Below are 72,089 nucleotides of genomic sequence, written 5' to 3' on the forward strand. Positions count from 1 at the left end.
ATGAACACGGGTTGTTAATACAGACAGGAATTATTATGTATGGTATTCTGTTTATTCTGATTCAAATGTGATAAATGGGGATGAGGGGAAAGATCGCGAGAGGCAACACGCGAGCCAGGTGAAACGCGCCGGAGTTTGGAGGACGCAGCCAGCAGGATTACTCTGTGCATTTCCGCAGGAGGAATTTAACAGAAACAAAAAACGGATTAAAAGACAATCGGACTACTGCATGCCCGCGATCCAGAGGCCAAACGGGTCGGGTGAGAGTAGTGGGGATTCCCTGCTCTTTTTTTTCTCCTTTATTTTCTTTCATTGAGACTTACGGCGGCTCGCCGCGCTCCCACCTGTCAAAGTTAAATTTACTTTGATACATTTTTTCACTAAGGACTAATTCGTTCATGGACACTCTATGTGGGTTTTTTGATCGTGTGAACAGTGAAGTTTTTTGGGGTTATTGGGGTTTTTTCTTTCTTTTTTTTGATCAAATGTTTGTATTGCATTGGAGCGCGCCTCCCTTCTTTTGTTGGGTGTGTGCGTCTGGGTCGGACATAAATTGATTTTCTGTCTGATATAAAACATACGGATAACGACAATCCTCAAGGTGTTTTCGTTATTGTGTAATTTGTGTGAACATTATTATATGGGCAAGAGAGTGATCTGCTAGTTATTTGGGTGTGTGTGAAGCGTTTTCAGTCAGCCGGCAGCGTCCATTTGCGGCATTCTTAAAGTCCACCCGTTCCCTTAAATTTGCGCTCGTACTTTTCCTTTTTGAAATAAATAATTGAATGGGATTGTTACAACGTAACTGACCTTCGTCAGATGCTCATAATTACTGAGTAGAACTTGAATGCGTCATAATACAATTCAATGCAGCCTCTGAATGGGCGCATACTGGAGCACTGTCCGACAGTGATATGTGTGAAACACACAGTCACTGTAGTAGCCCCTAAATTAGTCACGCTCAGTTATAGCTACTCTAGGAACCGTTGCTCTACAATGAACTGGCGACTTGTCCAGAGTGTAGCGCGGCCAGATGACAGCTAACGTAGGCTCCAGCCTGCGCCCCGTCAAAGGTAATGTTACAGACATTAAATTAATGAACAAGTAGGCTAATTGTTTCAGCCGCCCTCGGTAGTTTTACTCTCACCATTCTTAGAAAATAAGTTGTTGATGTCCTGGGCCCCTGCTCTGCTGCTCCTACTCCTGGCCTCCTTCTCAACTCTCTTCTGGTGTCCGGACTTGTGCTTTTTGGGGGGCATCCTAACCCTGCTGGAGTTCGCTCGCGCTACTGAATTCCGATGAGGAAGAACTATGGGAAGAACGAACCGCGGTGTGGACCAAACCATTTTTTAAGAAGGGGCCAAGGGGGTTATTGAAATGATTAAAATTAGAATATTGTATGACTTGTGGCTTTGTTTTAATTTGGATTCATTCGTATGAATATATATTAGTTCAGTGTATGCATAACCATTTTGTCATAGAGTCTACTGGGGGCTGTGTGTGGGCCCTATAGCGGGCTGTGGGCCCTTAGAATTGTCATCACCTTTCCCCCCTATACCACGGCGCTGTATGTAAGTGTGTGTGTCTGTAGGTTAGTAAAAGGGAAGAAGCTAAGCGAGCGCTTAGCAGACAACAAAGAAAAACACAACAACTACGTGGTACACAGCGGTCGTCTCTCCCTCAACGAGCGGCCGGCAAGCGAATCGAGGTTCATTTATCGTCCACCGATTGAGCCAGAATACGACATACTGTGATCACACACGGTGGCAAAACTACACAAGCAAGTCCTAACAGCTGATGAAGACCGGCTGCTATCACACAGTGGGACCAATCAGATGGAAGGACCGGACCTCGGTGTTTCCGTCTCCTCCTGAAGATAATTTCTTCCTCCTGCAGGCGGTGAAGAACGACTGGGTTGTGCAGCGTTCCTGTATGGATCCAAAATGATGATAAAAACTATTCCAACAAAAAACTAAAGTAACAATGGGGAATGGGTGAAAGTCTAGGGGGCGGGTCAAACCTTGATTGACAGTTTTTCAGACCTTTTGGGCGTTGGCTCAGTTCCTTTGTTCTTAAATTCCTCAGGTTGGTAAGGCCGTAGTAGTTAGGATTTTGATTTCCCATACAAGCCTTCTCCTTTGTTTGGTCCACCACAGTCCTGTCCATCAGCTTCTGTTTCCATCTGTTCAGTTTGTCTTTGATGAAGCTTTGAGGACTGAGGTTTCTCTTCATCATCATCTTCATGCTTCACAGGAACAAGAGTGAATGTGAAGTCAGTGATATCAGCTTCCTCCTGATTAGTCCACAGTTCCTCCTGTTCATCTTTAATGTGTGGGGGCTCTGGGTCCTGCTGGTCCAGACTGGAGCTCCACTCCTGCTGCTCGGGAGAAACCTTTTTCTGACCAAACAACAGCTGCTGGACATCTGCAGGACACAGGAGACAAAAAGACAAATGTTAGGCCGACAGAAAAAAGTTCAAATCAGGTTGATATTTAGCTAAACACTGGAGCGGACAGGTAACCCCACATTGTTCCACTGAACATCATGAGAAATGAGAAATCGTAATGAATTCAAACAGTGTAAAAGTGTAATATTGTGTTGGAAATTTGCTTCTGAAAATTCTACATTTGTCTCTGTAAATAAAAAGAAATCAACAACAATACAATCACAAGTTAAATGTTGATTCAAAATTCATACATATGTCTTTCTGCACCGACATTTTGACGCTTCATGCTCCTTGATAACCTCCAATTTAAGATTAATTCCACCCACAATAAAGATTTTATGCTGCATTCAGACAAAATGCAAATATTTGCACTGCAATACACGCACTTCTGTGATCGCAGGGTTGTTAACTCTTAATTATGTCTACTCGCACAACGTGAATAGAACCGTGAACGAGTGGCACCCAGCCAGAGTCTGCAGCTTCCAGCGCTACACTGTAAAAAATGTCTGTAGAAATTACGGTAAAAAACTGTCAATAGCAACAGTAAAATACCGTAAAATAAAAAGTTGTATATCATTGTAGTAAATACATTAAAGAAATGTATTTACACAAAGAATTACCGTAAATCAAGAAACAGTAAATAACTTAAATTTTACGGCCTTACTAAGTAGAAAATATGGAATTTACTGTGAATGTTATAAAAAGTTTGCTAAATTCACAGTAAAATACCGTAATGTCACAAGCGTGTGAATGTTATAAAAAGTTTGCTAAATTCACAGTAAAATACCGTAATGTCACAAGCGTGTAATTACCCTAAAATTGACGGTATCATTCTGTCTGAATTACAGATTTTGCTGATGTTTAGGTTTAAATTTACGGTACACAACCATTAAATCATACCATCATTTGTATAGAAAGTAGAATGTTAAAAAGTATGGTATATTTAAGCAACACATCATGACAGGCCGTGGTATGTGCTAATTATATCACAGTTAAGGGGCATTGTTCGGGCCGACACAAAGCACTTAATGCAATAGAAAACTATAAATGTTGTATTATTGTCAAAACACAGTGAATTGGAATAAGATTATTTTTATTGTCCCACAGGAAAACATAGGCCTACAACAATCGTTAGAGTTTATCATATAGAGTTTTATTGCAACATTGTTAACACATCCTTTTTGAATAATATGGAAGTCCATTTCCGCCAAATTATGAGATACTAAGTCAAAATTATGAGATAGCTAAGTCATAATTATGAGATACTAAGTCAAAGTATCTCATAATTTTTGTCAAGTGGCGGAAATGGGCTTCCATAAAATAATAGTATATTTTATTTTATATCTTTCTTTTGTACAGTGAAAACACAATTTCTATTTTTATTTTATTCTTGTACATGTCCTTTTTTTATTATATGTAAAACATGACAATGAAAACGTTGTTGTGTTTGTAGTTGTTCGTGTCAATAAAGCTTTATTGAATTGAGGAGAGAGACACAGAGAACGACAGAGAGAGAGAGAGAGAGAGAGAGACAGAGACAGAGAGAGAGAGAGAGAGAGATGACCGCGGAGTTAACGGAAGCTAGAAATTTTGAATTTCAGTTCACCGCCATTGTTTCGCGCCCACAGGAGCAGTGTTTGTTGTTGTGACAGAGAGACAGACACACAGCTAGATAGATAGATAGATAGATAGATAGATAGATAGATAGATAGATAGATAGATAGATAGATAGATAGATACAGACAGACAAGACAGACAGAGAAGAGAGAGAGAGAGAGAGAGGACCGCGAATTAACGCAAGCTTGAAATTTCAGGTCACCGCCATTTCTTCGCGCCCACAGGAGCAGAGTCTCTTCTTCAGGTAAGCACATTCACAGCTCATTGAGACTGTCTGATTAACGTTAGCTAGCCGCAGAGCCACGTTAGCTCTTATTCGTTGACTTTCAAGCAGAGGAGTTCAGGTAGCTATATCTTAAAAGTTGCTGGACATGTCACTATCTTCTTTTTGCCGAATAAAAGAGTGACTTAAGGGCTCTGAGAAGTCGCTAACGTTAGCTACAGCTAATGTTGCTAATGCTAGAAAAATGTTTAGCTGTAACTTCTGTAGCAAGTCGGTTAAGACTTTGATAATGGAGAAACTGGTTTACTCTTAATAAAAGATGATACAAGGAGACTTGGATGTATTACGAAGGAAACATTTATTGACACTTGATCTAGGCGAATTCAAAGATAACATAACAAGTGAGAATGATCCCTTTAACACCTTAGCCATACAATTTTTTAACAAATAATTTCACCTTCTCCACAGCACGGTGCAGCTGGATAATGTAAGGCAATCAACTTTGCAGGAATGCGGTATGGCCAGTACTCTGATTCGTCGTCATCGTTATCAGCACTCATCTTCAGTGAGTACATTTAAATAGATTGGCTTCTGAACTGGTGCTGCCATTAAATGTTTTTGTTTCTTCATACCTGTCAAATACTTACATGGCCACATCAATAATTATGTCTCCCATATATGTCTACTACCCTGTTATCTGGAGTTCCTTAAGGGTAAATCCTCAGAACTATCCTTAAAAAATCAAAATCACTGATTCGATGTCAAATCCAAAGGATTGTGTGTTTTCAGCTGTAGTCACCCTCCACAGTTTCTCCCTCAGTCTCTCTCAATCTATTAGATCTGCTAAATCTGTTAACTGTTTTAAGCGCCTCCTGAAATCATATTTATAGGATGGCCTTTTTATGAGATTTTTTAAACCTACTCTTCATTCACCATTTAATTTTTTTTCTGTTCCAACTTCTTTAATTAATGTTTTGTTTTTTGTTGTTGTTGCGGGAAGCACTTTGCAACAGTGTAAGTGCTATATAATAATAATTATCATTATTATCATTAACAATGTTTTCTATTTTGTCTTTCTTTGTCTGGTTGCAGTGAGATTCATGCCAGTCCACAGTAAACACCTGATTGAAGACTGCTGGTGAATTTTCAAGCAGGAATGATGACAACACCTGCCCAAAGTTCCAGTTTCCTTCACATTGTAACATGTCTGTATGAGACTCTGTCCCACCTGTCTTCAGTCAAGTCTGGACCCAATGACTCAAACACCAGTCTTGTCAAGGTAATTAGAGGTAAGCTATGGTTCATGTCAGTGTAGCAAATGAGTAGATGCAAGCACTCAAACTACACTCAATCGATCTCCCTCAAGTGAACGGTGCCAACAGCTTCATACAAACATACAGTAGAACAAAAAAAATCAGTATTATGGACAGGATTCAGGATTTAGGCTGCAATTCGACAAGGGTGAAACAAATAGTGATGATCACTTAGTCCTGAAAAGTGACTGTTTCTACTTTTCACACTAATACAATAAAATAAATGAAATACTCCTGATGACCTGCAAAACTATATTCCAGAGTACTGGTTTCATTCTATGTATAGCTCTTTGGAGCTCAGTTTAACAGCAGAAGGCTGAATTTATCTCTGTAGGCATCATGCTCAGGCACTGCATCAATCTAACCTTTGCTTTGTTTCTTTTTTCTGGCTGCAGAGAGGATCATGCCAGTCTACAGTGGACACCAGATGGACAACACATGAGTCTTCAAGCAGAACTGGTGACTGCTGAATGCTTTAAGTTCCAGTTTCTTGAACACCATGTCCATGTTAAGAGCCCTCTTCAGCCAAGTCTGGACTCAGTGACTCATTAGTGTTGATCAACACAGGGCAAGTGGCTCCTTTTTTCATGACGTTTATTTCTTCTACCATGGACTATCCTTCATATGTATGGACACACACTGTCTTTTGAAGATGTCAACACTGCCTTGTGAGTATACTGGACAAGTTCTGTTTTTCAAAGAGAATGTGTATATGCAAAGAGATGTTCTTAAAGTTTATCAATTATAGTCTGTACTTTGGTTTACAATGGGCTTAATTGGTTATTTCCTTTATAATTTTCCATTTGCATTTGCTGACTGTAAAATCTACGCCAACAAACTGTAATTCCATGTGTGTTGTACCATATTTTTTACGGTGAAATTCTGGCAACCACAGCTGCCAGTATTTTACCGTAGTTGAACTTTGCAATAAAATACCGTAATATATCTTACAGTTTTACCTTGTTTTTTCACTGATGGACTGTAATTAGGTTTACAGTATATATGTTATTTTTAAAAGAATTTACCGTAAACAGGTTTATATGATAACTGTTATTTTTACAGCAAATTACCGTAAACAAATAACAGTTCTCTAATGTGAAATTTACAGTTACATTGTGACCGTATTTTCTACGGTAAAGTTCTGGCAACCACAGCTGCCAGTATTTTACCGTAAATTCTACAGAATTTTTTTTACAGTGTACCTGAAGCTAACAGGTGCCCAGTTCTCAGCTGTGTAGCATCTGTCCATCTGTCTCCACTGAGTGGCAGCTTCTTAACAGGTGTGTTAAACACAATAAATCTGTCTTGCCACTGTCGAAGAAATCATTCAAGTCCTGTTGAGCAGTTTGCTGCTGTGATGTGTTTTATTCAAAGAATACCGATAAAGTGGTGGACTGACGGGCACAGAGCGGCTCTGAGCCGCTGAGTGGACCCAGAGCAACTGAAACAGTTACATTTTATACAGTAAGAACAAAGAACAAGGAGGGGCAGGTTCAAACAAAAGGTAAACAAAAGGCAAAGGGAGGGCGTCTGCTCTTTGGAGAGTGTGAACAGGAGGTTGGGGGGAAGGTGTGGGGGCACATTTAACATAGTGATCAAGGTCCAGACGTCCTGAGACCAACTGGTGTTACACAAATGTGTATCTACAGGGTGCCGGAGACAGACAGGAAGCACCATTTAGGTCTGGAGGCCAAAGGGCTCTTTCCAGACGTCATGTCAAATGTGTGTTTTCTTCCTCACGGTCTACTGACAAAATGTTTATTTACAATGTTTTGGGATCTTTATTGTAAATGCTAAAGAGAACAGCTCTCATTGTTTAGGTGCTCATACAGTGAGAATCAGATGACACAGTCATACATAATATTACCACTATATGATCACCTGTTTGTGTTATACTGAAGGATACAGAAAAAGACTCACACAGTCACACTGTTTACAGTTAGCATGCTAAGCTAACGTGTGTATACTTGTATCTGGCGGGAGATGAGTCTGAGAGCAAACAGCACAAAGTCCATCACACACGTTCATCCAGACTGTCACTACGTCACTACCGTGGACGGCTCATCTCTAATCGATCATCAATAATCAGAAGAAAAGCGATCTGAGCGGCTCAACGCAGCGCGAGCCTCTGACGGTTTGCTACGGCAACTCCACTGGGACAAACCTCGCAGCTGCGCGTTAACCGATCCTCCTCTTGTTTTCATTCTAACGTTTAAACATGTCGTAATTTTAACACAAAGAAAGGAATATCTTCATGTAAAACGTTTGCCGAATGAACAAGAAGGCTCGAATAGTTCAGAAAGTGATGTAGACAGAGTTACACAGAGTTTATAAAGTGTCTCCTAACTCAGCAACTCACTAAATTGAGACATTTTTTAAGGGAGTCTGGGGACTTTCTCCAAGAAGTAGCCTACATAAGTTACTTAATGAGTGTGTTTGATAAGAGCACAGCTACCTCTAATTCAACCACTAGATTGATTTATAGGGAACTATCTACATGTACGTATTACGTATATAATATAATATAATATAATATAATATGATATGATATGATATAATATGATTTAAAAGTGACTCTGATCCATCAGATTTGATCTTCATGTCTGTGTACATGAAGGTGTGTGAGTGTCGTTATTTCATGTTATGTCTTTATTCAGAACAAAATAAGAAAAATAATTTCCCAGTCTGGGATCATTAAAGTAATTCTATTCTATTCTATTCTATTCTATTCTAACAGAATGTAATAATAATAATAATAATAATAATAATAATAATAATAATGATAATAATTCATTTAATTTATATCAAGGACCCAAAGTCACTTACAGAGATAGGTACACAGATAGCAAACAAAGATAACAAATGACAAAGCACGACAGGGAAACAAAAGCAATGGTGGGGCAAGGGTAGATAACGCTGACAAACAGACAGAAACAGGTACAATAATAGTCAAGAGGTGGGGGGGAGGGGTCTGTTTTTATGTTTAGAATGATTGACAGGATCCTTTGTGATTGCGATGTATCCTTGATTGTCCTCCATGGTCACTGTAGGTGAATCACTCATTCCAAGATCAGTCAGCATCTCTTCAGCCAGGTACCTTCTTGAGCTGCTTGGCTGAGTGCGACATACTCAGCTCCTGCTGTTGAAAGTGCAACAGTTGCCTGTTTCTTGCTGAACCAACTCAGGAACAATATATTACCAGTTGTTGAGCGACGGTCATCCTGATCTCCGGCCCAATCAGCATCTGAGAAACCAATCACAGTTCCTGACTCTGACTGCTCATACTTGAGGGCAACGTTCACTGTACCCATCAAGTATGGAAACATTCTCTTCACAGCCGTCAGATATGCAGCATTTGGATTTGCATTGAACTTTGACACAACACTCACTGCTTGTGCTATGTCTGGTCGTGTGGCCATTGCAGCGTACAGTAAACTACCTACCATGGACTGATAAGTGCTTGGGCTTCACGGGTTTACTGACACCATCATCTTTTCTCAACTTTACATTTGCATCAGCAGGGGTTGCAATGGGGTTCTGACGAATGGTTTCAATGTGATGCTTCTGATGAAGAAAGACACAGTTCTTTGCTTTGTCTTGGACAACAGAGATGCCAGGATATAGGAGAGCTCCCCATGTCCTTCATCTTGTAGCGCTTCTTGAAAGCTTGTTTCAACTCATCCACGCTTTCTGTTGATTCTGTGATCAAAATCAGATCATCAACATACACAGCTAGTATTTCTAGCTCCTGTCCAGATCTTACAAACACACATGGGTCTGATGTGCTCTGTTTAAAGACAATTTCTTTCATAAACTCTGTGAAAGCATTATAATATAATATAATATAATATAATATGATATGATATAATATAATATAATATAATATAATATAATATAATAAAGTCAGATTTGATCTTCATGTCTGTACATGAAGGTGTGTGAGAAACTAAAGCTAGCTGGGAGCATCTCACTCTCCGGCTTCTCCTCCGGTTCACAGCAGCTGCAAATAAAACCTGAGTTGTGACCTGAAGTTTCCCTTTTTAATACACTGAGCTGCTGGGCTGTTGCAGTCCCTCCTGACCAGCCGGCTGCTGCTCTTCTGGGATCATCCTCCTCCTCTGGAGCCTCTCTTCACTGCTGGAGTCTCTGTGAGGCCACTTGTGTAGATTACAGCTTCAGAACCTCAGTAAACCCTGAATCTGCCTTTATTATAACACCAGGAGCAAAGCTTGCTGCATGAACTGTGTTCATTACATTTTACTGACAGAAGTTTTGAAAAAAAAAATGTAGTTATTGGTCAAAAATGATAAAACATTTTCATTAAAGATGATAAAATATGACACAAATGTGAACAAAGACCCACATGGAGCTGTTGACAGGACTTATGCAGCAAGAAACCTTTGTACCATCAGAGTACCACAAAGTTAAAATATGAAAGAATGTCCATTTATTCATTGATTAAATCATCTTTTCATTCTAAAAGCTTACAGCAATAATTAGTTTATGCATTATATGTATATATATTTGACTTCTGGTGAGTATTTCCATCGAAGGTTTGGTCTGAAGTTTCTAACTGTGATCAGACGCCATTAAAGTTCTGGACCTGTAAATAAACCACTTCAGATTAATGAGGGATGTTTTAGTGTTTCTCTTTATTTTGTGACATTTGTGAATTTGTTCCCTTATTACAACTTTTATCATGTATTCTTCAGCTCAGAGAGTAGATAGACTTTTACTTTGTAAAGTAGAAAGCGAGCCTTTCTCAAACAGGAAGTTCCGTGCGTACCTTTCATACCTTTCTCATACCTTTCCTCTTCATTTCTGGAAGATTCAAAGTAACTTTACCGTGTTTTCCTTGACAGAAATTTAATCAATATTAGCTTTTGTAGCCTGACGTTAGCTTACTTTACACAGAAGTGACGTCAGACCTAGCTAACATTACATGTATAGTTAGTGAAATAACGTTCTTCAACCTGATTTTTATCATCTTAAATCAGCATCGCAGCTATACTAGCACTGTGCTTTGATATTATTTCATTTCTTGATAGATAGTTCATCAGTTTTTACCTCTTTCCTCCCGTGTCTCCTTTCCTCGTGACTCCCGCTCTTCGCTTCGCGCCACTCAGTTTTCCAAACGAAGCGTCTCTTGCTCTGACGTCATCTCGTGCTGCATTCACGGCAGTCGGACATTGGAGATTCGCGCTCGTAGATGTCAAATTGGCCATAACTTTTCCTTGGATTCGTTGCTTTCTTTTAGATGTCACCCCGGTAGCTGTGAGTCCGCGCGGTGATCTGATCAGCCTGATGATGAATCGTAGTATTGATAAATTGATGAAAGAAACAAAAAGAACATCATGGCGACTCATGGCGGACGCACTGGCGTCTGATTGGCCGAAGTGACGGACTGCGGGCCAATCAGAGAGCGCGCTGCGGGAGGCTGCCGCTCCTAGCAACAAGAGAGTTCAGACTTGTTATTGATTGATTTACTAAGACAGGTGTGTCACCTTTAACACCTGAGACACATGTTTATATATCTGTAACAGATGTGTTTCATCAGGAGGTTTAAAGATGTTATCATTATAAAATATAATCTATCATAAAGAAGAACATGTGATCAGCTGTTTAACATCATCACATCGATCCAGATGTGACTGTTTAATCAGAAATGTCTTTTATTTTCTTTCTTTTTTATGGTTTATTATCATTATTAATAAAGTGCTGCAGCCTGCTGGGCGACATTTTGTGTGTTATTCTCTATAACATGGTGTTAAAATGTCACCAAGACAGACAGAATCTAATCTCAGCTAAATATACTAAAGTATATTCAGCACTTTCAGATCATTTGTATGAATATAAGAGTTGTTTTTAATCAGATTGTTCATCAAATAAATGAAATTAAAAAGTGGTGATTCAGCTCTGAGGCAGCATGTAATGTGTAATGTAACTAAAACAGTGTTTTCAATAAATGTAATGAAGTAAAAGGTACATATTTGCAGAAATCCTCCAGTAAAGTACAAATAGCTCAGAAGTGTTCTGAGGTCCAGCAGTGGAAACGTTGTCAGAGGTAATAATCCTGCTGTGCTCATGTCGCCCTCTGGTGGTTGTTTACCAGAACATCAGTGATGAACTCTGATTGTCTGACAGGAATCTTCATCTGATATCTTATAATCTGTTCTTCATGTGTTTCTGTGAAGAAAACATGGTCCTGCAGCTGAAACACACTGATGAAGTGAAGATGACACAGATCCACATTAAAGACGTTGGTCTCTAAAAAACACTTAAAATATGAAAGAATGTCCATTTATTCATTGATTAAATCATCTTTCATTCTTAAAACCTTATAGAAATAATTAGTATGTGCAATATGTGTATATATATTTGACTTTTGATGTGTATTTCCATCAAAGGTTTGGTCTTCAATTTTATATGAAGTGGCATTAAAAGGTGTTGAAAGTGTTAAATGTGACGTGTTTCTATGTGTAAACACTCTGTAAAGGTAATGATACATGTTGTTACTGCGGAGACCTGCATTGTAAAAAAAAAGAATTGTAAAAATACGGTAAAAAGTCTGGCAGCAAAAGTTGCCTAACACTTACCGTTAAATTACATTGTAAAAAAAAAAAAGTAAATAAACTGTAATATTCCAGCAGCTGGGGCAGCAAAAAAGTCTGTTAAATAACGGAAAATAACTTTCTCATAAAAATACAGCAATTTGACATGATTAAAATACAGTCAATAACTTTAATTTTACATGATTTTATGTAATTTTTTTGTCTATTTAATGTTAAATAAAGGACTTTTGCACCTGTAAAAACAATGAAATTACCTAGAAATACGGTTGAACACTGCAATAACACAAATAATCAGGCTTAAAATTACATGAGAGTGTTGTTATTAGTTTGTTTTATTATATAATTTTACATACAAATCTTGTATATTTAATCAATATTTAATGTAATATAACATATAACAACAACAAACAATATACCACCTATAAATGATTTGATTTACCTTTTAAAAAATGTCAAAATACTGTTGTGAAACTGGAAATCAGGTTACAATTACAACACTATACTGTTAATTTAAGATCATATACTGTGTAATGCAAGTTTTTACATGGAAAATTACATAACAACCTTGTATATGTAATAGATCTTTAATGTTAAAAAAAGTATGCCCACCTATAAAAACAATGGATTAACTTAAAAAAAATCATAATAGTGTTGTAATACAGACTACCACATTCATATTTACAATATTCTGCCTCCATTCCGACATTGTGGTTTTTTGACGAATTAAACAATGATGATATTTAGTTTACAATAACAGCTCTTAAACAATCAGGACACATTTCATGTTCTCAACATTTATTCAATTTTGTTGAATTGACAGCAGACCAGGACAGAAAAACGTTGCCCCTCTTGCAACGTTCATGCTTACAAAACAAATAAAAAATACAAATGAAAATACTCAACAATTGGCCAATTGTGAAGAGAGAAATTGTGTTTCAAACCAGGAACAGTTAACAGTAGGTGCCACTACAGTTTATATTGAAATACAAACAGATGAAAGAAAAACAGATGAAAGAAAAACACCTGAGGTGTAACTGCAGCAACAATGGAATGCAACAATCTCTTCGGATAACTGTTATTGCTCCCTCCATTCGTAGTCCACAATTTTTGTTATTAGGGAAAGAACGTTTGGACTGACCGCCAGCTGCTTTCTGGAAGCATTCTTCTCCACTTTCGATCCCTTGTCTGGATTTAACTTGAAGAGGCATCTGTCAAATGTAATACGACAAACAACTTCATTAACAAAACGTGTACTCTAATATACTCTTTTCATATATTGGCAATAAAAGCAGAATAGCAGAATAGTGGGAATTTGAATTTGAGAAATAGCAGGTTTGAGGCGGGAACAGGTTTTTAAAACTGGACCTGTGCAGGACTCCAACCGAGTAATTATGTTTTAATATTATGGGTTTTGGTGGTGAGTTGTGTTCATTTTACAATAGAAATCTGGCTAAGCTAGCTGCTGTTTGATGCCTCGAACTATGTGCTATTCTGAGCATTATTTGTGGCTTTTTGATGGCGGTTTCTTCTTGGAGTCATAAACTGCAGTGTATTGTTATCGTGCTGTCTTTTCTAAAGGTTTCTAAAACTATGTGAGCCAGCGATCTGCAATCCTGATCTCTCGAGGGGCGGTCTTACTCGGTGTCACGGTGTGTTAGACCATGGAATACATTTTCACCGGAATATCCCTTTGAGGGGGAGACTAGAGGTGGACCCAGAAGCAGACACACAGGAGGAAGGATTAGGGGGAAATAAGAGCAAGCTTTATTTTAATCAAAGCTGAATACCATAACCCATCAAAACCAGAAACACCAAAAAGTTAGACCATGGATTAAATTTACACCGGAATATCCCTTTAAGTGTGATAATTATGGATGGGTTATTATTTTTCTGGTCATTTTATATGGGTTTTGATGTGTAAAATTGACTAATGCTTTCTTACCTTTTGCAAGAACTCCAATGTTGCTCCTTGGGCTGCTGGGGTAAGAGATGTTCAGGCAGTAGTAGGAAGTAAACAGCATCACTGAAGCCAGTGATTTGGCTGCTCACAATGGTCTGGTCCACATATAACATGAAGTGCGCTGCTGCCAAAGTAGAACTTCCTGTTGTACATATACACAAGAGAGGGGATTAGTAACTTTCAGTAAGAAGCTGAGCCCATTATTAAATATAATTTTACTTTACAAACTGAAACCAAACTGTATACTAAAACATCTCATCGTCGATCACCCAACTGGTTATGTGAGCATTATAGCCCTTTTTAGGAGTAGTTCGGATTTTTTGACATATGGTGGTATGAGATATTGTTAGTAATATCAGTGTGCTAACATTGCGGATAGAGACATCCGAAGGGAGACAGTAGCTAGTCAGACAGAAATGATCAACATATTAATCACATTGATCTAATTAACATTATAACCAGCTCACATTTATTCAAAAACATTTGCAATTAATACATAGTCTGAATTCCATAATATTAAACTGAGAAAAGCTACAACCACCAATGGCATCAAACCAGAAGTTCAATCAGACAACAGTCCAGCCCACAAGTTCACATCTTTAACTGGCCATACAGTAAAGAGAGATCCTGCATAGATGTGTTCAAATAAAGTATTTGCATTTATCATTATCACAGCTTTGATTGCATTATTAAATATAATTTTACTTTACAAACTGAAACCAAACTGTATACTAAAACATCTCATCGTCGATCACCCAACTGGTTATGTGAGCATTATAGCCCTTTTTAGGAGTAGTTCGGATTTTTTGACATATGGTGGTATGAGATATTGTTAGTAATATCAGTGTGCTAACATTGCGGATAGAGACATCCGAAGGGAGACAGTAGCTAGTCAGACAGAAATGATCAACATATTAATCACATTGATCTAATTAACATTATAACCAGCTCACATTTATTCAAAAACATTTGCAATTAATACATAGTCTGAATTCCATAATATTAAACTGAGAAAAGCTACAACCACCAATGGCATCAAACCAGAAGTTCAATCAGACAACAGTCCAGCCCACAAGTTCACATCTTTAACTGGCCATACAGTAAAGAGAGATCCTGCATAGATGTGTTCAAATAAAGTATTTGCATTTATCATTATCACAGCTTTGATTGCTATCACAAGGTATTATTGTTCACCACCAGAGCAGCAGCAAATGACCCTTGTCAAATTTAATCCACAACACTCCACTCAAAAGACAATTTTCACCAAATACCATTTCTAATGTTTCATTCTACTCTGACCTCTCTTTACCATGAACTATTTCAATTGTTGAATAGCTTTATGATTCAGGGGGACTGAAAGTAAATTTAAGCATTGGTAATACACTAAATACATACTACATTTTGTTGTCCATGATTAAAACTGTTTTTATGAGTTCTCTGTTGTGTTTTAAAATAGTTGCTACTGTCTGACAAGCTGCTAGGTCACTGAAATATCTATACGAGTGTATCCTGAGCTAATGTCCATAAATTCATTTGCCACCAGTCAATAACCCATGCCATCACGTCAGTGCACAGACCAATAGAAGAATAATATATACTTTTTACATTATAAATTAAATGTTTACATTAGAACTATAGGCCATTAGCCACTTTTCAGATTTTTAAAAAAAAAACAAAACAAATATCTTTACATGTCTTAGTTTATTATTGTGCTCTGTTACCAGCTCTCCTGTTTGTTCTGTGTTAGACTGTACCACTCCTGAATGCTAATGCTAATTTATGTAGAGAAGTAAGCTGCATACTTGTCATATCACAGTTAAACTTTAGACCATCAGAGACGCTGGGATAGACTCAATACATTTAGTATTTACAGCCATTGCATGCTCATAATTTTGGCCCAACCAGGACACCTGCATTCAAGATTAAAATAGGCTAACAGCATTCTGTCCAATACATGCATGTACTCACCCGAAGAGAAAGTCTCATCTGGCTGGGTTGGAAGACTGTCACGGGCTGTATTTGAGGACTGGTGGTTGCTTGGAGGACTGCCCAACACATCTCTTTGGCCTTAATAAAAGACACACATTACTGGAGTTATGTTTTTTATTATATTTTGCCCCAGTAACATCATATAGCATCTTTTTGGAGATGATAATTCAATCCTGGAAAATCATATACTTACAGATGTCTTACTATGCATATGATGAAAGTTGCATTATGTGAGTACCTAAAACACTTACTTGTCGTTCTGAAACGGGAAAGCTGTTTCCTCACTTCCACAGGCTTTAGGACATGAAGAAGGTCACTCTCTTGTATGTAGCTCAAGTCCTCCAGGTCATGGACTCCTGATTCCTGAAGAACCTCAAAGACTCAAGTTCACTTAGTTTTGGAAGAGTGGATGTAATGAAGGTGGCAAGATCACCTCCTCACCTCCTCCATCCATGACTATACAGGCTCACACAAATTATCTGATGAGAAAAGGGAAAAAATATTCTGTTAATGGATGGGACTCCTGAATTAAAATATCTGCTTAAATCGAAAAAAAATATGTGTACTGAACACTAGCACTGTGTGTGTGTGTGTAGCTAAATGTGTAAAGCTAACATTATGCTAGTGAGCGACTCTCCGCTCACTCTCCACAACATGGTGAGAGTTAGCTTGATAGCTTAATAGTTAGCTGACACTTCACTTAACTATATGCAATATTACAGGTCATACAGATATAGTGCCTTTGCCAAGAAGGAGTAGTGTCTAGTGATAAAGCAATTGGCAAGCTAATGCTAACTTTAACGTTACCAAGTTTGAATTTGGTCACTTGCCTTGTAGATGGTTCCGCGCTGTGAGCAGTTGTTTTCCAAACAATTGTAAAAATGTTCCCGCGCGTCCACAGCGTCCTCCACTGAATTTTACATCTGTTGTTTGATATTGAATAAAAGTCGTCATGCTCTCCCAAACCTCTACAGTCCCACACGCCTGCTCATCAGAGTTGGACTGTTAGCTTCTTTCAGTCCACCGGGCTTTCTCTCCATAGCTCCTCCCCCTGCAGCGCGCGCTCTGTGCAGCTGTACGTCCAAAACTCAGATACAGATTCTGATTGGCTGCAGAGTGGTTCCTGATTTAACCCTTTCAATTCGTTCATGCTGTTGATAAAATAATGTAAGACCTTGCAATTCAAGTAATTATTTCTCACATGATAAAGGCTATATGTGGCTGTAATCTTTGTTTTTTTTTTAACCACAGAAACACCCCTGTTTCCGATCCTATATCTCCACTGTTTACATTTAATATTTATTATTTATTATTGAAGGCAGGCAGGCACAAAATAAATTTGTATCTAAATGCTAGAACAGTAATATATGCATTCATGCTATACCACACAGAGAATGGTTATTTTGAAAGTAGTACCAATAGCTAGGTGAGGGAAAAATGCACCAAGATTATCTAAAAAGCCTCTGTTACATCTAGTTTTATCCTGAGGTCTTTTATACATTTTCTTTCCTTGCGACAGATAGTGATACGTTTATGCCACAACAACAGCACTCACTTTGACTGATGCATCCATGCACATCATAAACTGCATTTTATATCATAGCAGGCCTACGTCCCTAAAAAAATTAAGAAATCTGTTCTCTGTAATTTATAAGGTGATGTACGAATTTGTATTGCCAATTTGTGAACTGGTTGGAATGTAACTTAAAAAGACTTTCACCAACATTCTCACTTACCTATATCTGTGGACTGATTTCTTTGTAAAGTACTTGGGATAGTTTTGCTATCCACAGGATGTGACCTTTATGCGACACACCTGTTTACTTAAGTTTTGGCTGCCTTTTTCTAGATAATGTTTAGTTTAAATGATTTTAGTCAATGCTAGGCTAAAAGTGATGCCAAAGAGGCAATCGGTGCAGAGCAGAGCATACTGTAAATTCTTAACATTTGAAAGAAGCTTTCTGGCCGTAACAGCCTGTCTGAAGAATGTTATAATGTCATTTTGTACGTGTTTAGGTCAATGTTTTTTGTCTTCGATGTTAAAATCCGTGTACATATACTGACAAATATACATTTTATGTTCTCACATAAGTATGCGAGAATAAGTTTAACCTTGGTGTTAGTGTTGTAAGCACTTCTGACAAACTCTAAAATCAAAGATTTTCAAAAGATGGCGAACGAGTAGGCTTTGGGATCAGTGAAACACCAACCATCTTTCAATATTATGTCAGCCAAGGCCAATCTATAGTGGGATTTGATGAGGTTTGGAGATGTCTTGTAATGTGCCTGAAAGTATATAACACAACGACTTGATCTCTTTCCTGAAATCATGACAGCTAGTCAGGATAACCCACAGACCCAACTGTGAATGATTATGTTGAGAGTTATTTTGATTTTCAGTGACTAACAAACAAGTGAAGGGACATGGTGCTCATGGACAAGATGCACATGCTTGTGACTGTACACATTTTGTTTCTGTATCACTTCATGTCCAAAGTGTCCCTTGGTCAAGGTGTATCTAATTTTTATTTCTTTATTTTGTGAAGGCCTGTCCACGGCCCATGGCCAACCAAGAAGAACAATTAATGGTAATTTAGCTTTAAATAAAATGACCTGGCTGCTGTCAGTCAGTTTGCCATATGATGACTGTAATTTGATGACTCTATTTCAGTATCTTTTGTGCGGCATTTGTGTTTATAAGCATTGCACATTTGTATGTATTTAGCTTTCTTGCAGAGGTGTGGGTTTACTGCTTGCATGTAAAACAATGACATTTTATTTTGAAACGACAAAAGGGAAGTTAATGCGCCACCCTCGCAGGCTTTCAGCGCACTCAGTCTGATACTAGCCTGCTGAAGATGGATGAATGGAGAAACATCAGCAGAGGATACTACCACAGTGACCTTTCACTTGCCGCCAACCCGTGGGCAGACAGAAGCTCTGCAGCGAAGTTAAGACGGTAAGCTTCATTTGAGATGGATTTATAGTATTCGCTTCAAACCATGCATCAGTTATGCAACATAATTTCAGTAGGTCCTGACTGCTGGTTCTTCTGGTGATAGCTAACTGGCTAACTGACGCTGTCTAAAGCTAACAAAAGTCCACAAATAGCTAGGTAATAGACTATGTTAGGCTAACTGGCCCCTGGCGATAACTAGCCACATAATGATCCCTGAGACTAAATTTAGATAGAATTTATTTTCAAATTGTGAAAATGTAAATAATCTCTCTGCTTTGTCTATTCAGTGTTAACTGTTGTAAGTAAAGTGCTGTATACTTTTATGATAAATATTGGTTTAATAAGGCAAAGCGGAAGTTGCCTTACTTATCATTCCCTGTGACACAGAGCAGCCAAGTGAGTAAAAAGTAACGATTTAATGCCGGTTTAAGTTTTAAGGATCTACAGTATGTGTGTTTGGGAAACCTTTAAAGGCTTACAGTTTAATATAATCATTATAACCTGTGTTTTTTTTCTTGTTCTTATTTTTTTTACAAAGCTCTACAGTGAATTCCAGGGGATCACCAATAAAAAATGTGCTTTTCCCCCATTGCTTCACCCGGAAGGAATACAACCCAGCCACTAAATATCTACAAAGAGAAGGAGGCTGGAAGTTTTGATGGCAGATGAGCAACAGGTAAGGAGGCTTTAATGTATCACATGTTTTGTTTTCTCTCCATTTGTGACAAAAGTCACAAACTACATCAGATACAGAGATACTGGAATATCATTAATCACTTGTAGTTTTTAGTTGTGGTAAGTCCTATCGAGTTGAAAGTTTTAATGCTATGCACTCTTGAAAAGGCAGTGTTTCTTGAGGGTTTCTCATGCCTACAGTGTCTATTTATTAATGGCAGTTATATTGTAGATCAAGTGCTCTCAGCCTTTTTGGATATAGGAACCGGCATTTCACTTGCACGAGGTGGTGGTGGAGTGGGGTTGGATACATGATGTCTGTTCTTGTCAGATAACATCTTTGCCCAGTTGTTGAGAATCATGGTTGTGGATGGTAGATTGTACTCAACTGGTCACAGTACAATCTGCACTGCACATTCGAGGAGTTTATGTCACTGTTATATACAGTACTGCTTAGAAATTTGGGGTCGCCTGCCACAAAAGCTTGATTCTGTTCAGTCCGATGGCTGAGAGGACTTGTCTGTCAAGAGGGCCTGGACTAACTTATCTCCAGAATTTGGTCACCATAACATTATTAAGGGAAACCTACTGCCTACAGGATTGACTTTGGTTGATGTCACAATTTGTACCTTTTTGGAAGCAAAGGTGTTTCTGTGTGTGATTTTTTTCATCATTAGCTTCTAATAGCTTGATGTTTAGTACAATTACACCAACACACTGAATCTGTATTATCTTCTCAGGATGATTTGGAGGCATGCCAGGAAGGTCCAGCAGCTTTGGTAGCAGTGGTCATTGAGAAGCAAGTAACTGCAGGAATGCCCTTTAAAACTCACCATTTGTCAATCAACCATCTCACAGATCTTGAACAGATGTACTGTTGATTTTGTTTGGCCTTATTTATGCTCACCATATGAGCTACCTTAAGAAGCTAAGTGGTTTCTTCGAGTTCATCCACCTCTTTGAGGTTTTGTTGTGCAGTACTATTATATATAAGTACTATTATACAGCTACCTGATAATGAACAGTAAAGTTGTGTAAAATAACAGAAATTGTATTTTTTTTTTTACATTTCTACGTTGATTTAATTTACCAACTTTTAATCAGGTTTGTACAGTATAAATCTGTATTTTGAATGTTGCGTAACTTTATAAGAAAAGTGTATCTGTAAAAAGACATTAAATATTTGTATTTTTAATCATATAACTACCACTTCTTTTACTGTTGATTGTCACTAATTCTATCAAAGTTTAGAAATATTTTTACAGTTTTAAACTTTAATTTAACATTTTCAACTATTAAATAAAAAATAAATATTTGTAAAAATACGATACGCTTACAAGTGTATTTTAACAGACTTTTTATGTGGAAAAAATGTAATTTTCTTTAAATAAATGGAATGGTTTTTCACATTAACATTTTTTTCGTGTTATTTTACATTAGAAATGTAAATCACGTTTATTTTGTAACTTTACCTACATTTTTATGTAACTTAAAAATACAGGTACAATTCTGTAAAAATAAACAGGTAAAAATTCTGTTAAATTACAGATTTTTTTTACAGTGTATGGGACCGTTAATTCGCAACTACGGGATTAATTTCTAACAAGATTATATGGGAGATGTCTTTGAATTTATGATATATATTCGAAGCTTTCACAAACACCAACTCTGATTTCATTCACGTGTGACTCTTGTCGTGTGTGGAGTTTTCAGCCTACTTTATTTAAGAAGAGAGGTGTCCCAAAATCAGGATTCTCTGGGTCAGCTCCGTCTCTGCTTAGATGCAGAAGTAGCGCCTGTCCAGCCGCTGGATGATGACGAGCCGGCTGTCCCTTTGACGTAGTCTAACGGCACAGTGGGGATTCCATCTGAGTGCTCTGAGGCCCGTCGGCTTCGGAACCGCTGGAAAGTGATGCCGTCTCGGGTCGAACTGCCTCTGCCCAGCGAAATGTCTCACTTGAGAGTGTTGGAGGCGGTTCGGGCGCGGTTGATTAACAATTCTGTTCTGCTGTAGACTATGTCTCTTCACGGCTTCTTGAGCAGCTTAACTGCACCGACTTCCCGATGGTTTAAGAATTATCAGAGTCTCAAAAGAATTGTTGATTATGGAGCTCCAAATATATATTGAATTGACTTCTTGCATAAAAATAACTGGGAAAGAAACACCGGCTGGACAATCTTCCCTATTACTAAATACAAGAAAACAAAAATAGTTTCTTTGGCTTCAAATACGACACTTTAACAATAAGAAAAATTATTACAAAAATAATCAGTTTCGTTCTTGCCTAAATTTCAAAGAGAGATCTTTTCAAAATAAAAGAGCGTCACCTGAAGACCTGATCTTACAAGTGGCTCAGATCTCCGGAGACTACTAAGTCTCGGAGCCTCAAAAATCTAGCAAAGTACGGAATTAAATGGGAAAAATAAGAAGTTATGCAAACTAAAATTAAAGTAAGTAAGAAGGTAGCAAACGAAGAAAGTGTGGAAGAGCAAGACTAAAAACGAAGTGTGTAAGAGAACTGTAGATGAAGAGGTTTGCGAGAGAGTGAGCAGCGGGATTCATGAGCTTTTAATGTTTGAACCGAGGGCGGCCTGGTCACGTCACTTCCTCTGGTGACGTCACAGCTCATGTTACCGATTTCTTACTAGTTGAATCAAACTAATGGTTTGATAAGTTTTTAAAATCGCGATCGACTATGTGCCGAAATCCACCATGGTCTCACATTAACATTTGTTATGAGAATATAAAGAAACACAACTGAAGTTGCCTAATAGGCAAAAGAGAAATTATTGGTTAGAATAAAACACAAACACAAGCACATAAGTCATCAGAGGCACTAATAGCTTAAGCATATCTCGTAGAGTGACAACTTATACTTCACAGACATGTATCAGATTCAAAAGAAAGTCTAAATACTTAAAAATAGACCACATTCTGTTAGTATTGGCCTTTGAAAATTGTACCAAAACTGACCAGGAGGTGGTGCTGTGGCTCCACCAGGTTTCTGACATTAACCCTGTTGATTCTTAACAGAAATTTTCTTTAACTAACACAAATGAGAGACAGAGCATGTATGAGTTCTCATCAAGCTAATTAAAGATATATTGTTTGGAAAAGGATGAGCTTACAATCTAATGCTCTTCCAATATTAAAGGGGTAATCAAGGCTGTTGTTTCTCTTGATGTGAATGTGGAGACACCCTGCCGGGTTTGAGTGTCATAGCTTTTTGGGAGACATCTTAATAGTACATGCCAGATGTGGGCCTTGCCATTTGGTGACAAGCCGGTTGTAACAAAGGATAAACCTGATGTTTTCCAGTGACTGAATTGGCACTGAATTGTAAACAGTCTGTGGAAGAAAAGGCAGGTACGGATGTAATCCAGATGTTGAATGAGACCTTTCTGAGCCTGATTGTCCATAGTCTGTTATAATAGGCTCTATTAAGGTCAAACAGTGAGAGAGGGTGATAAAAGGGTCAGGTCTTCCCCAAAGGGGAAAGGAATCAGGAGGATATCTGGTGACTCCACTGGAGAACTCAGCAGACTGTTCCTTCTCGCAGGCATCATGTCTATTGCTGTGTCACATGCTGCTTTGTCAATAGTGGAGTGTTAAAAAGAAGGGGGGGGGGGGGGGGGGGGGCACTGAACTAGGTGAGAGGTGAGATGGACACAGACATGCAGCCTGCATTTCCTGTGGTGAGAGAAACGGAAGACAATGGCTGGTTCCTACAACAATGACTGGTGTAATATCCTTGACATCTCTCAATCAGTACGAATCTAAACAAAACACAGACAAATACAGTTTAATATATCTAATAGAACATATTATACTCTATATAGACTGCACAAAATACACCACAGCTCCTCTCCAAATTGTCAGAAATGTAGAACATGTGAGGGGGACTTGCTGCATCTGCTCTGGAAATGTCCTAGCTTAGATACCTATTGTAAATACATCATTAATATAGCTTCAAAAACTACAAATGTCAAGATTTCCCCCGACCCGAGGATATGGCTCCTGGGAGATATACAAATTCTAGATGCAAGCATTATTAAAAAAGCACACCTGAAAAAATTCTACACAGTGTGAAGTATGAAAAGATACGGGGCTCATTATTGGGTTAGGGTGAGGGTTACCATCATTACATCAGTTTAACTAGCACGTCAGTATGTAACTTACTCCCCTGTACTATCTTGTCTGTTCCTTTGTTTGTGAAATTATACATATAAAAAAGACTTCAATAAAAAAATCTTTAAAAAAACAATGTAATTTTATCAAATTTCATAAGTCACTGACAAAAACATTCCTTCAACAGAAGAAATCAGTAAAAATGTATCTTTCAGTGATCTGAACTGTAAAAACTTCTATTTTCTTTAATCATTTAAGTGAAATAGCATTAATTTGTCAGTTTCACGTTTTAAAAGTAACATCCACATCATCCACAGTAACCGGCTCTGTAGCAGCCATCTCTGGGCTGATCTCATCTCAGAGGATCGTCCCTGGAGCATCAGATGCCTGAACCACCTCAAGTGGCTCCTTTCCACACAGAGGAGCAGCGGCTCTACTCCGAGTCCCTCCCGGATGGCTGAGCTTCTCAACCTATCTCTAAGGGAGACCCCAGCAACCCTGCGGAGAAAACCCACTTCGGCCACTTGTACCCGCGATCTCATTCTTTCGGTCATGACCCATCACTCATGACCATAGGTGTGGGTAGGGACTAAGATTGATCGGCTCCCTTTTCATCACAAGCGTGCAGTGAAGCGCATGCAACACCGCACCGCTGCTCCGACTCTCCGGTCAATCTTGTGCCCCATCATCAAATCAATTTTTTCAAATCAATTTTATTTATATAGCCCAAAATCACAATCACATTGCCTCAGTGGGCTTTACAATCTGTACAGTGAACAACATCCTCTGTCCTTAGACCCTCGATTCGAGTGAGGAAAAACTTCACATGTTGATGGAAAAAGAAAAAAAAAAAAAAAAAAAACCTTTTAACAGGGTAAAAAAAACAATGGAAGAAACCTCAGGAAGAGCCACAGAGGAGGGATCCCTCTTCCAGGACGGACAGACATGCAATAGATGTTGTGTGTACAGAAAAGAGCAACAATTCACAGTTTACAGGTACATCGACAGAAGATCTGATACAAGTTATGCAATGTTAGTGGAACCAGGAGACGACCGAGCAGGACGAGGCATCACCAAGTGGAGCCCGAGCCAGACGACCTCCTGTCCACCATGTTGACCTGGAAGAGGGCAGGCCACACAAGATAATTAGTAATAGACAGAGAGAGGCATCAAGATTTACAGAAATAAGGATATGAGGAGATAGTGAAGCAGAGGAGAGCAATGATCCAGGAGAGCCCGGGGTGTGACGATCCAGATCAGTCAGTATTTCAAGGCAGCAGGAGCCCGGAAATGGTGGATGGTCCCAGGGGGCCGTGGTCCATCAGAAGGGAGCCTGAAAGAAAGAGGGGAGGAGGAGGAAGAGAAGTAGGAGAGAGAAGAGGAGGGGAGGAGAAAGCTATAGAGAGTGACACAGCTTGCAGCTTGTGGGAACAGAAAACAAAAACAAAGGTTAGAGAAATGCAGTATTTATCAGAATAAACAGATTGTTTTCTCGTCGGCAGCACAGTGTAACTCTAGTAGTATAGGAACTCATTGAGACTGACACCGACCCACTGAAGAAGCTTACAGTTGATATCAGGGCTAATTAAAGGCTAAATGGAAGAAGTGAGTTTTGAGTTTAGATTTAAAGGCGTCAACAGAGCCAGATTGTCTGATGTCAGCTGGGAGGTTATTCCAGAGGAAAGGAGCCCGATAGGAAAAAGCCCTGCAGCCAGCTGACTTCTTTTTGATCCTGGGAACCATCAGGAGCCCTGAATTTTGAGAGCGTAATGCCCGAGTTGGAATATATGGTTTAATTAGATCGGACATGTACAACGGGGCAAGGCCGTGTACAGTTTTGTATGTCATCAGCAGCACCTTAAAGTCTGATCTTAGATGCACTGGGAGCCAGTGCAGAGATGCTAAGATTGGTGTAATATGATCAAACTTTCTTGTTCGTGTTAAGACTCTGGCTGCAGCATTCTGAACCATTTGAAGACTTTTGGTGCTCTCGCGTGGAAGACCTGAAAATAAGGCATTGCAGTAATCAAGCCTAGACGAAACAAAGGCATGAATCAGGATTTCTGCATCCGCGATGGACAGGAAGGACCTAATTTTAGCTATATTGCGCAGGTGGTAGAAGGCGATCTTGGTAATTTCTTTGATGTGTTGATCAAAGGAGAGTGTAGAATCAAAAGTAACATCTAGATTCTTGACGGTTGAGCTTTGAGAAATAACACAGTTGTCGAGAGTTACGGTCACCTGGTCAACATGGTGTCTCTGTTTGGCGGGGGCGATGACCAGCATCTCAGTTTTTTCCGAATTTAGGAGCAGGAAGTTTTCTGACATCCACTTCTTCACTGCATATAGGCAGGCCTCTAGCTTCATGATTTGCGATTTGTCCTCAGCTTTTAAGGGCACATACAGCTGAGTGTCGTCCGCATAGCAGTGGAAATGTATTCCATAGCTCCGAATAATTTGGCCGAGAGGTGAAATATATAAAGAGAAGAGCAAAGGGCCCAAGACAGAGCCCTGAGGAACTCCATACTTCACAGCAGTAAAAATTGATGACGTACCATTGTAGGAAACACATTGTGTTCTTTCAGACAGGTACGATTTTAGCCAGGCTAGGGCCAGGCCAGAGATGCCAAATTGACTTTCAAGTCTGTCTGACAGTATGCCATGATCTATAGTATCAAATGCAGCGCTGAGATCCAGTAACATGAGCACTGAGGTCGAGTTAGAGTCTAAGGTAAGTAGAATGTCATTTACCACTTTAGTAAGGGCGGTTTCAGTGGAGTGACAGGCTCTGAACGCTGACTGAAAAGGTTCCAGGAGATTATTATTGAGTAGGTAGCCTAAAGTTGTTGGGACACGACTCTTTCTAAGACTTTCGAGAAGAAGGGAAGGTTGGATACTGGTCGATAGTTGTTTAGTGATCCTGGGTCGAGGTGTGGTTTCTTAAGTAGAGGCTTAACCACAGCAGACTTAAAACTAGAAGGGACAACACCAGTCATGAGAGATGAGTTAACAATATTTAACATTGTAGGTCCCAGTGCTGGCCATAGTTCTTTAAACAGTTTCGCCGGAAAGGGGTCCAGGACGCAGGTAGTAGGTTTAGAGGATGAGACAATTTTAGACAGTATCTGAAGGGAGATATTTTCAAAAGTGTTTAGAGCTGAGACTAACTCAGAATCGGCAGCAGGACAATTTTTGACAAGGTTTGACGAGGAAGCCAGAGATGATGAGTTAATTTTAATTCTGATCTCATCAATTTTATTGCAAAAGAAATCTAAGAAATCATTTGCATTAAAGGGTGCACAGCTCACCGACTGTGGTTTTTGAGTAAGTTTAGCCACAGTGTTAAAGAGAAATCTAGGATTGTGTTTATTATTGTTTATTAGGCTGGAGAAATATGCAGTTCTAGCAGTATTTAGAGCACGCTTATAGTTTAGTACACTATCATGCCAGGCAAGATGAAAAACCTCCAGTTTGGATTTACGCCACGCTCGTTCCATTTTTCTGCAGGCCTGCTTGAGATCTCGGGTTTCGTCTGTAAACCAGGGAGTAGATTTCTTTGGTCGTCTTGTCCTGGTAGAGACCGGTGCCACAGAATCGAGGAGCGAAACAAGTATGGAATTCACTTCATTCGTGAGGCTTTCCACAGGTTTTGTCACAGTCACAAAGGGAGCCAGGACCCCGGGCACTTTATCACTGAGCGTTGCTGTCATTGCCGGGTTGATACGACGAGAAGTAACAACATTTGTGTCATGGACATAGGGACAGGCTAATGACGCTTCAAATGTAATGAGAAAGTGGTCCGACACAGCAGAGGAGACAGAAGCGACGTTCAGGGCTGACACATCTATTCCATGGGAAATTATCAAATCCAGAGTGTTTCCACTGGAATGAGTGGGTTCATGGACAAGCTGAATAAAGTTGGAAATATCAAGAAGTCTCAAAAAAGCTTTCCCTAGAGGGTCAGAGGGCTTATTTAAGTGAATATTGAAATCCCCAATGATTAGGATTTTATCTGAACGAGTCACAAGATCTGCAATAAATTCACCAAATTCTTCTAGGAACTGGGTGTAAGGCCCTGGAGGTCTGTACAGTACAACCAGGTGAAAGCCTGTTCCCTGGACAAGGCTGTTACTATTTGATGAGGATGGTTTTAAAACCAGAGCCTCAAATGAAGTAAATTTAACATCTTGGTTGGAGCTTAGGCTGAGAATAGATTTGTAGATTAGAGCAACACCTCCCCCCTGTTTAGAGGCCCGAGCAACATGGGCGTAGTTATAGTCAAGAGGAGAGGCTTCATTTAATGGCAGAAAGGTATTAGGTTTCAGCCATGTTTCACATAAACCAATCATGTCCAGCTTATGCTCAGTGATCAAATTATTAATCAGTAAGGCTTTGGTTGACAGTGATCTAATATTGATAAAACCAAATTTGAGGGTTTTAAGCTCACTGGAGCAGTTTCCAGTGACCGGCCGTTTGGTGGAGCTTATGGTAGATAATTTAGGAATTGGAACAAGGTACCTTTTTGTAGTAGTAGGTTTTGGCTGCCTGTGCAGGAAGGGATGACGGGAAGCAGTAGTGATTAGCTTTGGTATTTTATTATGTTAGACTGTGTAAGGTGCTTGCTGAGACATTTCCCCACTGTCAGAGGTGGAGATCAAGATTAGATTATTATGATTTACACATTTAAAGGATGATTCAATGGAAAAGTGGCGAGGGAAGGTGACAGTCTCAATGTTATGAACTAAGCTATCAGTCTGGTACTCTGTGCTATGTCCCTGACCAACCATGTTAACTAGGCTAGTGGACTCCATACCAGCACTAACAATAACACTAGCAGGCTCTCTAGAGACCTGCGACCTGCTGAGTGTTACATCCCTTGTGTCAAACCTGCTTCAAACACCTGTCTATATTGCTAGACAAAACAGCAGCGCCGACTCCAGTAGGATGAAGGCCGTCTGCTCTCAGCAGGTGGGGGCGACCCCAGACAGAGGGCCAGTTATCCACGAACCTGTATCCCTGCTCCCTACAGTGACGCGCCAGCCAGCGGTTCATAGCTGTAAGCCTACTGTACGTCTCATCATTACCCCGCTGGGGTAAGGGACCAGAGACAATTAATCGATGCCGACACATCTTTCTTGCAGCCTGAAAAGTCCTGGCTAGGCTATCTTTTGTAATCTCAGACTGCTTCTGACGAATATTATTGGCGCCAGCATGAATTACAATGTTGCTGTAGCTTGTGGTGCTGTGTGCCTGAGTTCCCTGTTTAGTCCTGCGTGATGCCAGCACCCTAAGATTAGCCTCTATGTCGGAAGCTCTGGCCCCAGGTAAACAATAAACAGTGGCTGACGACGCTAGCTTAACGTGGCGGGTAATGGAGTCCCCTATCACTAGCGTGTGGAGTTTAGCCCCGTCGGCCGGGGCTGGGGAGGTACGCGAGCCAGCCATGCTAGCAACTGGGCTAGCAAGGACAGAAAACTGGTTAGCAGTCAGGAGGGGTGACTGCTGACCACCCCACGCAACTGGTGACCTGCTCCTGCGCCCTCTCCTATGCCTCGGCCGAGCAGGAACAAACTCCACAGCAGCTGCCGACGAGACTGAGCTGGTGCTAAGGCTAGCAGGCCTGCAATCAGGCCCGGGGCTAACACTATCTGCAGTGCCCGTGTTTCTAGCTAAAAGAAGCTGCTCTAGCTCACGGACACGTCTCTCTAATAGAGACACCCTATCAGTAACTGCAGAACAGTCATCACAGGCCATCGTAACACTTGTTTATCGAGGCTGTGTTGACTGCGGTGAAAGGTAGAGAAGGAATGAGCTAAGCTAGTTTGAGGAAGCTAACCGGGCAGCAACAAACTACCCAGTAAAAGAGGCTCAATTCAACAAAATACGTACAGGTCCACAAAGTCTAGCGTTAGCTACGGTACAACACTTGTATGACTATGAAGACTAAGAAATCGAAGGAGAATAAACAGCTAAGATAGACGGAGAAGGAGAGAGACACAGTAAACACAGCTATCGATCTCACGGAAGTCTCGGTGTGCGTCACAGGCGGCGTCACAGGCGGCGTCACGTCATCCCCTCACTCGTGAACAAAACCCTGGGGTACTTGAACTCCTTCACTTGGGGCAAGGACTCATTCCCCACCCGGAGTAGGCAATCCACTGGTTTCCTACTGAGAACCATGGCCTCAGATTTGGAGGTGCTGATCCTCATCCCTGCTGCTTCACACTCAGCAATGAACTGATCCAGAGAGCGTTGTAGATCTACAGCCGATGATGCCATCAAGACCACATCATCCGCAAAAAGCAGTGATGCGATCTTCATGTCACCGACCTGTAACCCTTCCACACCACGACTGCTCCTTGAAATCCTGTCCATGTATATCACAAACAGGATTGGGGGGGGATACGTGAAGAGGAACACGCACATGCTCTCTCTCGAGCGCGCACAGACACACACACAGTTACACGCAGTCACGCGGTCCTCTTACCTTCACTAACAGCGATGATCCATGAACAGGTGAGGAGGAGCGTCAGTGAAGCGGATGTGAACTTGGACATTACTGAGGAGGAGCTGGTCTCTCTGCTGCCGGTCTCTCTTCTGTTATCAGCGTCCTGCTTGTCTCAGTTTTAACTTCAGCACATGGTCAAGTGGTTCACAGAAATCAGCCCTGGTAGAGAAATGCTGCGTTCAAGTTGTGTCGGACTTTCTGCAAACCGACAGATGTTTCACTGTCGTAAAGGTTCTGAACTTTCTCAAGTCCAAGTAAAACCAATACAACTGAACTCAGTTACAAATACAAAGTAGGTCAGTTCAAATATTATTACCTTTATTTTACCCAAACAATCACAAATCTGCTCAGGGGTAGAGCCAGCGTGTTGTTATCAGAAGGTTGCTGGTTCGATTCCCCTGGTCTGCATGTCGAAGTGTCCTTGGACAAAATACTGAACCTGATGTTGTGGATGCAGTGCCGGTCCTGAGTAATTTGGTGCCCTATAAGATCTTAGCTGGCGCCCTCTTGCTTCGCAGTCAATTTCACAATCAGTGTTTATAAATTCACACAGAAACTGCATATATGTATTCAAGATTTTATTTCTTTTAAGTCAAAAATATCACACAAATAAAAACTGAGGAAAGAAACAAGTGATAAATACAATATAAATAAGGAATTGTGCAAACATATTATCTCTCAGCCTCAGAGTGTCATCTCTCTCTATCTATTGTCAGCCACTTTGCAAAACGGCCCCCAACTCCTTCCATGTTGCCATGTGGGTGTTGTGCTCCTGGCTGTCCTCATGAACCTTCAGGAAGTGGCTTGCATTGTTCCTGTTCTGTATCTTCATATTGACCTTTGATGTTGAGCTTCACTCTTTTCTCTCTCAGCATAACTCCGTCCTTGTCGATGACTCCACACCAGTATCTTCCAATGTCTGTCTCTTTGGGGTATTTCAGGGTCAGACTGAGGTCTCCAGTCTTCAGCAGGTCTTTCTTCATCTCTGTTCGGTTTTTGTAATCCTGGTGTTGTTTCTCAGGCTGGTCAGATCTGTTCTCATACAGGAGGACTTTCCTGTCTGAGCAGTCCCACATCACTGCAGCGTCCTCAGGCAGGTCAGGTGTAGTTCTGAAGGGCAGCTGGACAGACTCCTCCCCCTCCTTCACCTCCACCTCACAGTCTGAGAGGAAACAAAGCACAACATCAGCTGTTCAGACAGCAACAGCAGTTTTGAATAACTTTATTGACTGATTACAAAGTAGTAGAGAAAGCTGAAGGACAGAACCAGATGAGAGCAGCAGGTAACAGGGGACAGAAACACAGGAAGTAAAACCAGGTTTTCAAGGTGTTAGACATGATCAGAGTCCTGATGGTGTTGTGATGTTTTGTCCCTGTGGTCTTCACAGTAATGTCTCATCTCAGTGTTCAACTGCTGTTTGTTGCTTCTCTTTGTCACTTTCACATTTCTGGATGTAAAATTTAACATTTTCTTTGATCAACTTCTTCAACAGGAAGTGAAGATTTGTTGAATCAGCTGAGAACTGATCATCAATCAATAACTGATACAAACTATTAAAGCTGCATTTCTTTGTTCTAAGTGATGAAAAGATTTGTTGTTTCTTTCAGCTCGTTCCTTCAACTTTCTTCTGGATCAAATAAAAACATCACATTCAGATCAATACTGTCAACTCTGCTTGACCTGTATCTACAGTACTGACCTTTGACCTGCATCTTCACTTGTTTCTTCATCAGGATGTGTTCCTCCCTGACGGTGCAGGTGTAGGTGCCTGTGTCATAGTTTGTGGGGTATTTCAGGGTCAGACTGAGGTCTCCAGGTTTCTGCAGTTTTCTATTCATCTCTGTTCGACCTCTGTAATATATATGCTGTTGTTCAGGCCAGTCATAACCGTTCTGATACACATGGACCTTCCTGTAGTATCCGTCCCTCCACTCCACTTCAGCACCTTCAGGTACGTGAAAAGTGGTTTTGCAGGGCAGCTGGACAGACTCCAACCCTGAATCCACCTCCACCTGGTAGACTGGAAGGACAACAAACCACAACAGAGAGACAGAGAGGATTTTGTATTTCAACAATACTTCATTCAAAATTCAAGATATTATAAATAAATTCTAAAACCACAATCAAAAAACAAAACGGTCAATAAATGAAGATTCACAGAATCTAAATGATGTCAGTCACGCCCAAAGAACAGCTTGTCGTCAACAACACAACAGAACACATGTTTATAACACCACACACTGGAAAACTTTCACATCTTTCATCAGTCTGTAATAACTAAAATCTATAATCTAAAATCTAATCTAGAGTTTCAACATTTTTACAAACAGTAAAACAGCATCATCATCCACAGCTGTCTCTGTTCCATTTCTTCTGCTCAGATACACCAACATCTTTGTCCTCCACACAATGAAATTAAGAAGCTGCCATTTGTCTTTATGTCTCTGAGAGGACCTGTAGCCCAGAATGAACTTCTGCTTCGGAAAAAACTCCCCAAATAGCCTGAAAACATGTTCCAACATCACAAACAGAGGCAGCAGTCGACAACACTCCATGAAACAATGAGAAACAGTCTCAGGATGAGACAACATGGACAGACAGGACTCACATCAGAGTTAATGACTGAGACAAACACAACACATGACAGCTGATGTCATAAAGTGGACCATACTAAATTGTTGGTGATGAGAACTCGACCTCTGTAGGACATTTTTGTTTTAATCCACTTCCACCTCGCTAGACGACCTTTAACATTCTCCCAGTTATGAAGAACAAATGAAGGATCACCTAAAAACACTCCTCAGTATTTCAGCCCCCGTCTTCCAGATCAACCCTCCAGACACACTGAGCTTCTTCTCCACTCCACCAACACTGACAGCTTCACTTTGTGACCAACAAACTTTAACAGTCAACAGGTAGACGTCTCTTCCTGGAGCTTTCCCACTCTGATGCTCTGCAGAGCAGCATAGAGCTCATCAGAGGAGAGAGCTGCTTCCAGCTCTACATGACTCTGCTGCTCAGCCTGAGGAAGACCAGTGTAGAAGCTGAGAGACGCTGCCTGCTGCTCTCTGTGCTCACATTCAAACAGCTCACTGGAAAAGTTGACAGCATGTTTGTGGATTGCAGTGTGATCAGTCAGCAGCTGCCCAGTGTCAGACCTTAAACTGTGAATGAACCTCTTCTGTCCATTCTTACGCTCCAGACCAAAGAACAAGTGTGATGGAACATCCATCTGGGCTACAGTCTGGAAGCTGGACCGGACCAGAACCCCCTGAGCTGAGACACCCAGCAGGAAGCTAAAAGAGACTTTTTAACTTCAGTGTCTCAGTCTGGTTCTGGTCTCTGGTGGTCTCACCTGGGTCTCAGAGTTCCTCCTCTTCAGACTCCAGACCTTTTACTGAACTTATCAAGGTCTTTGTGACATTCTGATCCGTACTGCTGACAAAGTCAATAGGGTTGATAACACAAATTTTAAACACATTAAAATGATGTTTAAAACAATAAAGCCATCCAGCCTGGCCACAGACAGTGAGTTATGTTCAGGTGTGTCCAGGTGTTTTGTCTCTCCACACATCACACAACTCCTGAGCCTCCATGAGGTGAAGCAGACGAGTGTGAGAGGCAGCGTGAGGCTCTGCATGGTTCCTGCTGTCCTCAGTACTGTTACAACCTCCACCCATAAATACATATTTCTCATTATCACATTCATCAATCACTTCATTTAAAACATGTAGAAACATGTTTCTACAGACTGAGGAAGAAAGTTTCTGTAAGAAAGAAGTCCAACTCTGACCTGTATCTACAGCACTGACCTCTGAGCTATATCTACAGTACTGACCTTTGACCTGTATCTATATGGTAAATGGTCTGCATTTTTATAGCGCTTTTCCGGTCTAACGACAGCTCAAAGCGCTGTACAACACATGCCACATTCACCCATTCCGCACACATTCATACACTGATGACGGAGGCTGCCATGCAAGGCGCCAACTGCTCATCAGGAGCAATTTGGGGTTCAGTGTCTTGCTCAAGGACATTTCGACATGCAACTAGGGGGATTCGAGCTGGGATTCGAACTGGTGACCTTCCGATCACTAGACGACCCACTCTACCCACTGAGCCACAGCCGCCCTAGTACTGACCTCTGAGCTATATCAACAGTACTGACCTTTGATCTGTATCTATAGTACTGACCTGTATCTACAGCACTGACCTCTGACCTATATCTACAGTACCGACCTTTGACCTGTAGCTATGGTACTGACCTGTATGTACAGTACTGACAACTGACCTATATCTACAGTACCTCTTCAGTACTGACCTGTATCTACAGCACTGACCTCTGACCTATATCTACAGTACCGACCTTTGACCTGTAGCTATGGTACTGACCTGTATGTACAGTACTGACAACTGACCTGTAGCTATAGTACTGACCTGTATCTACAGTACTGACCTCTGACCTATATCTACAGTACCGACCTTTGACCTGTAGCTATGGTACTGACCTGTATGTACAGTACTGACAACTGACCTGTAGCTATAGTACTGACCTGTATCTACAGCACTGACCTCTGACCTATATCTACAGTACCGACCTTTGACCTGTAGCTATGGTACTGACCTGTATGTACAGTACTGACAACTGACCTGTAGCTATAGTACTGACCTGTATCTACAGCACTGACCTCTGACCTGCATCTACATTACTGACCTTTGACCTGTAGCTATAGTATTGGGCCCGTATTCACAAAGACTTTTATCTTAACGTTAGGAGTACTATTAAGTTTTTATGTAGGAGTCGTTTCTTAAAAGTAATTCACAAAGCCACTGAGACCTACTTTTAGTTATGAAAACAGTGGACTCCTAAACTAGAAGTAACTCTCTGTTGCTATGGATGATGTCATTTTATAAGGATGCACTCAGAAGCGGTGACAACGGTGATTGGCTGAAAAGTCATTTAGGCTACACAATGCATGAAGTGAAAATAAGGAAGTTGCCTACAAGCCCATGACAAAGCCTATGAAAAGATATTGGATAAAGAAATGTTTTTATGAGGAGAATTAAGTGCCCCCCCCCAACAAAAACGCTTCGGACAAAAATTACAAATTAGAAGATTGCGATGAAAAACATGAATTGCCAATAAAAGCGGCATTTGCGTCAAACCACTCTCCATTAAAATTTGTGAATCGTGTGTTGATCCGGGCCATTTCACAACAATGTCCAGCATATTGTAACATGCGTCAAAGACAATTTGTGTATAGATGGAATGCAACCCCTTTCCCCTCTTCCTCTCACTTTTTCCAATTGACAAAAGCCCTATTTACACAGGACAAGTATAACCTGGGGACCTCCAGTAATTTGTAATAATTGCAGAGGTCGTCTGTGGTCTTAATCCCGTGTGAATCTGCCATGTCCATAATTTGTAAAGTAAAAATTCCACCGCAAATTACCTATCATATTTGACCAAACACAGAGGTCATGTGATAATATCAGTCCCGTGCGAATCAGCATCCATGTGATTTGGGGTCATTTTTTGTTTTTCTTAAGGTTTTTTGTTTTTTCCACACCTTTTTTCTGCCTTTTTCCCGGTCGAGAATTATGGAGGCTGTGTTGGGAATTACAAATACAAGTTTTGACAGCATTTTGGGTGCAAATTCAGGATGCTCATCAGAAGAGCGAAATCTCGAAAGATGTTTAGATGGATTATATGCATGGCTGCATGCGGTAAGGAACATTTTTCTATCTTTCAACAGGCTCACTGACCTCTGACTTGTATCTTCAGTACTGGCCTGTATCTACAGCACTGACCTCTGACCTGTAGCTATGGTACTGACCTGTATCTACAGTACTGACCTCTGACCTTCAGCTTCACTTGTTTCTTCATCAGGATGTGTTCCTCCCTGTTGTAGATAATATCAGTCCCTTGCGAATCAGCATCCATGTGATTTGGGGTCATTTTTTGTTTTTCTTAAGGTTTTTTGTTTTTTCCACACCTTTTTTCTGCCTTTTTCCCGGTCGAGAATTATGGAGGCTGTGTTGGGAATTACAAATACAAGTTTTGACAGCATTTTGGGTGCAAATTCAGGAGGCTCATCAGAAGAGCGAAATCTTGAAAGATGTTTAGATGGATTATATGCATGGCAGCATGCGGTAAGGAACATTTTTCTATCTTTCAACAGGCTCACTGACCTCTGACTTGTATCTTCAGTACTGGCCTGTATCTACAGCACTGACCTCTGACCTGTAGCTATGGTACTGACCTGTATCTACAGTACTGACCTCTGACCTGTAGCTATAGTACTGGCCTGTATCTACAGTACTGACCTGTATCTACAGTACTGACCTTTGACCTGTAGCTATGGTACTGACCTGTATCTACAGTACTGACCTGTATCTACAGTACTGACCTCTGACCTGTAGCTATAGTACTGGCCTGTATCTACAGTACTGACCTGTATCTACAGTACTGACCTCTGACCTGTAGCTATAGTACTGGCCTCTATCTACAGTACTGACCTGTATCTACAGTACTGACCTCTGACCTGTAGCTATAGTACTGGCCTGTATCTACAGTACTGACCTGTATCTACAGTACTGACCTCTGACCTGTAGCTATAGTACAGATCCGTATCTACAATACTGACCAATATCTACAGTACTGACCTGTATCTACAGTACTGACCTGTATCTGCAGTATGGACCACTGACCTGTATCTACAGTACTGATCTATATCTACAGTACTGACCTGTATCTACAGTACTGACCTTTGACCTGTAGCTATAGTACTGGCCTGTATCTACAGTACTGACCTGTATCTACAGTACTGACCTCTGACCTGTAGCTATAGTACTGGCCTGTATCTACAGTACTGACCTCTGACCTGTATCTACAGTACTGACCTGTATCTACAGTATTGACCTGTATCTGCAGTATGGACCACTGACCTGTATCTACAGTACTGACCTATATCTACAGTACTGACCTCTGACCTGTAGCTATAGTACTGACTTGTAGGTATAGTACTGACCTGTATCTACAGTACTGACCTCAGACGTGTAGCTATAGCACTGACCTGTATCTACAGTACTGACCTCCAACCTTCAGCTTCACTTGTTTCTTCATCAGGATGTGTTCCTTCCTGTTGTAGATGGTGCAGGTGTAGGTGTTACTGTCTCCCTCTGTGGGGTATTTCAGGGTCAGACTGAGGTCTCCAGTTCTCAGCAGTTTTCTCCTTATCTCTGTTCGACCTCTGTAATCACTGTGCTGTTGTTCAGGCTGGTCAGAACTGTTCTGATACACATGGACTGTCCAGTTGTCTCTGTCCCTCCACTCCACTTTAGCGTCTTCAGGCAGGTGAACCGTGGTTTTGCAGGGTAGCTGGACAGACTCCGCCCCTGAATCTACCTCCACCTGGTAGACTGAGAGGACAACAGACCACAACAGAGAGAGAGAATGAAAATGAATGACGGTAGGAAATGTTGTTAAATTGAGTGTAGAATATTGAAGGTTAAAATCTAATTTGTAGCAGGCTCTACAAATGAAATAAACAGATGATATAATGTAGTAATTCAATTAACACATGATTTGACATTATTTTAATAAATTCATTTAAGCAACAAACAATCTGAGGAGCCACTTGGGAGCTGAATGAACCAGCTCTCTTAAAAGAGCCAAAATTCCCATCACTACTCTGATCATCCCAGACCTCACTGTCTCATCCTTCTCTTATAATCCCAGACCTCACTGTCTCATCCTTCTCTTATAATCCCAGACCTCACTGTTGACAGTCTGTCTCAACAGTCAGGGAGCTGCTAGAGTAAAGATGCTGCCCAGGTGCATGATGGGTAGTGTAGTAGTAGCGACATACCTGACATGAAATAGTGCCTAAAATGTAGATAAAGAGCTCCAGAAACAACAAGTCCAACAACCAGGAGAACCAGGAAAACCAGGAGAGCTTTGGCCCAGGACGGGAATCGTTCTGTGGGAACCAGAAACATAAAGAACATGACCTCTGACCTCTGACCTCTGATCTGTATCTACAGGAGGTTTTAGGGTTAGTTGCTGACCTTTGACCTGCACCTGTACCTCCGTCACTCTCCGCTCTCTCTCTATCCCCCTTCTGAACCCTCTGACGGTGCAGGTGTAGGAGCCGCTGTCAGAGAGTTGGAGTTTTGTCAGGTTGAGGCTGAGGTCTCCAGTTTCCAGAGCGTCAGTCTTCATGGATGTTCGGTCGCTGTAAAGCTGGTTTTGGTCTTTAAGTTCGTCACCTTCCTGCTGACGCTGGTGGACGGTTGAAGGATTGAGATCGTAGCGGCTCCACACCACTGAGGGCTCCTCCAGTTCAAAAGTCTGAGACTCACAGGGCAGCAGGACAAACGGGTCCCCCTCATACAGCTCCACAGCTGAGGCATGCTGGGAAACTGTGAGGTCACACAGACAGAGAGGGTCAATGACAGCAGCCTTATTTCATGTCATGAGTGAATGTGGTCCTCTGCAGTGTGTGCAGCCTGTAAACTGTGCTGCTAAAGCTCAACTCAGACTCTGTGAATGAAGGCCAACATTTACATCCACATGTGACGCTGCTGTCAGCAAAGCATCATTATTACGTTTGTGAACAGAAGCCATCAGAATGTGAGTTAGCTGCAGGGATCTAATCCTGAAGAACAGAAGTGAGGACAGTGTGACTGTACAGTCTTCTACATTCATCAGGGTTTAAAGACACAGTGAACATCTGCTGCCTTTAATCTGTTCTTCATGTACTTCTGTGAAGAAAACATGGTCCAGCAGCTGAAACACGCTGATGAAGTGAAGATGACACAGATCCACATAAAAGACATGACGTTGGACCGAGGTGACGATCAGATCAGAGGGAGGAAGGTTATCTTACCGTGCACGAGGATCACAAACACCACAAAAAATCTTCATCTTCCTGTCACAACTACAACAAGCACAAAGTCCTCTTTACTGAGCTTCACTTCAGAAACACATGGAGGACATCAGTTCACAGCCAGTCGTCACTTTGCTGCTGCTGACCGTCCACTGACACCAGGACTGAACTGAACTTTGACGGTGAGCTGTTTACAGTAAATCACATGTTGGATGCTGCGTTTGTGAGCTCTACAGCTGTGGTTCACTGTGTCTCCTCATCTCTCTGTTCTAGTTGTTTATTCTTGGATTTCTGAGTCGCTTATAGTCCCACTGGTTTTGTACCGCAGTAAACTTTAGATTTTATACTGTATTCTGTCGATTAGCTCAGGTTTTGCCTTTCACCACAGTAACACAGCCTCGATAAACACGTGTCATGATGGCTGTGTTGACTGTCCTGCAGTTGTCTCAGGTGTCTCTATTAGAGAGACGTGTCCGCGAGCTACAGCAGGATTGAAAGGTGTTTGAGAAGGTTTGACAAGAGGGATGTGATGAGACAACGAGACAATATATTTTACTTCACTGAACATCATGAAGTTCATCAGGATCCAGTTGGAGTTCATCATGAGAATATCTTTATTAAGTTATGTTTGAATACATTTTGAGATAACTGGGGTAAAACAGAGAAATGACAAAACATTGTTTTGTCTCGCAGTACTTTTACATGCACAGCTTAGTCGGGTTACAGCCATAGTTCGACTATGCTACTCAATCAGACAACTGCAATTGTCCGAGTATACATGCTGGTGAGAAAATCGATTTACTGGCCAGAGCATGTCATACCCCGGTACGATAGGTGACGCTGTACCCATTTCAACTAGTGGTAACAGAGCCACCTCCGGCTGACCTCTTTATGTCACCAGCAACAACTAACTCTTCCTCGGCATTCGAGAAAGATGGCGTATGAAGAGCGAGACGATGCTACATCTTTGTACATTTAATATATGGTGTACATGATAATTAAACAAACTAGATGCACAATGGCGCTCTTGCTTGTGGCGATTTCGGAGGAAAGACGCCATCGCCGTCCTTCTACTTCCGGCTCACGGCCCCGGGACAAAAATCTCGAGCCTGCGCAGAACGTAAAATCCAAATTCAATCTGATGGAACACATACAGGCACGGGTAATGCGACTATCAATTGAATAATCTCGGTGTTTTCATTCGACTATTAGAAATCCGATCCGATTTTAGTCAGACTAAGGTGTATACATGCATCTTAATAATCTGATCATAGTCGGAAATGAATAATGAATTAATAATAAAAGAATTTTAAAAAAGTGCTGATTCAGCTCCGACACAGCATGTAATCTGTACAGGAAGATATTAAACGCCACTTAAAGCTCTATATATTCAAGGTAAAATTTCAAACTTTCAACAATTGACAGAGAAATTTAAACTCCCCAAACATAATTTATTAAAATATCATCAAATTAGACACTGGATCCACAATAACTGTTCAGACTTTCCTCATATCCCCCTCGGAATCCCCTTTTTAAAAACATATAATGTGTGAAACATTTAACACTAGTAAGGGGTTGATATCCGCTATTAATGTTATTTCAAATAATAACCTTACAATATATGATAAGATTAATACAAAGAAGAAATGGGAGTCAGATCTTAACATAAGATACGATGACAATGACTGGTGTAAAATGCTTGAAATGTCTCAATCAGTAATAATCTCAACAATTCACAGACAAATACAGTTTAATATATCTAATAGAACATACTATATTCTATATAGACGACACAAAATACACCACAGCTCCTCTCCAAATTGTCAGAAAATTGTCAGAGATGTAGAACCTGTGAGGGGGACTTGCTTCATATGCTCCGGAAATGTCCTAGCTTGGAAAACTATTGGAAATGCATCATCAATATAGCTTCAAAAACTACAAATGTCAAGATTCCCCCCGACCCGAGGATATGGCTCCTAGGAGATGTACAAACTCTAGATGCAAGCTTTACTAAAAATATTTCATATTACTTGCAGGCACAGCTGGCAAAAAGTGTCTTTTGCAGAGTTGGAAATCAGAGTTTCTACCATCGCAGAGACAATGGTTAAATGAATTAACATCCTACAGCACACCTGAAAAAATCCTTTTCAGTGTGAGGAGGAACCCAGAGAAGTATGAATAGATACGGGGCTCTGTCTTGGTCTTACTACCATCATTACATCAGTTTAACTAGTACATCAGTATGTAACATGCTCCCCGGTTCTATATTGTCCAATAAACTTCTATCAACTTATGATTATTTTGGACCTCATACAGCACTGGACCCAGTATTCTATTTTGCTTTTCAGATGTAACCAAAGGTGAACACATGCAATTGTTTATTTATTCATTTCATTTTTTACCTTACCAGGGCTGAGGGTGGGGGTTGGTGAGGGGTTCTGATTGTGTATGTCTGTTCCTTTGTTTGTGAAATTATATGTATAAAAAAGACTTCAACATTTTTTTTTTTTAAAGAATGTAATTTTGTCACTAACAAAAACATTCCCCCAACAGAGGAAATAAGTAAAAAATTATCTTTCAGTTATCTGAACTGTAAAAAAACTTTTATTTTCCTTAATTCTTTAATTTAACTAGAATTACAGCCTCGTGGTCGAGTTCATCCACGCTGCAGTCAAGCTGTTCCTGAGCACTGGTGTCGAACAGTGACCAGAACATTTTCTGCAGAATAATGATAATATGACTTTATACTTTTGTATATCAGGTATATTCCAGGTCCAGAGCGGACAGTCGTCCACAGTAACCGGCTCTGTAGCAGCCGTCTCTGGGCTGATCTCATCTCGGAGGATCGTCCCCGGTGCTGACCCGAACCGGCCGCCTTAAATTTGTCTGCATTCATCTCATCCAGTTTGTGTATTGCTCATTTACATGTCAAGTCAATGATGTCATGTTGCCAGTATTATTATGACTGAAAATACTGATTGTATTAGTTGTGCACTATTAGTTTGCACCAGCTGGGCAGATTTCATACTCGTATTTATTATCCATTAATAACAACACACTGCCACACTGTTTGTATTTGTACATATTATGTTTATAAGATTCTATCTCTATTCCTGCTCTGGATCTTCTTCTTACCTTTTTATTGTATTGTATTATTGTCTATTGTTATATTGAACTGTGCTTTGGCTGCTGTGTCGCACACATTTCACTGTTTGCAGAACTAATAAAGGCATTTCTGATTCTGGTACTGGTTCTGGTTCCCCTCCCTTACCTCTCCCCAGCACCAGTAGGAGAGCTGCTCACTGCATGTTAGACGAACCGCCCCGGTACCGGAAGTGTGTCACTTTCTGACTAACGGTCCTTCAACTGACACAAATCATGAACCAGCTCCAGATATATAGATAGACAGATGACGTCAACACTCAAAGACGTAAACAACTGGAACTTCAGACGTCATATGTGAAGAAGAACACGTATGCTCTCTCTCTGTCTCTCTCACACACACACACACACACACTGACACGCCCGCGCTCCTTTTACCTCCACTAACAGCGATGATCCATGAACAGGTGAGGAGGAGCGTCAGTGGAGCAGATATGAACCTGGACATGACTGAGGAGGAGCAGGTCTCTCTGCTGTTATCAGCGGCCTGCTTGTCTCTATTTAACTTCAGCATGTGGTCATGTGGTTTCCCAGAAATCAGCGCTGGCAGAGAAATGCTGCATTCAGGTTGTGTCGGACATTCAGCCACCAACTGATGTTTCACTGACGTAAAGGTTCTGAACCTTCTCAAGTCCAAGTAAAACTAGTAAAGAATAACCCCTATTTTGTAAATAGTTGTAAAAAGACCTTAATAATAAAAGAAAACATTCAATCCCTTGTTGTCCCTGAAAGGTAGCACTTGATGCTGAATGGAAGAGACAACGTGTAACAATAAAACAATATTTTATTTCATGAATTATATAAAATGAACAATTATGAACAAATAATTTAAACAGAACTCATACATTTAGTAAATAACAACAGATGTAAGCAGGGACGGACTGGCCATTGGGCAATGTGGGCAAATGCCACTGCGGCCGCCTGGTGATGCGGCCGCTCGCGCTCTCGGCCGCATCACAAATAAATAAATAAATACATATAAAGCGGAGCGGCTGCGTCAAAAGGCAGCCGCAAATGAATAAATGAATGAATACATGGTCACTCAAAAGGGCCATTCGGGCCGGCCGACAAATCACAGAGCGGTCTCAAACTCGTTTCTCCCGGCTGTTTCGAGCGTCAATAACGTTTTAAGCCAAAGGGAGACTAAATGTTTCTCTTCCCAATATACTAATTAATAGACGATCTAATCACTATTTATATGCCACATAAGAGTCTCTATATCACATTCATGGTTACCTTCTACAGTCACAAAATGTTGTATCACTCTGCATTGTTTTGTAGCAAAATGTCTTATTCAGATGTTCAAAAACGTGCATGGTTTGAAATAAAACAAATGTACCTGCATTTTTTTATTTGAATAGTTGTTTGCAAAAGTTAAATTGAACAATGCCTTCAGGGAATTTCAAGACTGAATCGAGTGGACCGTCTGAGTGTGGTTGTTGGAAGTTGACTGAGTTTAAAAAAAATGAATCGAGGCATCAAGCGAGACAAGGTGGGAGCGGAGAAAAAGAGAGAAATCTCAGAGAGCACTGTTGGTTGACGGTGAAAAATGCTGCAAACCGACTGATTTGTTTTTAAAATCAAGTGCAGCTTCAGCTAACACTAGTGCTAATACTGTTAGCACCAGCACACCAGGGAGAGAGACAGGACAGTGAGGATGAGCAAGAGGAGGATGAAGAGGTAGACATGGATGACTGCGTGACGGTAAGACACGTTTGTATTATGGAGCGAATGGCTCTGATGATTTATTAATGTGTTTTATGTATTTGGGTGTAGTTGTTTATAGCTTGGGAATTTACGTTTACTATCACCGGGGCTATCAAAAGTGCCTGTTCTTTACGTGCGTCAAAAATTGCGCGTGCGCGTGGGCGCGCGCACCCCCCTTCCGTGGGCCGCTGGTGGGTGAAAATGCCAGGGCCGTTTTTTGTTCCCAGTCCGTCACTGGATGTAAGGATTGTCCTCTGGAGCAGAGAAGATCCTCTCCATCCTCTCTGCAGCCTCGTGTCCTCCTTCATCCTCCTCCTCCTCTTCCTCCTCGGCCCTGGCTGGCTCTCCTCCTCCTCCTCATCGTCTTCATCCTCCCTCCTCCTCTTCCTCCTCGGCCCTGGCTGGCTCTCGTCCACCTCATCGTCTTCATCCTCCTCCTCCTCTTCCTTCTCAGCCCTGGCTGGCTCTCCTCCTCCTCATCGTCTTCATCCTCCCTCCTCCTCTTCCTCCTCGGCTCTGGCTGGCTCTCCTCCTCCTCATCGTCTTCATCCTCCTCCTTCTCTTCCTCCTCGGCCCTGGCTGGCTCTCCTCCTCCTCATCGTCTTCATCCTCCTCCTCCTCCTCTTCCTTCTCAGCCCTGGCTGGCTCTCCTCCTCCTCATCGTCTTCATCCTCCTCCTCCTCTTCCTCCTCGACCCTGGCAGTTAGGACGGTGGGGCAGTGGAAGGCCTCTGTCCTAACTTCTCATCCATGAGGACAAACCAGGACCCAGTAGCAGCACTGGGCCTCCTGCTGACCCTCTGCTGTCCCTGGATATTAGCAATCCTAAGGCAGTGGAAATCAATCACGTCAGCAAAGTATTTATTAACTTGCATGGGTAAAACAAATATAATTTAGTTTCCACATCATCATTCAAACCTGCAGCTACTTTATACGTGTTCTTTAAATGGTCCCACTTGTTTCTGGCCTGCTGGGCTCGACCTTCCCCTGCAGGCCCGTTGTTTCCAGAACTGTTCTGAACACAGAGAGAAGCAAGAGAAAAGGTCAACACAAGATCACATTAACAAGCTCTCCGTTTGCTCCCTAAAACACAATGACATGTAAAAGATGTTGTGTGTGTTGTTTTGCTGTCAACAGACAAAAGAGTTCTAATACAGCAAGAAAATATAGATAATCATAAACTGAGCCCTTTATTCAAATGTTTAACTAGACTTAAAGCTTTGCAGTCTGAAATAAAGCAGCCTGATCTGAATCTGTTCATCTTGGTCCATTTATGTACATGAAGTAAAACGAGTCTATAACATCTCCACAGTCACAATAAGATATAAGATATAAGTCAACCTCTGAACATGTAACGTTTGAAAGTGAAGCTTTTCAGGCTTTACTTCCAAAGGCATCAAGCTGAGCATTATTAACGTATTTTAACTGACATTTTGAGGTATAATGTCCCTTAAAGTTTAACACATCTGGTGTTGGATGTTCAAATCAGTAAAAACCGAGTATAGACGCAAGATCTGAACCACTTGAGGTCGCCATTATTTATTTATTTATTTCTTCAAGCGCGCAAAGAATCTTGGGCAATTTATATCCGTGAAGGATGTGGTGGTGCGTCCTCAGGAAGAAGGAAAAGGAGGCAGCATTTGTGGGGAGCATTTCAATTGGGACAGTCTTCATGCAGCGTTGTGACGTAACTGGCCTTTAAATTAGTTGTTTTTAATCTGATTGTGGATCAAATAAATGAATGCTCTGGGGCAGCATGTAATCTGTAAAGTAACTAGTAACTAAAATTATGTTTTTCAATAAATGTAGTGGAGTAAAAAGAACATATTTGCAGAAGTAAAATACAAATATCTCAGAAGTGTTCTGAGGTCCAGCAGTGGAAACGTTGTCAGAGGTAATAATCCTGCTGTGCTCATGTCGCCCTCTGGTGGTTGTTTACCAGAACATCAGTGATGAACTCTGATTGTCTGACAGGAATCTTCATCTTCTATCAGTAATATAGCACTAAAATGACTAATATGCTCCTACCTTACACAGTCTTACATAATAAAACACCAAAGCTAATCACTACTGCATCCCGTCATCCCTCCTGCACAGGCAGCCAACACATACTATCACTAAAAGGCTCCTTGTTCCAGTTCCTAAATGATGTGAATGACCGTTCAGTGGAGCTCAAGGTACGACCATCACATTGTTTTCATTTGAGGCTCTGGTTTTAAACCATCTTCATCAAGTAGTAACGTCCTCGTCCAGGGAACAGGCTTTCACCTGGTGGTCATCTACAGACCTCTGACTCCCAGTTACTAGAAGAGTTCTCTGAATCTCTTGCAGATCTTGTGACTCGTTCAGATCAGATCCTAATTATTGGGGATTTTATCTCCATTTAAAAAGCCTTCTGAAGCCTTCTGACCCTCTAAGTGAAGCTTTTCTGGGACTTCTTGATATTTCTGGCTTTATTCATCTTGTTCATGAACAGACTCAGTCTAGTGGAAACTCTCTTATTTAGTGACAATTTTATTCTATTTTCTAATTTCAGCAGCACTTTAAACTCCTTTTCTTACATGTTGAGGTCATTATTGTAGTAATTTGGAAGTAATTTCATGATAAACTTGATAAATACATACAAAACATCATAATTACTCACCTACTTACCATTAAAGTTCTAGACCTGTTGATACACTACTTATAATTAATGAGGGATATTTTAGTGTTTATTTTCTTTATTTTGTGACATATCTGAATATTTGAATATTTTTGCTCCCCCAAAATAGTTTGACACATTTCATTTGTTACATTTCCACACACACGCACACACACCTGTTGTAAACAAACCATGTTTAAAAAACACAAGTGAATTTTTAATGTTACTTTTGACCAGATTTACAGCAATATTTGTGAACTTTGTGATATTAAGTTCTCTTGTAAAAATATAATTTCAATGTTAAATCTAAATGTTAAATATTCTCTGTCTCTCTGGGGACTTTCAGTGTCAGACTGAGGTTTTAACAACTTGCAACACAGAATCTGCAAAGAAATAAATTAAATAACAAAGACTTTGAACTAACTGGAAGCAGGAGGCTTGAAACTACAAAAAGCTCCTTTAAACACAAACATCTTCTTAAGGAAGTGCAGATGTGCTCAGTGGAATCTACCAGTAAGAGTCTGACATCATTACAGACATGGTTCCCACATAGAGAGACCGTTCTGTTGAATAAGAAGATCTGTTTTGTTACCAAAAGTTGGAGAGAAGAGTTTGGAGTTTACCACAAGGATTTCCAAAGTCATGTCTCAATATTTAACTGGTTCTGAGGATCAAAAGGTGACCTCTCACCAGATTTCACAGTGAGACTTCTTGAACAGGACTTGTGTTTCTGGATACAAAACTAATCTTATTATTTAACAAAATGGTCTCTAAGGGAATATTTTCTGTCAGACTCTGAGAATAACAACCTCAGCCTGTCAGAGACAAAAACACTTCTAGTGGACTGAAGTTTGACGGTCGGAGTTGCCCATAAGGATCACGTTGCAGTTGTGTCATGGCTGCCAGCTGAGGAGATCAACTGGACGGATCCACAACATTCATGAAGTATAAATCATTTGCATATCAAACATGTAAATATAGGTCCAGGTGAAAAGATCCAGAATTCCCCTTAAACTTCACAAAAGCTCAGACAAGTAAATGCTCCTTACAGAAAACACTCTGTACTGTGTCCTCTAACAAATCATTGAATAAACACCAGAAAGACATTCTGGTGTTTGTGAATTCTTTATTAGACAAACTGTCGACACAACACAGGTGTCACGAATAGGACGCTCAACTGATCTGACAACAGACACACAGAGTCCCTGAAACCTCTGCTGTAAAGACAGGATAGAAGAAGAGTTCAGAGGTCTGAGGACGGGATCGAATCATCACAGTGTTTGTTGATTAAACAAAGACAGATAACAAATTTAACATATTTAAATAGAACACATTCGGTTTCCTCAACAACTCAAACACTGAAAACAACACAAAAATAACCGTGAGAACATTTAAGATTTAACTCACACAGTTTGGTTGAATACTTTCCGAGTCTTGTTTCAGACTTCCCACTTTCAGTTCCATGTCTATCTGTTCAGCTGAACCTCTAAGTTTGGTTATGATGAAGCTGTGACGTGTTACAACGATCACACTTGTGTTTATTTAACGTGCCACGTGGGCTGAATGTTTTCTTACAATCGCTGCAACAGAAGAGTTTCTCTCCTGTGTGCACAGCCATGAGTCAGGTTATACTTCTCTTATGTCTAAATGTATTATTTAATTATTTACCACATTCAGGACAAGAAAATGTTTTTTCTCCTGTGTGAATCCTGATGTGTGTGATACGATTTTGCTGTCAGCTGAATCTTTAACAACATTCACAACAACTTTGACGATGTCTATCCTGTGTGAATCTTTGTGTGGGAGAGAAGATTTTGCTGTCGGGTAAATCTTTTACCACATTCACCACAACTAAATGGTTTCTCTCCTGTGTGAATCTTTCTGTGTCTCTGAAGATCACCCTGGAAGTTGAATTTTTGACAACATTCACCACAACTAAATGGTTTCTCTCCTGTGTGAATCCTCATGTGTCTGATACGAGTTGGCTGTGTGCTGAATCTTTTACTACATTCACAACAACTAAATGGTTTCTCTCCTGAGTGAATCCTTCTGTGTCTCTTAAGATCACCCGGGTAGTTGAACCTTTGACAACATTCACCACAACTATATGGTTTCTCTCCTGTGTGAATCTTTGTGTGTCTGATAAGATTTTGCTGTTGAGTGAATCTTTTACCACATTCAAGACAGCTAAATGTTTTCTCTCCTGTGTGAATCATCGTGTGTCTGATAAGATTTTGCTGTTGGGTGAATCTTTTACAACATTCACGACAACTAAACGGTTTCTCTCCTGTGTGAATCCTTCTGTGTCTGTCGAGATGGCACTGGTAGTTGAATCTTTTACCACATTCACAACAACTAAATGACTGAGATTCTTTGGTCTCACTCCAAACATCATAATTGTCTTCAGCTTCAGGTTCAGGAGAGTCTTCTGTCTCAGGTCCAGGAGAGTCTTCAGCCTGAGGTTCAGGAGAGTCTTCAGCTTCAGGTTCAGGAGAGTCTTCAGCCTGAGATTCAGGAGAGTCTTCAGCTTCAGGTTCAGGAGAGTCTTTAGCCTGAGATTCAGGAGAGTCTTCAGCTTCAGGTTCAGGAGAGTCTTCAGCCTGAGATTCAGGAGAGTCTTCAGCTTCAGGTTCAGGAGAGTCTTCAGCCTCAGGTTCAGGAGAGTCTCCTGTCCTGTCTTCAGTCTCTGATTGTAAATGTCTATCTGGAACTGAGTTCCTGGCTGGTTCTGGTCCACCACAGTCCTGTCCGTCAGATTCTGCTTCCATTTGTTCAGTTTGTCTTTGATGAGTCTGCGAGGACTGAGGTTTCACTTCATCATCATCTTCATGCTTCACAGGAACAAGAGTGAATGTGAACTCAGTGATATCAGCTTTAGTACTGCTCCATCAGTGATCTACAGTCCACACATCCTGTTGGAGAGGTCTCTGTTGCTGCAGACTTCAACCAGGCCAACATGAAGAAGGTTCTCCCTGGTTATCACCAACATGAGGACTCTGTGACTCGGGGAGTTTACACACTACACCATCAGTACACTAACATCAAGGGGGCTTTTAAAGCAGTCTGCCGTCCCACCTGGGCTCCTCTGACTGGGCACAAGTGTGTTGCAGGACTGCTTTGAATAATCAACCTCAACCTGAACTGAGCGATCAGGAATGCAAAGCAGGCTGACAGTCAAAGATCCAGAGTCACTTACATGACTCTAGGGACACCAGACGATTGTTGCAGGGTATGAAAAATATGACGACAGGCCCACTCCCTCCACTGTGACAGCAACACGGACTTCCTAAATGACAATAACTACTTTGGACAGTTTGATGCACTAAATAACACACCCACCATTAAAGCCCCTTCACCAGGACGACCAGGTTCTCAGTCTCAACCCAGCTGATGTCCATTGGACACTGAGGAGAGTCGACCTACAGAAAGCTGCAGGTCCTGACAATATACCTGACCATGTGCTTAAAGAGCGGACGGACCAACTGACTCATGTCCTCACAGATGATTTAACTCCTCCCTGAGCCAGAAGATCGTTACCTCCTGCTTCAAGAAAATGACCATCATCCCGGTACCAAAAAACCCACTGTCACTTAAAAACTACCGTCCTGTAGAACTCACATCTGAGCTGGTGAAAGACCACATAGTCTCAGTGCCGCCTCCATCACTCCACCTGCTCCAACGAAGCTACTAGGAGTGTCAACGTCTACACGTGTAAACGGGTACACGGATAACAAATCATAACCGTTTAGAAAAATCAATAACTGTTTACATGTCTTTTTTTCCCCTCCTCCTCCTCCTCGTTAATTTCTCATCAATATATAGTATTCAGGATTTCCCCTACATGTAATTGACTGTGGCACACCGTCACGGCAAAATAAAAGCCGCTACACCTTAAAAATTCAGGCATAAATAAATCCAGTGGAAATATTTTACCATCGTCTTCCACCGCAGTCTTTGACGTTAACTAGCATGTTGGATATTTAGCTTGATAATTGGCTAGAGGATTTAAATGGTCACTTAGAGCTGAGTCCTGCACGGGTCACCGCATCGACCCGTTTTCCGACAGTAGCACAGATTACATTGCGTACCAGAACTGACCCGCTATAAATTGATACCTAAGCCCGAAGGAAAATTGGACGGACGCAATTTTTTAAAGTGAAAGTAAGATAATGTTGCCTGAAAGCTTCAGATAATAACATTAAGTTAACTAACTATACACTTAAATTTTCCCACTAGCGCAGTTATCCGCATACATAATAGATGAATGGTGCACAATGTTACGTTGATATAAAAAAAAATCCCGCAGCCACAGCCATTGTCGCGTCACGTCACTTCAAGTTGACTGGGGGACACGATGGCGGTGGTCAACAAGCGGAGCACTGTGTGTTTTTTTAACAAACTGCCAGTGGAAATCAAGTTGAGTGTAGGCTATGTCAGGCAAAGTTGGCTTACAACAACAGCACGGGATCCATGCTAAACCACCCGCGATGGAAACACCCGAACAATTTGGAGGGAGACTGCTGCTGGCATCAGTGCTACCGCAACTGCTTTAGAAAGAGATCATAAATCTCCGACGTGTAACCGGGTACACGTCGGTTAGAAGCCCCGTTTACACGTGTAGAAAAAAATGTAAACGTTGACACCCCTAGAAGCTACCATATCCTGAGCACTACATCTGAGCCTGAGCCCACTGCTCTTCACCCCGATGACCCACGACGGTTCTGCAAGGTTCAGTACAAATCACATCATAAAGTACACGGGCCACACAACAGTGTGGGCCTCATCAGGGTCAAAGAACAGCTGGAGTACAGAGAGGAGGTGAAGCGTCTGGTTGACTGGTGTCACCTCAACAATCTGGACCTGAATGTGGACAACACATCAGAGATCATTGTGGACTTCAGGAGGAAGCAGCTCACTCACACTCGTCTCTACATAGACGACTGGCTGCAGCTCCAGCTGCTCTGAGAACTGTAACGCCTCAGACCAGGAGGTCCTGCAGAAAGTGGTGAGACCCGGCCAGTCAATACGTGACGTCTGGGTCAAACACCTGACCTCAGGTCAGTTCATGATGTCACTGAGTGAATGACATGTGAGCGATTGTGTCTGTAAATGGAAGTGAAGCTAAAAACAGTCTTTGTAAAGTTGTTACCACAGTTTGTTTTTCTCAAATCAGAAGGATTGTTTTTGTGACTGGAAGGTGACACAAGTGCAAAGTACCTGGATGTGTTGATCTCACCTATAGGGAGACATTTCAGGGTGGACTTTGAGTTAATGGGTCACATGACCTGGAAGCTACTGACTAAAAACACTGAATATAAACAAGTTACATCTAAACTAATAACATATATCTAAAGTTATATCTAAACTAATAATATGTCTGAAGTTATATCTAAAATAAACTATTGATAAAAATGTTGATTTCCCAACAGAATATGAACTGAAAGTAGAAAAAGTCCAATATAAAGAGATATGTCTCACTCAACCAGAATCTGGACACAGTTCGGCTCTGGTTCTGAGTCAATGGGTCACATGACCCGGAAGCTATTGAACAAAGATGCAGATTTGTGTCGGTGCCGACAGTGAAGAAGGAGGAGAACGAACCTGCTCTGTGTAACCGAAGCTGAGGCGTTAAGGCCCATTTATACCCTACGGTAAAAACGGATACGGACCCTTTCCTCCGTATCCGGAGGTCGTTTCATCCGTCAGTGGATCCGTTGCCTCTGAGCTTACGAATCCGGAGTGCTCCGGACGAAACGGAGCAATACCACCGGAAATCGCGGGGGGCAGTATAGAGTATAGAGTCAGAAGTCACTCCATTACGAACATGGACGAAGAAGAGAGAAATTGCCGGAAATTCAAAGAAGAAGAGAGTACAACAACATTGGTCATTTAAAAATGGCGCAAAATTTGGAGGAGCAGATTTGTGAGCTGGTGAGAGGATATATCCATCTCTACGATGCCACAGTGCCGGGTCACCGCGACAAACAGCGCTGTCGAAATAGCTGGGAAGAGATTGCGAGTGCTGTTGGATTGCCTGTTAAAACGGTTCAGAATAAATGGTGTCTCGCCAGGGACAGGTATGTCCGAGCCCACAATAAGGCTCAGACATCCAAAAAGAGCGGAGATGCTGCCGGGGGACCTGAGCATCCTGTCCTGCAGCGTTTGGCGTGGCTGAAAGGTCACGTCAGACACCGAACTACGTCCTCTAATTTTGATGTAAGTGTATTTTAATTATTTCTTCATGATACTTTTTCTTACGTTGTCAATAAAATTCAGATCGTCCAGCAGTATCTATAATCTTTCTTTGTTTGTCCTACATCATCTTTATCTCCAAATGTATTACTTCTCTACTTTTTTTTGGTTATTCACTTCAAATACTGTTTATGTTACACAAAGTATTGTTTAATTATATCTAACTGTGACTTAAAAACAATGCACTTCCAAAATCAGTACCATTCATAACCTATCAATCTCCATAAGTTAAAAATGGCAAAACTCGAACCCCTACCAAATTAACCCGAATATGTCTTTTTTATGTCTCATACTCTATATTATATAAACAATTTTGTACTTCTATTATAGACTCAAGACCAAGCTGAGGAGGAGGAGGAGGAAGAGGAGGAGGAGGAGGAGGAGGAGGAGGAGGGTGTTTCACCGCCTGCAGGGCTTGGACTGCCTGCAGGGCTTGGACCATCACCAACTGATGTGGGAAGCACCCCCCCTTCTCAGAGCCACCAGTCTGGAGCCTCAAAGAGGAGGAGGAAGAATTCACAGGTGGATCCAGTGGATGCAGCATTGCTGGGAAGGCTGGAGGAGTTGCGATGTGAGGCGCAGCAAAAAAAAAACGTGTTCAGCACTTTCACCACTTATCTTAATAGTTTTCTTCAAGAGCTTCCTGCAGCAGATGCCAAGAAACTGATAAAAGAGATTCAGCAGCTAATGCTGGAATATCAATAAAAAATTAGAGTAGGACACAATACAGATGTTTATGTTCAGATTAATTGTTCCTTAATTAATTGTTTATTGTTCCTCATCTATATTTACGACCCCTGAATGTTGTTTTGAATGTTTTCTTTTTACTGTGTTTATGTTTTACTGTTAAGTGCCGTTAAGTGCCTTTGTTACTGTTGCACTTTAGTGCTAAAAATAAAGAAATTAGCACTCTAATAACATTTGTTGTTGTTATTTGCTGTATGTATGGTTATAACAATACAGTATTTTATTTTAATACAAAAGACAGCAGATCTCATTGACACGGAGTCAAAAACTATATACAACTGTAGATTTAAAAACTGAAAGAAAAGAGGGACCTCAAGGTGCCATCATCACATATATACAACTGTAGATTTGAAAACAAAGTAAAAAAGGATGTTACATAACTATGCTACATTGTATAGAGCACCACGTCTGACATGCCTTTCCTGCCAGTCGATCCTGCCTTGGTCTGTTTGGAAGTACTCTTTAAAGATCTCCCTGACAACCATGCCATCATGGGTGGCTCTTGCGGCTGTGATGCGACGGGTGCTGATGAGGTTGGTGTCTCCCTGAACCACCTGCCTCCACTCACCAGGTGCACCATCCCTGTCGACCATTCCTGGTGGTATGTAGCGATTCTGTTCGGACAGGGATTGGTCTCCTTTGGACAGAAAATTGTGGAGGGCCACACAAGCCTTGGTGACATCTTCAGCTGTGTCGATGCAGCACTCCATAGCCCTTCCAAGTATCTGCCACCTGGCAGCAAGAATGCCAAAGGCATTTTCAATCACTCTCCTTGCTCTTGAGTGCCGGTAGTTGTACACCTTTTCTTCCATTGACAGTCGGTGAGATCCTATAACAGAATATCATTATTGTTAGAAATTATATTTCCAGAGGATAAACAGTGAGACTAGTTAACAACATTTTAATGTTGTAATGGTAAAAAAAAGAGAAAGAAAAAAAAAAAAGAAAAGATATTAGAAAGGCTACTTCACTCACTTACCTGGGTATGGGCGCATGAGGTTGATTTTCTGTGGAAATGCCTCATCAGCCACAAAAACAGGCGGTGTCAAAACATCTGTCCCAGGCAGAGGAGCGTGTGGCGGCAGGGGGAGCCGTCCCTGAATTAGCTGTTCTCCGAACTGGGTACAGCTGAAGACACCAGCGTCGCTCTCTCTGCCGAAGGCTCCGATGTCCACAAAGGTGAAGCAGTAGTTGGCGTCACAGGCAGCCATCAAAACAAAACTGAAAAAGCCTTTGTAATTAAAAAAGCTGCTGCCACTGTTGGCTGGCGCCTTGACGCGGACGTGCTTCCCGTCGATGGCTCCGACGCAATTTGGGAAATCCCACTGCGTCCAAAAGCCCTCCCGGATGGCCTCCCATTGATTGCCCTGTGGAAACTTCATCTCCTCCCTCAGCGCAGTCCACAGAGCCTGACACACCTCTCTGATTATTTTCGAGACCGTCGCAGTTCCCAGCTTGTAGCTGGCTGCCAGGGCTTGTTGGCTGATCCCTGCTGCCAGATAGCGTAAGGTCACAGCCAGTCGCTCAGCATCGCTCACGGGCGCTCTGTGGGATGCGGCGTGGTTTATTATTGGAGCTACCCGGCGTAACAAGACGTCAAATGAAGCGGCGGACATACGAAAGTATTGGAAGTGCCTTTCGTTGTCAAGTTCTCTCATCGGCAGAACTAAAGCAATAAACTCGCCATTTAAGTGCCGATTCTCATTTAATGGCCGCACATGCCACCGCCGCATCCGTTTTTTGTTCCTTTTTTGCCTGTTTCTCAATAAAGACAGGATAATAACCTCCTCTACTGAAGCCATGTTATTATTTTTATGATGCTGGTGCTGGTAATGACAGCATCGTTGACATGACAACCCTGTGACATAGCAACGGTTGCCATGTCAACGGCCCTGACATTTATGACACGACACTGCCCTCTAGAGGATAAGTTGCGTTACGTCCATAAAAACGCTGAAACCGGACGGAGGTATGTAGGCCAGTAGCGGAGAGAACGTTTGATACGGACGGACGGAATTCATCCGTATCCGGAGGTATAAAGCTTGCTTTAAAGCAGAGTCCAGTAGGTTCCGGTGTCGCTGGTTCTGCTCTTTGGACCGACACAGTTCCTCCTCGTACTCTGCTATCGTCCTTTCAAACAGCGCACATATCTCCTCAGCAGCCGCAGTCAGTCGCTGTTTCACCAACGATCTCAGAATCTGGACTTTAGACATTTTCACACAGTCACACTGTTTACAGCTAGCATGCTAAGCTAACGTGTGTATACTTGTATCTGGCGGGAGATGAGTCTGAGAGCAAACAGCACAAAGTCCATCACACACGTTCATCCAGACTGTCACTACGTCACTACCGTGGACGGCTCATCTCTAATCGATCATCAATAATCACAAGAAAAGCGATCTGAGCGGCGCAGCGCGAGCCTCTGACGGTTTGCTACGGCAACTCCACTGGGACAAACCTCGCAGCTGCGCGTTAACCGATCCTCCCCTTTTCATTCTAACGTGTAAACATGTCGTAATTTTAACACAAAGAAAGGAATATCTTCATGTAAAACGTATGCCGAATGAACAAGAAGCCTCGAATAGTTCAGAAAGTGATGTAGACAGAGTTACACAGAGTTTATAAAGTGTCTCCTAACTCAACAACTCACTTAATTGAGACATTTTTTAAGGGAGTCTAGGGACTTTCTTCAAGAAGTAGCCTACATAAGTTACATAATGAGTGTGTTTGATAAGAGCACAGCTACCTCTAATTCAACCACTAGATTAATTTATAGGGAACTATCTATATGTACGTATTACGTATATAATATGATATAATATAATATAATATAATATAATATGATATGATATAATATGATTTAAAAGTGACTCTGATCCATCAGATTTGATCTTCACGTCTGTGTACATGAAGGTGTGTGAGTGTCGTTATTTCAAGAGTCTTTATTCAGAACAGAATGTAATAATAATAATAATAATAATAATAATAATAATAATAATAATTCATTTAATTTATATCAAGGACCCAAAGTCGCTTACAGAGATAGGTACACAGATAGCAAACAAAGATAACAAAGGACAAAGCACGACAGGGAAACAAAAGCAATGGTGGGGCGATTGGGCGTCTGACAAACAGACAGAAACAGGTACAATAATAGTCAAGAGGTGGGGGGGAGGCGTCTGTTTTTATGTTTAGAATGATTGACAGGATTCTTTGTGATTGCGATGTCTCCTTGATTGTCCTCCATGGTCACTGTAGGTGAATCACTCATTCCAAGATCAGTCAGCAATCTCTTCAGCCAGGTACCTTCTTGAGCTGCTTGGCTGAGTGCGACATACTCAGCTTCTGCTGTTGAAAGTGCAACAGTTGCCTGTTTCTTGCTGAACCAACTCAGGAACAATATAATATCAGTTGTTGAGCAACAGTCATCCTGATCTCCGGCCCAATCAGCTTCTGAGAAACCAATCACAGTTCCTGACTCTGACTGCTCATACTTGAGGGCAACGTTCACTGTACCCATCAAGTATGGAAACATTCTCTTCACAACCGTCAGATATGCAGCATTTGGATTTGCATTGAACTTTGACACAACACTCACTGCTTGTGCTATGTCTGGTCGTGTGGCCATTGCAGCGTACAGTAAACTACCTACCATGGACTGATAAGTGCTTGGGCTTCACGGGTTTACTGACACCATCATCTTTTCTCAACTTTACATTTGCATCAGCAGGGGTTGCAGTGGGGTTCTGACGAATGGTTTCAATGTGATGCTTCTGATGAAGAAAGACACAGTTCTTTGCTTTGTCTTGGACAACAGAGATGCCCAGGATATAGGACAGCTCCCCATGTCCTTCATCTTGTAGCGCATCTTGAAAGGTTGTTTCAACTCATCCACGCTTTCTGTTGATTCTGTGATCAAGATCAGATCATCAACATACACAGCTAGTATTTCTAGCTCCTGTCCAGATCTTACAAACACACATGGGTCTGATGTGCTCTGTTTAAAGACAATTTCTTTCATAAACTCTGAGAAAGCATTATAATATAATATGATATAATATAAGTCAGATTTGATCTTCATGTCTGTACATGAAGGTGTGTGAGAAACTAAAGCTAGCTGGGAGCATCTCACTCTCCGGCTTCTCCTCCGGTTCACAGCAGCTGCAAATAAAACCTGAGTTGTGACCTGAAGTTTCCCTTTTTAATACACTGAGCTGCTCGGCTGTTGCAGTCCCTCCTGACCAGCCGGCTGCTGCTCTTCTGGGATCATCCTCCTCGTCTGGAGCCTCTCTTCACTGCTGGAGTCTCTGTGAGGCCACTTGTGTAGATTACAGCTTCAGAACCTCAGTAAACCCTGAATCTGCCTTTATTATAACACCAGGAGCAAAGCTTGCTGCATGAACTGTGTTCATTACATTTTACTGACAGAAGTTTTGAAAAAAATTGAGTTATTGGTCAAAACTAATGAAACATTTTCATTAAAGATCATAAAACAAATGTGAACAAAGACCCACATGGAGCTGTTGACAGGACTTATGCAGCAAGAAACCTTTGTACCATCAGTAGTTAAAATACGAAAGAATGTCCATTTATTCATAGATTAAATCATCTTTTTAGTCTAAAAGCTTACAGCAATAATTAGTTTATGCATTATGTGTATATATATTTGACTTTTGGTGAGTATTTCCATCGAAGGTTTGGTCTGAAGTTTCTAACTGTGGTCAGACGCCATTAAAGTTCTGGACCTGTAAATAAACCACTTCAGATTAATGAGGGGTGTTTTAGTGTTTCTCTTTATTTTGTGACATTTGTGAACTTGTTCCCTTATTACAACTTTTATCATGTATTCTTCAGCTCAGAGAGTAGATAGACTTTTATTTTGTAAAGTAGAAAGCGAGCCTTTCTCAAACAGGAAGTTCCGTGCATGCTCGTGCCTTTCAAAGCCGCCATCACAGCGGCCATTAACTCAACAGACTGTTCAGCTGTTTTAATCACTCTGATCTGCTCCGACCGATGATGACGTGCGGTGACAAAACGCTCGTGATATCAGGATGAACATATCGATCAGGTCCGGATCCAGGGGCGGATCTAGAAACATATTTATGGGGTGGCGAGAGGGGGGCAGGAATTTTTGAGGGGTGGCAACATATGGTTGACGTATATATACTGAATTTAATCACAGTCACACAAGGACACGGGCTGCCATTTACAAACTCATACAGACAACTTTATCTCATGCAATCAATGTCTTGTATTTGAGGCTTCATGTGAAACAGTACATATTAGGAATAAGTGACCATACAATGTGATCTCAATTAACAGGAGATGGAAGTATGGTAACACTACTGTAGATGGGCCATTATCACAGGAAAGGCATTAAGGTAAGACACAGGTGATAAGTGGCAGATGTGTGAGAGGGGAAGCAAACAGATTTGACTGTGTCAGAGTGCCAGTGTTGCAGACAGCATTTGTACAAGAAGAAACAATCCAAATAAAAACTTACCCATGAAGATCTATGGACTGAGCTGTACTAAGGTGAGCGTAAATACACTGTAGTAATAAATGGGCACGGCACTCAAACAAGGTGCTGGACATCGCTTTTATTGTTTACTCAGAACACACATTCTCCCTATTTGTCCCTCAGTAGCTTGAACACTGTTTGACAGGTAAGGTCTTTACTGATAAAGTCATGAGAAATACAGTACAATATATACAGTATTCACAGCAGTTAAGGAGACATGAAAGGGACATTTCATGCATGTAAATCTGAGCTGCTGTATCGACAAATTACACAAAAAGGCTCACAGAGTTACAAAAGGGTATGTTACATAACCTGAAAAGAAGTCACATAAAAGTCAATTTTGCCCCCAGTCTGAAAAAGTACAAAAACATTGTGTGAGTAGGTTCATACAGGCTGTATACTGTACATGTAAAAGAAGAGACGTTAAAAAAACAATAACACAGTTTTTCCCCTATAAATATTTGTAGCAGTGGTGCTCTGAGTCATTAACTTACAAAATCTAGGGGGTCCGGAAGAACATTTTGAAATATAACCCTTTAAATAAAGACTACTGGTGAGATTTGTGAAAAAAATATTGACAGATTGAGACTTACAAAAAAATGGCACAATGCAGAAATGTATTAGTTGAATCTAATTAATTTTTAAATACCGCTGCTTATATACTGCTGGTTTGGAGTCAGTGGGTCACATGACATTGAAGATATCGAAAAAACTGCAATTATTTAGTATTAATATATTTCTGCTCAGTAATTTAATGACGGTCCCTAAATCAGTGTCCAGTGATTCAGCTGGAGGCTCTGGGAGGTGAGCTGACCGTCCTCCTGCTGCTAACACTGGGTGAACCTCAGTAAAGTCACAGCTGGGACCAGAAACAGAAACCACTGTCTTTCATTTCAGCTTTTTTCCAGTTACGATAACCCTTGAATGAGATGAAAACAGTACTTGGAGCATCGGGAGGGAAAAATGCCTACAAGCAAAACAGTAAGCTGCATGTTTGGATTGCGAGTCTTCTAACCAGGGTGAGATTTGTACCAGTGGCTGCAGAAGATTCTCCTGCTCCTGGAGGGACTCAGGGAAACTCTCTTGCTTTGGCTGCACTGGCACCTCACACCTGGACATGGATACGTCTAGAAGATGGAGGGGAGGAAACATTGAAACTGCATTACATCTGAACTCATTATAGAATATAACTAGTAAAAACACAATCAATGTAGAACCATCATTGATTAGTTATAACCATCAGACTGTGTTAACACACACTAACATTTTAGCCTGCGAGAGTATTTTTAGGTTCATTTATTTAATTTTGGAATTTAAGCTGAGCAATCAGGGCTGTAAACTAACTTTTTGGCTCACCTGCCAAGGGGACCGGTAGATGAAAGAATCTACCGGCCAAGTCATTTTGACTTGGCCATTTAAATTTTTTACTGGCCAAATAATAAATTGCCTCTTTTTGTTGCATATACATCTGTTTCAGTACTTTTTATGGAGATAACAGTATTATATAACAATACATGCTTAGAAAAGAGGCCAAAGTATTATTTAGAAATACATTTTAATATTATTAATTAAATTTCATAACATTGCAAATTGAAAACTTAAACAGTGCAACACTTTGACAAAAGAAACACTCATTAATTAACTATCAGGCTCTGTAATAGAGAGTGGAGACTGTACCATAATAACATTTACACTGGATTTGATAGACCCATGGTTTTACACGTTTTGTGACGTGACTCATATTAAGCCACTTGATTATCAAACTGAAACCTAATTGAAGGAAGTCGTTTAGAAACTATGCGCATCTTAAGTACAACTTCCCTCAGCTCATGAGTTATAGGTGTCGTCATTGCTGCGCTCGAATCACAGTCACTGAGCCAAACTTTTAAAGAGCGGTGACGCGCACGCTACGTTGCTTCTGATGGGGAACTATTTTCTACAGCGGTGACGTCTGGGGAGCTACTTCAGTGCGACACACAACAAATAGCCGGTTTAGCACTAACGTTTGCTACCGTCATAATTCATCACTTTACAGCTACTACAATGTTTTGCTATACCATGCATAATTTATTGCAAGAGCACGACCATCGGGACAAACATTTATCCGCCCCGTGGCATGTATCCCTCCAAAATTAAGTCGCCAGCGAAATATTTTAGTCGCATTTGGCGTGTGGCAACTGCTAGTTTACAGCCCTGTGAGCAATAGAACTAAAATACATTGTACACAGAATATTAAAACTCTGTCCCCATCTCATCACACTTTCACTTACAAGTTTCCCCAATTATTCATATTCAAGCAAACATGAATATGTATATTTATTTGAAGAAGTCCCTTTTGCATTTAAGCACTTTTTCCTAAATGCACCTTAATTTTATTAGCAAAATGTCCGTTTTTGTCATGTGTTGTTCTTATTGATATGTAACTTAGTTTACTATACAGCAACAATGTCCACGCCATGTGGAGCAGCTGGATTAGAGATGGTTGGAGATGCTCAGCACTCTGCTTTCCCTTTCAGTGTCTGAGCCCTGCACGTTATCTTGTCTCTCTCTTTCTCCTCCTCATCTCGGTGTTGCTCTCCCTCCTCGTATCTTCATCGCTGTGGTGTTCTCCCTCCTCCTCCTCTCCCTGGTCGCCTTTCTCTCTCTCCTTCCACCTCATCTCCTCCTTCTACCTTGCTCACTTCATATGCTACCTTTCCTCTTCATTTCTGGAAGATTCAAAGTAACTTTACCGTGTTTTCCTTGACAGACGTTGAATCAATATTAGCTTTTGTAGCCTAACGTTAACTTACTTTACACAGAAGTGACGTCAGACCTAGCTAACATTACATGTATAGTTAGCGAAATAACGTTCTTCAACCTGATTTTTATCATCTTAAATCAGCATCGCAGCTATACTAGCACTGTGCTTTGATATTATTTCATTTCTTGATAGATAGTTCATCAGTTTTTACCTCTTTCCTCCCGTGTCTCCTTTCCTCGCGACTCCTGCTCTTTGCTTCGCGCCACTCAGTTTTCCAAACGACGCGTCTCTTGCTCTGACGTCATCTCGTGCTGCATTCAGAGCAGTCGGACATTGGAGATTCGCGCTCGTAGATGTCAAATTGGCCATAACTTTTCTTTGGATTCGTTGCTGCCAACTGGGGAGGCAAGGCTTTCTTTTAGCCACCCCGGTAGATGTGAGCCCGCGCGGTGATCTGATCAGCCTGATGATGAATCGTAGTATTGATAAATTGATGAAAGAAACAAAAAGAACATCATGGATTCTCATGGCGGACGCACTGGCATCTGATTGGCCCGAGGTGATGTACTGCTGGCCAATCAGAGAACGCGCTGCGGGAGGCTGCCGCTCCTTGCAACAAGAGAGTTCAGACTTGTTACTGATTGATTTCCTAAGACAGGTGTGCCACCTTTAACACCTGAGACACATGTTTACATATCTGTAACACATGTGTTTTATCAGGAGGTTTAAAGAACCTTCCTTGAACCGGCACTCCTCCTTGAACCGGCACTCCTCCTTGAACCGGCACCTTATCGTGGTGGAGGGGTTTGAGCACCCGAATGATCCTAGGAGCTATGTTGTCTGGGGCTTAATGCCCCTGGCAGGGTCTCCCAAGGCAAACAGGTCCTAGGTGACGGGTCATACTAAGATCGGTTCACTCGCCCCTGATGAATATAACAAGACCAAGGACGTGCACGTCGCCCGGATCGGCGTCACCGGGGCCCCACCCTGGAGCCAGGCCTGGGGTTGGGGCTCGCAGGCGAGCGCCTGGTGGCCGGGTCTCTGCCCACGGGACCCGGCCGGGCGCAGCCCGAACGAGCAACGTGGGCCCGCCCTCCCGTGGGCTCACCACTCGCGGGAGGGTTCAGAAGGGGCCGGTGCAGAGGGATATGGGTGGCGGTCGTGGGCGGGGCCCCGGCGGCCCAATCCCCGGATGATGACTCTAGCCATGGGGACATGGAATGTCACCTCACTGGGGGGGAAAGAGCCTGAGCTGGTGCGGGAGGTTGAGCGGTACCGGCTAGAAATAGTCGGGCTCACCTCCACGCACAGCCTGGGCTCTGGAACCCAACTCCTTGAGAGAGGCTGGACTCTCTTCTACTCTGGAGTTGCCCGCGGCGAGAGGCGGCGAGCTGGTGTGGGCTTGCTTATAGCCCCCCAGCTCAGCCGCCATGTGTTGGGGTTCTCCCCGGTGAACGAGAGGGTCGTTTCCCTGCGCCTTCGGGTCGGGGATAGGACTCTCACCGTTGTCTCGGCTTATGGGCCGAACAGCGGTGCAGAGTACCCGGCCTTCTTGGAGTCCCTGGGAGGGGTACTGGAGAGTGCTCCAACCGGGGACTCCGTCGTTCTCCTGGGGGACTTCAACGCCCACGTGGGCGATGACAGTGTTACCTGGAGGGGTGTGATTGGGAGGAACGGCCTCCCCGATCTGAACCCGAGTGGTGTTTTGTTACTGGACTTCTGTGCTAGTCACAGTTTGTCCATAACGAACACCATGTTCAGGCATAAGGGTGTCCATATGTGCACGTGGCACCAGGACACCCTAGGCCGGAGATCAATGATCGACTTTGTGGTCGTGTCATCTGACCTCCGGCCGTATGTCTTGGACACTCGGGTGAAGAGAGGGGCTGAGCTGTCAACTGATCACCACCTGGTGGTGAGTTGGATCCGCTGGCGGGGGAGGAAGCTGGACAGACCTGGCAGACCCAAACGTATCGTGAGGGTCTGCTGGGAACGTCTGGCAGAACCCTCTGCCAGGGAGATCTTTAACTCCCACCTCCGGGAGAGCTTTGACCAGATCCCGAGGGAGGCTGGGGACATTGAGTCCGAATGGACCATGTTCTCCACCTCCATTGTTGACGCGGCTGTCCGGAGCTGTGGCCGTAAGGTCTCCGGTGCCTGTCGCGGCGGCAATCCCCGAACCCGGTGGTGGACCCCGGAAGTAAGGGTTGCTGTCAAGCTGAAGAAGGAGTCCTACCGGGCCTGGCTGGCCCGGGGGACTCCTGAGGCAGCTGACGGGTACCGGCAGGCCAAGCGTGCGGCAGCGCGGGCAGTCTCGGAAGCAAAAACTCGGGTCTGGGAAGAGTTCGGGGAGGCCATGGAGGAGGACTACCGGTCGGCCTCAAAGAAATTCTGGCAAACCATCCGGCGCCTCAGGAGGGGGAAGCAGTCCTCCACCAACACTGTTTACAGTGGAGGTGGGGAGCTGTTGACCTCGACTGGGGACATCGTCGGGCGGTGGAAGGAATACTTCGAGGATCTCCTCAATCCCGCTGACACACCTTCCATAGAGGAAGCAGAGGCTGGGGACTCAGAGGTTGACCCATCCATCACCCAAGCCGAAGTCACTGAGGTAGTCCGTAAGCTCCTCAGTGGCAAAGCACCGGGGGTGGATGAGATCCGCCCTGAGTACCTCAAGTCTCTGGATGTTGTGGGGCTGTCCTGGCTGACACGTCTCTGCAGCATCGCGTGGCAGTCGGGGACAGTGCCTCTGGACTGGCAGACCGGGGTGGTGGTCCCCCTATTTAAAAAGGGGGACCGGAGGGTGTGTTCCAACTATCGGGGGATCACACTCCTCAGCCTCCCCGGGAAAGTCTATTCCAGGGTACTGGAGAGGAGAATTCGGCCGATAGTCGAACCTCGGATCCAGGAGGAACAATGCGGTTTTCGTCCTGGCCGTGGAACACTGGACCAGCTCTATACCCTCCGCAGGGTGCTCGAGGGTTCATGGGAGTTTGCCCAACCAGTCCACATGTGTTTTGTGGACTTGGAGAAGGCATTCGACCGTGTCCCTCGTGGCATACTGTGGGGGGTGCTCCGGGAGTACGGGGTCGGGGGCCCTCTGTTAAGGGCCGTACGGTCCCTGTACTGCCGGAGCAGGAGCTTGGTTCGCATTGCCGGCAGTAAGTCAGACCTGTTCCCAGTACATGTTGGACTCCGGCAGGGCTGCCCTTTGTCACCGGTTCTGTTCATTACTTTTATGGACAGAATTTCTAGGCGCAGCCACGGGCCGGAGGGGATCTGGTTCGGGAGCCAATGGATCTCATCTCTGCTTTTCGCGGATGATGTGGTCTTGTTGGCTCCTTCGAGCCGGGACCTCCAGCATGTCCTGGGGCGGTTTGCAGCCGAGTGCGAAGCGGCTGGGATGAGAATCAGCACCTCCAAATCCGAGGCCATGGTTCTCGACCGGAAAAAGGTGGCCTGCTCCCTCCAGGTGGGAGGAGAGTTCCTGCCTCAAGTGGAGGAGTTTAAGTATCTTGGGGTCTTGTTCACGAGTGAGGGAAGGATGGAGCGTGAGATTGAAAGACGGATCGGTGCAGCGGCCGCAGCAATGCGGTCTTTGTATCGGTCCGTCGTGGTGAAGAGAGAGCTGAGCCGAAAGGCGAAGCTCTCGATTTACCAGTCAATCTACGTTCCGACCCTCACCTATGGCCATGAACTTTGGGTCATGACCGAAAGAATAAGATCCCGGATACAAGCGGCCAAAATGAGTTTCCTCCGCAGGGTGGCAGGGCGCTCCCTTAGAGATAGGGTGAAGAGCTCTGTCACCCGGGAGGAGCTCAGAGTAGAGCCGCTGCTCCTCCACATCGAGAGGAGCCAGCTGAGGTGGCTCGGGCATCTGTTTCGGATGCCCCCGGGACGCCTCCCTCGGGAGGTGTTCCTGGCATGTCCCTCCGGGAGGAGACCCCGAGGAAGACCCAGGACACGCTGGTGTGACTATGTCGCCCAGCTGGCCTGGGAACGCCTTGGGGTCCTCCCGGAAGAGCTGGAGGCAGTATCCGGGGAGAGGGAAGTCTGGGTGTCCCTGCTCAGGCAGCTGCCCCCGCGACCTGGCCCCGGATAAGCGGATGAAAATGGATGGATGGATGGATGGATGGATGGTTTAAAGATGTTATTATCATAAAATATAATCTATCATAAAGAGGAACATGTGATCAGCTGTTTAACATCATCACATCGATCCAGATGTGACTGTTTAATCAGAAATGTCTTTTATTTTCTTTCTTTTTATGGTTTATTATCTTTATTAATAAAGTGCTGCAGCCTGCTGGGCGACATTTTGTGTGTTATTCTCTATAACATGCTGTTAAAATGTCACCCAGACAGACAGAATCTAATCTCAGCTAAATATACTAAAGTATATTCAGCACTTTCAGATTATTTGTATGAATATAAGAGTTGTTTTTAATCTGATTGTTCATCAAATAAGTGAATTTGAAAAGTGCTGATTCAGCTCTGAGGCAGCATGTAATCTGTAAAGTAACTAAAACAGTGTTTTCAATAAATGTAATGGAGTAAAAAGTACATATTTGCAGAAATCCTCCAGTAAAGTACAAATAGCTCAGAAGTGTTCTGAGGTCCAGCAGTGGAAACGTTGTCAGAGGTAATAATCCTGCTGTGCTCATGTCGCCCTCTGGTGGTTGTTTACCAGAACATCAGTGATGAACTCTGATTGTTTGACAGGAATCTTCATCTGATATCTTACAATCTGTTCTTCATGTGTTTCTGTGAAGAAAACATGGTCCTGCAGCTGAAACACACTGATGAAGTGAAGATGACACAGATCCACATTAAAGACGTTGGACTCTAAAAAACATTTAAAATATGAAAGAATGTCCATTTATTCATCGATTAAATCATCTTTTTATTTTAAAAGGTTACAGCAATAATTAGTATATACAATATGTGTATATATATTTCACTTTTGGTGAGTATTTCCATCAAAGCTATGGTCTTAAATCCCATATAAAATGGCATTAAAAGGTGTTAAAAGTGTTAAATGTGAGTGTTTCTATCTGTAGACACTCTGTAAAGGTAATGATACATGTTGTTACTGCAGAGACCTGCTGTCTCTACATCTGAGGTTGTATTTACACTTTACTGTCAGAGTTCAAAGGATCTAAACCACATGTTTCAGTCCAAACCACCATGTGACATCACTCTGACATCACTCTGACATCACTGATCAATAGTCATCAATAGTGAGTGTGTAGACTGTGTGTGAGAGTCAGAGTGAAGAAGAAGCTGACGAAGTGTCCTCCTGTCTACATCCATCCTCCATCAGCTCCTTCACCTCCATTTAATCTCTGATCCAAAGTCACATCAGATCAATAATCATAGATTGACCAACAGATTGATCAAACAGATTGATCAGCCATCAGAGGAGTCGGATCAGTGTCAGATCAGTGGAGCTGCTTCTTTTCCTGATGTCCACTGTTTTATCTTTGATCTGACTTCTCCCTGCAGAGTAGACAGAGGACAGTTAGACAGAGACAAGCAGCAAACCAGAGACAAGCAACCAACCAGAGACAAACAACCAGAGACAAGCAGCCAACCAGAGACAAACAACCAGAGACAAGCAGCCAACCAGAGACAAGCAACCAACCAGAGACAAACAACCAGAGACAAGCAGCCAACCAGAGACAAACAAGCAGAGACAGGCAGCCAACCAGAGACAAACAACCAGAGACAAGCAACCAACCAGAGACAAACAATTAGAGACAAGCAGCCAACCAGAGACAAACAACCAGAGACAAGCAGCCAACCAGAGACAAGCAACCAACCAGAGACAAACAACCAGAGACAAGCAGCCAACCAGAGACAAGCAGCCAACCAGAGACAAACAACCAGAGACAAGCAGCCAACCAGAGACAAGCAACCAACTAGAGACAAACAACCAGAGACAAGCAGCCAACCAGAGACAAACACGCAGAGACAGGCAGCCAACCAAAGACAAACAACCAGAGACAAGCAGCCAACCAGAGACAAGCAACCAACCAGAGACAAACAACCAGAGACAAGCAACCAACCAGAGACAAACAACCAGAGACAAGCAGCCAACCAGAGACAAGCAGCCAACCAGAGACAAGCAACCAACCAGAGACAAACAACCAGAGACAAGCAGCCAACCAGAGACAAACAACCAGAGACAAACAACCAACCAGAGACAAACAACCAGAGACAAGCAACCAACCAGAGACAAGCAGACAACCAGAGACAAGCAACCAACCAGAGACAAGCAGACAACCAGAGACAAGCAGCCAACCAGAGACAAACAACCAAGACAAGTGTAGTTTCTGGGCTGTCTTCATCAAATGTGTCTGCGTATAGTATGTTGGTAAAATAATTCTGTGGAGGTCAGGGTGAGTGGAATGATCTTTATTGAAACAGATCTCATGCCAGCGTCCAAACAGAGTGCGGCCACGTGTCTGGTGTTCTCAAATCTCTGGCTAAAGCAATGCCAAAAATGCTTCGCCCTCTGCTCCATTCGAAAAACTATCGAGCCTTCGATGTTAGGAGATCCACCAATTGCCACCCCCCTTTCTCTGGTGCGGGGGCCTTTTTAGAGTCTGTTTCTATAGAAGAAGGATGGGTCTGCCTCACACTTCCTATGAAATAACTCTTGTGTGTGTTACTTAACTTGCTGATGTCACTAAAGTGGACAGGATGGTTTCCCTATACTTAGTTGACAATGTATATGTTAGTCAGCTCCGAACCTCTGGTGTGAGCCTCTTGCTGTAGCTGCTGCACACCTCAGAGCTGATAAAGGCTCCTGGTCATGGGGACCACTGCCCTTTGGCATTCCCACACTTGTCTACAGGGGAGCATCTGGTCCTGTCCCATCCTGTCTTCTCAGTATCCACTATCGTCATAGAGCTCAGGATATGTAAGAAACACACAGACACTACACAAGCCACCAACCACAGACAAACAACTAACCAGAGACAAGCAACCAACCAGAGACAAGCAGCCAATCACAGACAGACTCACAGACCTCTGTTCTGTATCTTCATACTGACCTTTGACTTTGAGCTTTACTGTTTTCCCTCTCAGGACGTCCTTGTTGATGACTCCACACCAGTATCTTCCCGTGTCTGTCTCTTTGGGGTATTTCAGGGTCAGACTGAGGTCTCCAGTCTTCAGCAGGTCTTTCTTCATCTCTGTTCGGTCTTTGTAATTCTGGTGCTGTTCTTCAGGCTGGTCAGATTTGTTCGTATACACATGGACTTTCATATCATCTTTGTCCCTCCACTTCACTTTAGCATCTTCAGGCAGGTCAGGTGCAGTTTTGAAGGGCAGCTGGACAGACTCCACCCCCTCCTCCACCTCCACCTGACAGTCTGAGAGGAAACAAAGCACAACATCAGCTGTACAGATAGCAGCAGAAGTTTTGAAGAACTGTATTGACTGATTACAAAGTAGTAGAGAAAGCTGAAGGACAGAACCAGATGAGAGCAGCAGGTAACAGGGGACAGAAACACAGGAAGTAAATCCAGGTTTTCAAGGAGTTGGACATGATCAGAGTCCTGATGGTGTTGTGATGTTTTGTCACTGTGGTCTTCACAGTAATGTCTCATCTCAGTGTTGCTGCTGTTTGTTGCTTCTCTTTGTCACTTTCACATTTCTGGATGTCAAATTTAACATTTTCTTTGATCAACTTCTTCAACAGGAAGTGAATATTTGTTGAATCAGCTGAGAACTGATCAGCAATCAATAACTGATAGAAACTATTAAAGCTGCATTTCTTTGTTCTAAGTGATGAAAAGATTTGTTGTTTCTTTTAGCTCGTTCCTTCAACTTTCCTATGGATGAAATAAAAACATTACATTCAGATCAATACTGTCAACTCTTGGATCAATCAGCTGATTTATGTCAGTCTGACCTCTGACCTGTATCTACAGTACTGACCTGTATCTACAGTACTGACCTGTATCTACAGTACTGTCCTCTGACCTGTATCTACAGTACTGAACTGTATCTACAGTACTTACCTCTGACCTGTATCTACAGTACTGACCTGTATCTACAGTACTGACCTCTGACCTGTATCTATAGTACTGACCTGTATCTACAGTACTGTCCTCTGACCTGTATCTACAGTACTGACCTTTGACCTTCAGCTCCACTTGTTTCTCCAGCAGGATGTGTTCTAACTTGTTGTAGACAGTGCAGGTGTAGATGTCTCTGTCCCAGTCTGTGGGATATTTCAGGGTCAGACTGAGGTCTCCAGGTGCTAGCAGGTTTCTCTTCAACACTGTTCGACCTCTGTAACCATTGTCCTGTTCTTCAGACTGGTCAGAACCGTTCTGATACACATGGACCTTCCTGTTGTAACTGTCCCTCCACTCCACTTTAGCATATTCAGACAGGTGAACTGTGGTTTTGCAGGGCAGCTGGACATACTCCACCTCTGAATCCACCTTCACCTGGTAGACTGAGAGGACAACAAATCACAACGAGAGAGAGAGACAAAGTGAGAGAGGATTTTGAATCTCAACAATACTGTGGCTCAGTGGTCAGAGCGGGTCGTCTCGTGATCGGAACCGCAGCTCCACCTAGCTGCATGTCGAAGTGTCCTTGAGCAAGATACTGAACCCCAAATTGCTCCTGATGAGCAGTTGCATTGCATGGCAGCCTCCGTCATCAGTGTATGAATGTGTGTGTGAATGGGTGAATGTGGCATGTGTTGTAAAGCACTTTGAGCTGTCGTTAGACTCGAAAAGCACTATAAAAATGCAAACCTTTTACCATTTACTTAAATAAACATTCTCAATGGAGTGTCACTTCTACCATTCAGTTGGTAACTCTGGAAAACTTTGACAAATATTTTATACATTCATTTTCTATTTGCATCCGGCATTGAGGAGCGGCATTGTCCATGTTTGCACCTGCGAGCTGATCTACATGTGCCGGAGTCGCCACATTAGACATACAGAACCACCTCAGCAGAGTGGACCCCACCTGACGGGCTGGACTGAAACAGTTCTTGGGTCAGCCAGTACACTGAGCTGTAGTGTCCCAGCCTCTTCTTCTTTAGTAAGCTCCACGCCTTAAACAGTCCACAATACAACCACAGGTAATTCCTTTATGTTCGACTGCTTTAAATCCATTAACACTAAGGTCTGTTGAGTCCAAGTCAACCAAACCTACTTAAAATGGTGAAAGCCAATGGCCTCAATGCTAAATCAGCAGGACCACACAGAAACTTCTGTAAGATCTGGAATCTGAAGGTAGCCCCCCTGCTGTCAGGTGGATCAGGCTCTGTCCTCCTTCATTCCTCAGCAGATACAGCTCACTCTAAGGGCGTTTTCACACCTGCCTTGTTTAGTTCGGTTGAATCAAACCCTGGAGCGTTTACCCCCTTGGTGCACTTTGTTTGGGAAGGTGTGAACACATCAATCGCACTCGGGTGCGGACCAAAACAACCGGACCGAGACCTTGTGGAAGAGGTGGTCTCGGTCTGGTTCCAAACAAACTCTGGTACAGTTTGTTTGTGGTGAGAACGTGATCCAACTCGATCCGACCCAACTGCAGGAAGCATCAGCGCTTAACCCCAAATTTCCACTGGATACGTGTCCAATGCGTTACGGCCGATCAGGTGTTTTGCTTTGCCATCCGCCATCCGGTAACCCCCGGTTGTGTTTTGAGTCGGACACGGCGCAGTACAGTAGACAGCTGGCGTCTCGAGGCCGAGGAGTTTCCGCGATAATCACATGATCACTCGCGTCCGCAGTTATAGGTCTGTGTCATAAAAACAACAACACGAAGTGCTCCCGACTGAAGGATCAGCAGAAGAGCTTGTGTTTGTCTCTTTTTTGAGATTTGTGCGCTGGTGTAAACACGAAGTATTTTGTTTTGAAAAGTAACCGGATGTCATATTGTTGTTGTTTCAGTGCTTGACTTCCTGTCTGCTTGGTGCTAAATTCAGCTGAATTGCTGCCTAGTTTTCCAAATTTAGACCAATTAGAGAGCAGTTTCCTCGTGCATCACACATT

General features: G+C 42.3%; 1 protein-coding gene and 2 long non-coding RNA genes across 3 annotated transcripts; 1 reads left to right on the forward strand and 2 right to left on the reverse strand.

Moving 5' to 3' along the window:
- Nucleotides 1-12,730: 12,730 nt before the first annotated feature.
- Nucleotides 12,731-16,585, reverse strand: LOC115590124 (uncharacterized). The gene is made up of 4 exons (XR_003985689.1): nucleotides 16,372-16,585; nucleotides 16,100-16,198; nucleotides 14,114-14,273; nucleotides 12,731-13,379 (listed from the first exon to the last, which is right to left on the reverse strand). It is a non-coding gene; the product is annotated as an uncharacterized LOC115590124 (long non-coding RNA).
- Nucleotides 16,586-18,967: 2,382 nt separating this feature from the next.
- On the forward strand, nucleotides 18,968-20,753 carry LOC115590128 (uncharacterized). Its single transcript, XR_003985693.1, has 3 exons — nucleotides 18,968-19,079; nucleotides 19,618-19,755; nucleotides 20,495-20,753. It is a non-coding gene; the product is annotated as an uncharacterized LOC115590128 (long non-coding RNA).
- Nucleotides 20,754-31,107: 10,354 nt separating this feature from the next.
- LOC115590373 (butyrophilin-like protein 2) lies at nucleotides 31,108-42,959 on the reverse strand. Its single transcript, XM_030431723.1, has 6 exons — nucleotides 42,824-42,959; nucleotides 38,463-38,816; nucleotides 38,264-38,374; nucleotides 37,488-37,814; nucleotides 32,092-32,412; nucleotides 31,108-31,553 (listed from the first exon to the last, which is right to left on the reverse strand). The coding sequence occupies exons 1-6, from the start codon at nucleotides 42,957-42,959 to the stop codon at nucleotides 31,174-31,176; spliced, it is 1,629 nt and encodes a 542-aa protein (XP_030287583.1). The 3' UTR covers nucleotides 31,108-31,173.
- Between the last annotated feature and the right edge of the window lie 29,130 nt (nucleotides 42,960-72,089).

This window comes from Sparus aurata, chromosome 10 (assembly GCF_900880675.1).
Source record: "Sparus aurata chromosome 10, fSpaAur1.1, whole genome shotgun sequence".
NCBI classification, from domain to species: Eukaryota; Metazoa; Chordata; class Actinopteri; order Spariformes; family Sparidae; genus Sparus; species Sparus aurata.

Coding starts and splice junctions, on each gene's coding strand:
- LOC115590373 (XM_030431723.1), bottom strand. CDS start 42,959: ATGCTGAAGTTAAATAGAGACAAGCAGGCCGCTGATAACAGCAGAGAG. Junction 38,817..42,823: donor GATCATCGCTGTTAGTGGAG/GTAAAAGGAGCG, acceptor GTGACCTCACAG/TTTCCCAGCATGCCTCAGCT. Junction 32,413..37,487: donor AGTGAAGCTGAAGGTTGGAG/GTCAGTACTGTA, acceptor TTGTCCTTCCAG/TCTACCAGGTGGAGGTGGAT.